Here is a 72089-nt window from a genome sequence, read left to right as displayed (position 1 = left end):
ATTTGACTGGATAATTTCAGAAGTTTGACTTCCCCAGACGACTGACATTTCAGTCGTCTGGCGAAAATTAAAATAATAATATTTTTTTAAAAGTAGACGACTTACAGTTAAGTCGTCATAGGTTAGTTTTGCAATTGAAAAAAAAAAATTCAAAATTTAATTATACACAGACGACTTATAATTCAGTCGTCCACGAGACGACTTACTTGTAAGTCGTCCAGGATTTTTTTCCGAGATTCTGGTCAAACCTCGTAAATCCTGGACGACTTACATTTCAGTCCTCTCGTGGACGACTGAATTATAAGTCGTCTGTATATAATTAAATCTTGATTTTTTTTTTTCAATTGCAAAACTAACCTATGACGACTTAACTGTAAGTCGTCTACTTTTAAAAATATATTATTATTTTAATTTTCACTAGACGACTGAAATGTAAGTCGTCCAGAAAAGTCAAACTTCTGAAATAATCCAGTCAAATGCAAAACTAACCTATGACGACTGAAATGTAAGTCGTCTAGCTTTTTGGGGTTTTTTTTTAGCCAAACAATAGTAGACGACTTATTTTTCAGTCGTTCGAAATAACAGATTTCAAAGTCAATTGCAAAAATAACCTCTGCGTTGACCAAACGACGTATAGTTTAGTCGTCTGGACAACTTAGATTGAAGTCGTCCGCGTCTTCTCCGCTAGTTTTTAAGTCTTCTACGTTAGTTTTTGAATAACTTATATTTTTAAGAGTGATAAGTAACTTCAAGATATGTAAAACCCATATTTACAAAATATGTTCTCTCCTTTAGTTTTACTAAATTTGACTAAGTTTTTCAACGCAAACTTATAATAAAATATGATATGCTTTGACTAGTTACTATTGTTTGTTTCCATCTCTTAAGTATTATTGTTATAAACAATAATGATGACTATTGTTATGAGTTGGAAGAAGGGTTAAAATGCTTCTTAAAATGTTGTATCAATATAAAGCTACCAACATTCTTGTTTATTAAGATGAGAAAAAGGCCATTGGAGTTTATTATTGCATATGAGAGATCGAAAGATAAGAAAAATGCTACTGAAGTCTATTATTTCATTGATTTGTAAATGTGTAAACACATTGTTAGCACATTTAATACATTTTGGAAAACATTATTACTGATTTTACAAAAAAATCACAACTAAAAGAGTAGACATGCAATTCACAAAACAGACCACAAACAAAACTATTATAGATCATTTCTCTACAAAGACAAGCTTGGATTCCACTTGAGTAGACAAGACCACACGACTTTTAAGAAGTCCAGACGACTTCTAAGAAGTCCAGACGACTTCCAGGAAGTTCAGACGACTTTCTCAGAAGACTTTTAGGAAGTTCAGACGACTTCCAGACGACTTCACAGGAAGTCCAGACGACTTTACAGAAAGTCCAGACGACTTTGTCAGAAGACTTCCAAGAAGTCCAGACGACTTCCAGACGACTAACAGGTAAGTCGTCCCAGAAGTCTTCCAGATCTGAAAAACCTGCATATTAAATCCAGATCTGAAAAACCTGCATATCCAAAAACGTTCAAATGGCTTAAAAACAGAAAAAATGAGTGAAAGATTAGATAAATCTACCTTTACAGAACACACAAAAATACATATCTAAATATAATAGATCTACCTTTAAATTAGTGGAAGATGAGTACCATCTAATTAAAAACCTACAAAAAAGATAGATTAGTAAAAAAGACATGAGACAAAACTGGAAAATTCATATAAAGTTTGGTGTTTTCAAGTCAAAGAGATTAAAGTGGGTTTGGAGAGTTTTAGTTTGGGAAAAATGTAAGAACTTTATACAACAAGAAGTTACCAAATACAGAAAAATCAGACATAAGAACTTACCAAAACGCTCAGATCTATTATGAAAGGGAGACTTCATCACAAGACTTTCATGAAGTCCAGACGACTTCCTGGAAGTCCAGACGACTTCCTGGAAGTCCAGACGACTTCCTGGAAGTCCAGACGACTTTGTCAGAAGACTTCCAAGAAGTCCAGACGACTTCCAGACGACTAACAGGTAAGTCGTCCAAGAAGTTTTCCAGATCTGAAAAACCTGCATATCAAATCCAGATCTGAAAAACTTGCATATCCAGAAACGTTCAAATGACTTAAAAATAGAGAAAATGAGTGGAAGATTAGATAAATCTACATTTATAGAACACACAAAAATATATATATAAAATTAATAGATTTACCTTTAAATTAGTGGAAGATGAGTACCATTTGATTAAAAATCTGCAAAAGAGATAGATTAGTAAGAAATACATGAGACAAAACTGAAAAATTCATATAAAGTTTGGTGTTTTCAAGTCAAAGAGATTAGAGAGAGGTTGGAGAGTTTTAGAATGATGAACATTACATTTTTGTTACAGCCATTTGAGAGGAGGAGAGAGAATGTATAAATTTTTCCTTATATAGGAAGACAAAAAATCCAATTAGGTTAAATATTTTTGACTCAGACGACTTCCTGGACGACTTACATTTCAGTCGTCTGGTGAAGAAATTAAAACAGACGACTTACATGTAAGTCGTCCAGAAGAGTTTAATATTTTTAGCGGGAAACTAAAATAGAAGACTTTCCAGACGACTTACAAGTAAGTCGTCTGGTTTAAATTATTTAAGCGGGAAAATAATTTTTTTAAAAAAATTTAGGCGGGAATATTTGGACGACTTACATGTAAGTCGTCTGTTTTAATTTCTTCACCAGATGACTGAAATGTAAGTCGTCCGAGTAAATTATTCAACAGACGACTGAAATATACGTCGTCCGAGTAAATTATTCAACAGACGACTGAAATATAAGTCGTCCACACCCTAAACATAACCCCTAAACTTAATTATCTAATTAAAGACTTCATAAAATCAAATCAAACTTGAAAAGTGTTTACTATACACATAAATAAACACATATAAGTGAAAACTAATTTTTGAAAAAAACATTTTAGTTTTCCAAAATCTAACCCTAACAATACATACAATACTACAACATATGTTTGCCAAACTCCTAAACCAAAGTATTTCATGATTCACTACTTCCACTCATCTATCTTCAAAACAAATCAATTTTATCATATCTTAATTTATATCACTTAAAACTGTTTATAATTACTTGATTTTTATTTTTCACACATCAAAATATTTTTTTACAAGATTTATAAATTATTTTTAAAATAAACCGGTACCAGACGACTTACACTTCAGTCGTCCAGACGACTTCCAACATCTCGGACGACTCAGACGATTTACTAGAGCTATATTCGTAAAAATAGCTTCTGTTTTTTTGTTTGGTCACAGGGGCTGAGCTGTAATTTCACTAGGCTTTTAGGTTAGTTTTGCATTTGATTCAAGTTTGGGTATAGGTTTAGGGTTAAAATCAAGTTGTGGGTTAGTTTTGGCAAAAATCCCTAAAATTGGAAAGCTGATAAAAGACTGTTAATGGTTAATTCAGCATTTAACCATCAACAAAAAGTCACATGTTGACCTTAGAATATTTATTTCTGTGAATTAGTATTTAAAGGGCGGAGAGTAATCAGAGTACAGCTAACACAGATCCGAAAGATCTTTGAGAGAACTGATCATTTGTTAGAATGTAAAACCATTGACCTTAAGGACTCTTATAAAACGAGGCAATATACAAATAAGACCTATACCTCTTTCATAATAATATAATGACAAAATACACAGCGACGAATGAGAGAGACAATTTGGCGATTTATAATATATGTTGATGATACATGATCTAACTTTACAGAAGAAGCTTCGAGGAAGTGAATGAAACATTGAAACCTGTACATTCATTTACCAAGTAATTAAACTAAAATGCACATCGTGGGCGCTTATAAAACTAGACTAGAGGGCTTTTGCTCTCGGGACTTTCAAAACAGATCGAGAGATCCGAAAGTATCGATGGAACAAATTTGGGGTTTTCCCGTCTGGCAGTGATGGTAACGTGCTTGGTGTGTTTACTTTAGGAATGTCCTAAAATCATTTGTACTTAATTTTGTTAAATTCGTAGTGTCGAAATTGACAATCGTATAATATTAGGAGGTTATAATGTTTTGGTAGAAACAGCTTATAATCTATGAATTGAAAATTCATTACTAATATTATATGATCCTAAATGGTCACACGTCTAAGCAAACTGGATAATAACTATAAATATATTTGGGGTTTACATGTTATATTATATAATGTATATATAATATAAATATATGATATAGGTGCACGCTAATGAACGTGTGTGCACTCTTCTTAATAATAAGGATATGTGCTTAGCCCACATTAACCTATTTATGTTTATAATGATGATTATATATAAAAAAAAAATGAGGATGTGAATATTGTTTTGAGAAGTCATCTCACGTGAAACCCTTATAGCAATAGAGACAAAAGGTTTGTCAAAGCAATTGAGATTTCATCTCGACGGCACTAGCATCCCGTATCGATCCAGTTTGTGTGCGTGTGGATACCGGTAGAGGCACGACGTTTGGAGTGCAATAAATTTTGATTTGGTTTATTCATCTTTCCGCTGCGAATAACCAGGTAAATTCAGAACCCTAAGATCTAGATTAATTTCAGCATTTGCATGAGATCTAGACAAACTAAATTCATAGGTTGATTTATAAATCGTTATAAACCGGTATGAATTCCTACAAGGGTATCAGAGCCAGGTTGTTTAATATTGAAATCAGATCTTGTAAATTTATAAATTGGTATAGATTAATAACTAGAGAAATTTGATTATTTGTAATCGATGTATTTGACACGTTAAAAGAAGAACCCTAATTTGATTATGGTATCATCGATTTCTAAACCATATATTTGTCTTTATTGGATAAAGATGTGTATTAATTATGTGATAATTAATATTTATTGTTTAGGAAATATCAATCAATATCACATATAATTAATGCATATACGACAAATAATATGTAGTTTGTGTAATATGCGTTTTTTTTTTTGCCTCACGGGTATATTGCGCTCATACATATATTCAAGTGTAAATGTTAAACACGTGTTATTGTAATGCATGAATGTGATTCTATAACTAACATAATTCAAATTAGCAAATTATGAAACCCGGTTGATTCAATCTTGGTTCAACCGGTCAGTACAATTGATTTGTTCGTTTGATTAGATTTTAATTAGATTAAATTCTAAAATCAAATATATAAATAATTAATTGTTTTAATAAGATTAAAATTAATTTAATGATTTAGAATCCAATTATAATACATATAAGATATGTATTAGTTATATTTATATTTTATATTGGATATAAATTTTAAATATAAAAGTAAATTGGATTAAAATTTATTCCTCAATTAATTTCAAGTACTTTTGATGTCTACCCAATCTTATCAACCATCAAGACTCGTTTCGTTGTAAGATGAGATTGCCAAAGCAAGGTGTCTGCAATTACATGAGTGAGGTGGATGGTAACGGTTACCATGTGAAACAAAATTGGTTTACTTGACTAGGCTATCAAAACAGTTTTGGGCTTAGAGACATAGGTTGGATAAGACATAAGATGTCGTCTGACAACTAAGAATTATATTGGATATAATTAGCAAAGTGTTGCTTAACTAAATAGCTAGACATTCGGGCGATGAGCCAAAGCTCACTCGATTTTTAGCGAAATATGAATCTTGGATTATTATATTCATTTGAGGAAAATGTTTTGAATATAATATGAGTTCTCTTAATTGTTGAAATTCCTCTAATTCATGAACATCATATTAATATTTGCTATTCTTCTATTCCTGAAAAGTTAACTCCTCACAATCCACTTTCATTGCGATATGCCCTTGAGAAGGACATATTGAATGGATAAAATTTCGTCCAATGGAATCGAAACCCGAGAATTGTTCTCAAACAAGAGTGTAAAACTTTAAAGGAAGGGATAAGCCAAGCTGGATTGTGAATCCTAGCCAGCTTGATCATTCTCCTAAGTTTAAACCCTACTTGGAAGATCTAAAAATAGAAAAAGACTTTTGAAACATCGCCTAGGAGTATTTATGTTATAGAAGTAAATGTTACTACTTCTGGCTCTACTTCTTGGGTATTGGATACCGGCTGTGGTGCTCATATTTGTATGAATATGAATGGCCTAAGCAACAGTAGAATTTTGGAGAAAGGACAAGTGGACCTACGCTTGGGATATGGAGCAAGAGTTGCTGCATTAGCTGTGGGAACATTTCACTTGTCTTTTACCTTCAGGCTTGGTTTTAGAATTTAAGAATTGCTACTATGTACCTGCTATAAGTAGGAATATTATTTCCATTCCTTGTTTGGATTTGGAAGGATTTCAGTTTTCGATCAAAAACAAGTGTTGTTCTTTTGATCGTAATGATATCTTTTATGGTAGCGGTCCATTAGAGAATGAACTTTATATTCTAGACCAAAGCGTGTCTGTCTATAATATCAGTACCAAAAGATTCAAGTCTAACGACACGAATCAGACTTTTCTTTGGCATTGTCGCTTGGGCCACATAAATGAGAAACGCATTCAAAAGCTTCATAGTGATGGACTTTTGAGCTCATTTGATTATGAATCATATGAAAAATGTGAATCTTATTTATTGGGTAAAATCGCTAAGGGTCCTTTCACTGGACATGGTGAAAGAGCCAAAGACTTATTGGAACTTATACATACTGATGTATGTGGACTAATGAGTATAAATGCTAGAGGAAACTATCAGCACTTCATTACATTTACTGACGACTTCAGTAGATATGATTATGTTCATCTAATGAAACATAAGTCTGAATCTTTTGAAAAGTTCAAAGAATTTCAGAATGAAGTACAAAATCAGCTTGACAACAAAATAAAAGCTCTTCGATCTGATTGAGGTGGAGAATATTTGAGTCAAGTGTTTAATGATCATCTGAGAGAATGTGGAATTGTTTCACAACTCACTCCTCCAGGAACACCACAATGGAATGGTGTGTCCGAAAGGAGAAATCGAACTTTATTAGATATGGTTCGGCGTATGATGAGTCATGCAGATCTTCCACCATCCTTTTGGGGATACACTCTAGAAACGTCTGCGTTTACATTAAATAGATGTTCTTCAAAATCAGTTGAGAAGACACCATATGAGATGTGGACTGGAATGGTTCCAAATTTGTCTTTTCTGAAAATTTGGGGTTTTGATGCTTATGTGAAACGTATGTTTACTGATAAGCTTGAACCAAAATATGATAAATGCTTCTTCGTTGGTTATCCCAAAGAAACCAAAAGTTATTACTTTTACAACACCACTGAGAACAAAGTGTTTATTACTCGTAGTGGTGTTTTTCTTGAGATAGAATTTCTTTCTAATAAGAACAGTGGTAGTAAAGTACAACTCGAAGAAGTTTGAGAAACACAGGATAATGTTTCATCATCCCAGGAAGATGATCAATTAGATTTACGAAGAGTCGTAGAATCTACACATGTGGAACCTGAAGTGCGTAGGTCCGAAAGGACACGTCATGAACCTGATAGATATGAGGTTTGGGTGACAGATCATCATGATCTATTGATAATAGAGAGTGATGAACCTACATCCTTTGAGGAAGCTATGATGGGCCCTGACTTTGATATATTGCTTAAAGCTAGCATCTCGGAGTTGGAATCTTTGTTTTAATGAGGCAATCAAAGAGTTTGATTTCATTAGAAATGAAGAAGAACTTTATGTTTATAAGAAGACTAGTGGGAGGGCAGTTTTTCTTGGTGTTGAATGTAGATGACATACTTCTTATTGAGATTGTTTCTCAATGAAAGACAGGGAAAAAGATGCATATATCCTTGGAATAAGAATCTACAGAGATAGATTAAATAAGACTATTGTATTATGTCAAGATACTTATATCGATAATGTCATACATAGATTCAAGATGCATGATTCCAAGAAAGGCTTTTTGCCAATGTCTTATGGCATAACTCTTAGCAAGACTCAGTGTCCTTCGACACACGAGGAGCGAGAGAGAATGAGTAGAATCCCATATGCTTCTGCTATAGGATTTATCATGTATGACATGATCTGTACTCATCCAGATGTTGCATGTGCTTTGAGCATGACGAGTCGATACCAATCTGATCCATGTGAAAGTCACTGGACAACAGTCAAGAATATCCTCAAGTATTTGAGAAATACTAAGGAAAAGTTTTTGGTCTATGGAGGAAGTGATGAGTTTATTGTAAGTGGTTACATCGATGGCAGTTTTTCTAACTGACAAAAATGATTTTCGAACACAAGTTGGTTTCATCTTTTGTCTTAATAGAGAGTGGTGGGTTGGAAGGGTTCCAAGCAAAGCACCATAGAATAGTCTCAATGGATGAAAATGTTGTATGTGATTGATAACTAAGTTTCATGGAGTCATTCAATATGTGGTATTGAAGTCAATCACATGGATATGTGTTTGAGAACACATGATCGGACTGACCCTCTATGAGAACTCTACAAGATTGTTATATGAGTGTCATGAGAGTTTCTCATTACGACTATAGAGTATAGTCCTTAGACCTGAGTGCGTCATGATTCTTTATTTATGGATTAGTTCACTTTGACCTTGTCAAACGTCAGCCGTAACTGGTGATTATAAAGGCATTGATTAGGTGTTCAATGAAGTTTGTTAAGGAACATGGATGGAACAAGATTGAGATTTGTCCCTCCCATATAACAGGAGATAAATATCTCTGGGTCTATCGAAGATTTGATACTGAAAAATGCATGGCCGTGCTCAAACGAGGTGATTGGCAGTCGTTTGTTTTATCAGTATAAATCAGAGTTCGATAAACGTGATCTAGCTTAATAAGGATGATACTAGTTCTTGCCTTATGCTGAGATCGAGATATAGAGACAAAAGGATTATGAGAATAGATGATTCTAGTACAAGTGGGAGATTGTTGGGAATGTCCTAAAATCATTTGTACTTACTCTTGTTAAAGTCATAGTTTCGAGATTGACAATCGTATAATATTAGGTGGTTATAATGTTTTGCTAGAAATCGCTTATAATCTATGAATTGAGAATTCATTACTAATATTATATGATCCTACAGGGTCACACACCTAAGCAAACTGGATCATAACTATAAATATATTTAGGTTTTATATGTTATATTATATAATGTATATAATATAAATATATGATATATGTACATGTTAATGAACGTGTGTGCACTCCTCTTAATAATAAGGATATGGGCTTAGCCCACATTAACGTAATTATGTTTATAATGATGATTATAAAAAAAAAAAAAGAGGATGTGACTATTGTTTTGAGAAGTATCTCACGTGAAACCCTAATAGCAATAGAGACAAAAGGTTTGTCAAAGCTTGAGATTTGATCTCGACGGCACTAGCATCCTGTATCGATCCAGTCTGTGTGCGTGTGGATATCGGTAGAGGCACGGCATTTGGAGTGCTAGAAATCTCGATTTGGTTTATTCATCTTTCCACTGCGAATAACAAGATCTAGATTCATTTCAGTATTTCCATGAGATCTAGGCAAACTAAATTCGTTGGTTGATTTATAAATCGTTATAAACCATTATGAATTCCTACAGTTTAGGTTTAAGTGTTGGGATGCGTTGAGAGTCAGATCCTTTGATCAAGACAGTAGTGTCATCATCACTACCATCTAATAACGGTGGCTTGTTCTATTCCGCTAAACTCAATACAGGTAACTTAACCAATTTTATTAAAAAAAAGGGCATAATTGTTACATTGATTTAGATAGTCTTGTAACTCTTTATTTGCCTGTTCATGTATGCAGTCCAAAATATCACGCAATCGGATTGGGATGCAATTATGTGGTCTTCTGAACTCTTACTGCTGGTTAGCGGAAGAATGCAAAGATTGTCGCAAGATGGACCGCACTAGATGACCTGGCCGATAGATACACGGGTAGGTGTGGGAACCGAAATTCGCACTGTCGATTTCCGTTTAAGTAAGGAAACTAGGAAAACTCTAACTTCCCAGAAGACCCGGATCTCTACGAGAGCCAACAACAAGTAACCAAATAAATGCGGAGAATATGAGAAAACATGATAAAACGAATTTACAAAGAAAGTAGATCTTATTTCGAATTCGCGTAAGAATGTTTCGATCATTACAAGAGAATACAAAGGCTTTGGCCGCAGGGGCCGTCAGCGAGTTACCTAGTTCTAGCAACATAAAACTCTAATCCTAGTTGAGTCGCAGCTCGATAACAAAAGACGAAAAAGATATCTAAAAGGCTTTGATTGATTTCGGACTGAACCTTATGAAAGGCTGCCTACGTACCCCTTTCGAGGATCAAGCCGAACGTAGTTCAATTGGTAGAGCTGGACAAGAGATCGAACTGCCTAGGCGAGTTCGTCTAGTGATTGAGTGCCAGTCATAGAAACCGAACTTGTCGAGAAATAAGCCTAAGTTTCTAAGTGCAGAGAGTTCTGAGTCTAAAAGAGTTCCTTTTTTCATGCTCCTCGCCTAGGACTCCTTATATACTAACTCCAAGGTCGGTTTACGCGTTTACTCTTCTGCCCTTAAGCCATCATAGCATAAAAATGGAGATATTCCATTTTTCCCGATCTTCACAATTATCTTCAAAACATACGTATTTATCCGCGGAAACTTGACATTTATCCTTCCTTGTGGACCAAGCGTAAACCGTGCTGTGGTTTACGGGCTTTTGGTTAAGAAATCGTAGGATGGGCCTCGAGTCGTGTTTTAGGTCACTTTGGGCCGTCTTCCGACTCGACATGTTTACTACGAATTCTTGCGATAAAGAACGAACTTTCCGTGGTTTTTAATTCGCAAAGTTTGATCGATGATTTAGAATAGCGGAAACATAGAATGAGCTTGCTACGGTCTTCGGGAGATAGCATTTGATGGTTTGACGAGAATGCATGGATTGATGTCTGTCGATGTTCGGAAGGGTTCAATCGCTACACAGCGACTGAACTTTGGCTCGAGCCCGGTTGCTACGTAGCGACCGAGCGGGCTGAGCGCTCGGTCGCTACATAGCGACCGAGCGGGACGATCGCTCGGTCGCTACGTAGCGACTGAGCGGGACCTTTGGCTCGAGCTTGGTTGCTACGTAGCGACCGAGCAGGACGGACGTTCGGTCGCTGCGTAACGACCCATTTTGAGCTTTCGTCGGACGTCTCGATTCCTTCTTCCGTAAAGCTTTTTCGTAAGGAAGAATCTATTTCGAAAAATACCCTTCGGAGAAATTCTTATTTTCTTCCTCGGACGTTTTGAATGCTAAATTTGTCGTAACCGTTTTTGACGCCAACACTCTTCGTAAAGATATCTTTACGAAGATTATTTTACGTAAAAACGTTTATGCTGATTTTTAAGGACTTTCAGACATTGATTCCGTCGTGACCGATTTTGACCCCAACAGTTAGCCCCCCAGCTCGTTAGAACCATGAGCTTCTAGCGTGAGGTTCTAACGAGTGGCTTGGCGAGTTAGGCAAGTTAGGTTAGTTAGGCGGACTTAATGGTTGAAAAGGTCTGTGGTAAGTGATCTTCTCGCTCTCCTAAAAGTAGAAAATGCGATAAGATTGGAGCTGCGCCTTATGACGGCTGCCTACGTACCCTTGTTGAAGGGATCAAGCCTTTCGTAGTTCGTCTTGGAGTTAAGGTTCTTATGACTAGTTTTCCAGTAGGACCTTTATGGTCTAGTTTTTATGTAGCGGTTATAAGGCGTGTTGCTGCCGATGGCATTTTGTATGGGTGCAGAGGGAAGACTACGAGTTGTCGTCTCGTAATCTAACTCTGTGTGAATTGCCATATCTATAATCTGGTTCGAGAGTTTTCCGCAGTGTGTAAACTTGCGGGATTTCTTGAAGACGTTCGAATATTGGCAAAGAGAGAAATTTTGGGATCTCGTATCAGGGTGTTTGATACTATGCCTAGAGATGTTAGAGACCAGTGCGCTGGGTTTAGGGCAAGACGTAGGTTTACTTTCGGTTTAAGGATCGTGTGGTGACTGGCTGGCTATCGTTTTTCCTGTTGCGATTTCTTCCTGATTCGTATCGATTTAAAGTCCGCGATAGGTTCTCGGCTTATACGACTTGTTTGATACGAATCGAGCATCTCTCCGGAGACCGGAAGTGCTGGACCAAAATTTCGAATTTCTTTTATAGCGCTATTATCCTTGTGTCGGATGTAAGAGAGTCATCTTCGTGAGATGGCTATGTCTGTTTAGGACATTGAGAGTTTGTTGTGATCAGCAACAAACTTAATGGTAAAAAATACCGTTTCGAGTCTTCGCGAAGAATATTTTTTTAGAAGATGTTAGTGCGTATGACTGTTTGGTCTTCCAAAAGGGGTTTTTATCGAGGAAGGAAATTTCGTCGAAGAACTAATCTTCAGGCGTCTGCGACGTCTCGCGATGCTGAAGATTTGTTATTCTTTCGTATGCCACGTTTCGTGCTTGAAATGTTCGCGGGCTTGAAGATATTTCGCGATGTTGCAAGGGTTTAGTCTTAGCCATGCGTTTGAAAAACATTCTAGTTTGACTACGAATGTTCGCAGCCAATATTGTTGTTCATGTTTGGATGCTAATAGTTTATTTGCGATCGAGGAATTATGACTGAGGTGTCGTGTAAATTTGTCCATGGGAACAAGCGTTTTCCTTCATAGTGCTTTGTGAAGTGTTGGCCTTCCGAGATGTATAGCTCTAGAAGCTTTGTAACAAATTTTTCCTTACATGCCGCGTATTATGGTTAAAACGTTGCGGGCTTAAAGTGAATTGTGGAGCGTATTGAACTTGGTCAATTTTCGAAATATTTAGATTTTCCGTTAACCGTTTGGCTGTTAGGACTTAGTTTCGTTACGAAGAATTTACCATATGATTTCCGACTGTGGGCTATACGATAATTTATCATATCACATAACCGATTTTACGAAGGTCGTTAATCAGTGACATGTATACATATGTCAATGTAGCATTGTTTCTGCGGGTTTTACGAGAAGCGTTCCCGCTGTGATTTTGATCTCAGGTGAAAGTTGCTTGGAGTTACTCATGGAGTATTACCGAAGTTTATTTCAATACGATCTAGTCGCGGAACGTTTTTCATAGGTTTTTCGAGAGGATTCTCATGACACATTCGTTTCTTGAACGAATTTGTCAACCAGAGGTGGATCTAGCTAACCATCGGGAGGAAAGTGCTCCTTTTAATGTGCACGATGCTACATATATTCTCGAGTTTTCTTCGTCGCAAATGTTTTCGATGCTTTTCCGTGACTTACTTGGTACAACGGAAACTGAAAGAAATGCTTTGGTGATTGAAGATTTCTCGTAGAAACTTTTAAAACGAAACTGGCTTTCTGAAGCCGGAAAAGGCTTCAATACTTTGGCTAATCATCGAGTTTCAGTTTGATATTGGTACAAGTTTTCTGTACGCATGATTGCGACAAGAAATGATGTATAGTTTTTGAGATTATGTTCATGATCGTCTGGATATGTTGCTAGCGTTTTGACGAATATTAAGATTGTCGTTTGCCTATTCTTGACGATTTGCAGAAGTTTTTTGAAGTTTTGGGAGTATACGAGTATAGTATACGTAACTACTCCCCCCTTTTTTTTTTTACGAAAGAAAACGGTTGAACCGATACTTTGAAGGGTTGTGTACGTTTCCTCTTCTGATGTATGGAATGATCGATAATTCGGGACGATTTATAGATGACGTTTGGACTGTGATTTGGTTGTTTCCATGTTGACGACTTGGGATATGTCAGTTCCGAGAAAATTACCAGAAACGAATCGGTTTTAAGACGACGTTCATGTCTCTAACTTTTTCTCTCTTTAGGAAGTGAGCTTGATATGTGTGGCGATCGTTTCTCGACTTTCGGAGAGTTTAGATCGGTATGCAAGATCTGGATGAACAATTATGGAACAATATATCGAGACAGGAAAAATCGCTTAAAACTTAGTTCGCTAGACTATCCGCCTAGGTTTTACGTTCCCTAAAGTTCTATGGCAGCCTCAAAGTAATTTCCTACGAAAATTCCAAGTCTGATTTCAAAAATTTCAAGTCGGAAATACCTTAGTTCTCTCGAAGATGCAGTTTTGCCCTTCTCAGTTTTGCGTGCTCATTTCCGTTTCCTATTCTCGTGTATGTTCGCCATTTCCGATATTGGTGTTTATCCTTTGAAACTTGACATTTATCTTCCGAACTTGACTGTTATCTTCTCCTTAGATAAGACGTCGATTTTTGTAAAAAGGTTCAACGTAATCGTATAGTTAAGGCGGCTAAGGTGATAAGTTAACCGTTGCCGTTTTATACGATTAATCTGAATCCATGCGAGAAAAGAGGTCTTTGCGGTTTTTTTATATCATAAAGTCTCAATGGCAACTTCAATCGAGGCGAAACAAGAGACGTTTCGATCGAGATTCGAAAGTGAACGCAAAGATGGAGGTAGGGCGAGCAGGAACAAGCCAAGGAGTTCAGGATGAGTTTTACTTGTTTTTCTCGTAAAATCTCAACGGAAACTCCGATTGAGACGAAACGAAAAGCGTTTCGATGAGGATTCAAAGGAGAACGCAAAGAAGGACTTTTATGAGGCCTTACAGGTTGCTATGTAGCTACTGACGGCCTGACAGGTCGCTACGTAGCGAGTGGAAGCAAGCCAAGAAGGGTCCTACTTGTTTTTGTCGTAAAATCTCAACGGAAACTTCGATTGAGACGAAACGAAAAGCGTTTCGATGAGGATTCAAAATAGAACCCAAAGAAGGACCTTTCTGATGCCTTACAGGTCGCTATGTAGCGACTGACGGCCTGACAGGTCGCTATTTAGCGAGTGGAAGCAAGCCAAGAAGAGTCCTACTTGTTTTCGTCGTAAAATCTCAACGGAAACTCCGATTGAGACGAAACGAAAAGCGTGGCGATGAGGATTCACAAGAGAACCCAAAGGAGGACCTTTCTGAGGCCTTACAGGTTGCTATGTAGCTACTGACGGCCTGACAGGTCGCTACGTGGCGAGTGGAAGCAAGCCAAGAAGAGTCCTACTTGTTTTCGTCGTAAAATCTCAACGGAAACTCCGATTGAGACGAAACGAAAAGCGTGGCGATGAGGATTCATAAGAAAACCCAAAGGAGGACCTTTCTGAGGCCTTACAGGTCGCTATGTAGCGACTGACGGCCTGACAGGTCGCTACGTAGCGAGTGGAAACAAGCCAAGAAGAGTCCTACTTGTTTTCGTCGTAAAATCTCAACGGAAACTTCGATTGAGACGAAACGAAATGCGTGGCAATGAGGATTCACAAGAGAACCCAAAGGAGGACCTTTTTGAGGCCTTACAGGTCTCTATGTAGCGCCTGACGGCCTGACAGGTCGCTACATAGCGAGTGGAAGCAAGCCAAGAAGAGTCCTACTTGTTTTCGTCGTAAAATCTCAACGGAAACTCCGATTGAGACGAAACGAAAAGCGTTTCGATGAGGATTCAAAATAGAACCCAAAGAAGGACCTTTATGAGGCCTTACAGGTCTCTATATAGCGACTGACGGCCTGACAGGTCGCTACGTAGCGAGTGGAAGCAAGCCAAGAAGAGTCCTACTTGTTTTCGTCGTAAAATCTCAACGGAAACTCCGATTGAGACGAAACGAAAAGCGTTTCGATGAGGATTCAGAATGGAACCCAAATAAGGACCTTTATGAGGCCTTACAGGTCGCTATGTAGCGACTGACGGCCTGACAGGTCGCTACGTAGCGAGTGGAAGCAAGCCAAGAGGAGTCCTACTTGTTTTCGTCGTAAAATCTCAACGGAAACTCCGATTGAGACGAAACGAAAAGTGTTTCAATGAGGATTCAAAATAGAACCCAAAGAAGGACCTTTCTGAGGCCTTACAGGTCGCTATGTAGTGACTTACGGCCTGACAGGTCGCTACGTAGCAAGTTGAAGCAAGCCAATAAGAGTCCTACTTGTTTTCGTCGTAATATCTCAACGGAAACTCTGATTGAGACGAAACGAAAAGCGTGGCGATGAGGATTCACAAGAGAACCCAAAGGAGGACCTTTCTGAGGCCTTACAGGTCGCTACGTAGTGAGTGGAGAGTTGGCTTGAGCTCGGTCGCTACGTAGCGACCGAGTAGTACGTGCTCGGTCGCTACGTAGTGACCGAGCGGTGTGCGTGCTCGGTCGCTCCGTAGCGACCGAGCGGTGTGCGTGCTTGGTCGCTACGTAGCGACCGAGCGGTGTGCGTGCTCGGTCGCTACGTAGCGACCGAGCGGTGTGCGTGCTCGGTCGCTACGTAGCGACTGAGCAGTGTGCGTGCTCGGTCGCTACGTAGCGACCAAGCGGTGTGCGTGCTCGGTCGATACGTAGCGACCGAGCGGTGTGCGCGACCGAGCGGTGTGTGCTCGGTCGCTACGTAGCCACCGAGCGGTGTGCGTGCTCGGTCGCTACGTAGCGACTGAGCGGTGTGCGTGCTCGGTCGCTACGTAGCGACCGAGCGGTGTGCGTTCTCGGTCGCTACGTAGCGACCGAGCGGTGTGCGTGCTCGGTCGCTACGTAGCGACCGAGCGGTGTGCGTGCTCGGTCGCTATGTAGCGGCTGAGCAGTGTGCGTGCTCGGTCGCTACGTAGCGACCGAGCTGTGTAATCAATTTTTTGAGTTTCCTTTTTCCGCGATTAACCTAGGGGTTTTTCAGCGTTTTTTTTTGGAGAACAAGTTTTACTTTTCCAAAATGTTTTCGGAAAACGTGTTTTGGTAAAACCCTCACACGTTGAGATTTCTCTGATTTGGTTACGGGGTTTGATAGGTTTTATCGTTGCCCTTTTGTTTAGACGGAGAAATCGTGAGCTGGTTTCGTGCTCTTTACGTGGTGAAGAGTCTCGATTAGGTTTTCGATTTAGTTAAGTACTACAGCGTTTGCATGAGCGTTGGCTATAGGAGTAGTCGCCGCTGGAGTTGTTTTACCAACGTTTTTGCGAGCTGCGACTTTGTCTTTCATATATCCGGACATCGTTTTGATCAAGCGTTTTGCGGCTATGAGTAAGAGTAATCCGCCCCCCCCCCCCTCCATCTAGATCTTATTACGAATTTACAAAGAAAGTAGATCTTATTTCGAATTCGCGTAAGAGCGTTGCGATCATTACAAGAGAATACAAAGGCTTTGGCCGCAGGGGCCGTCAGCGAGTTAACTAGTTCTAGCAACATAAAAACCTAATCCTAGTTGAGTCGCAGCTCGATAACAAAAGACGAAAAAGATATCTAAAAGGCTTTGATTGATTTCGGACTGAACCTTATGAATGGCTGCCTACGTACCCCTTTCGAGGATCAAGCAGAACATAGTTCAATTGGTAGAGCTGGACAAGAGATCGAACTGCCTAGGCGAGTTCGTCTAGTGATTGAGTGCCAGTCATAGAAACCGAACTTGCCGAGAAATAAGCCTAAGTTTCTAAGTGCAGAGAGTTCTGAGTCTAAAAGAGTTCCTTTTTTCATGCTCCTCACCTAGGACTCCTTATATACTAGCTTCAAGGTCGGTTTACGCGTTTACTCTTCTGCCCTTAAGCCGTCATAGCATAAAAATGGAGATATGTCATTTTTCCCGATCTTCACAATTATCTTCAAAACTTCCGTATTTATCCGCGGAAACTTGACATTTATCCTTCCTTGTGGACGAAGCGTAAACCGTGCTGTGGTTTACGGGCTTTTGGTTAAGAAATCGTAGGATGGGCCTCGAGTCGTGTTTTAGGTCACTTTAGGCCGTCTTCCGACTCGACACGTTTACTACGAATTCTTGCGATAAAGAACGAACTTTCCGTGGTTTTTAATTCGCAAAGTTTGATCGATGATTTAGAATAGAGGAAACATAGACTGAGCTTGCTACGGTCTTCGGGAGATAGCATTTGATGGTTTGACGAGAATGCATGGATTGATGCCTGTCGATGTTCGGAAGGGTTCAATCGCTACACAGCGACCGAACTTTGGCTCTATCCCGGTTGCTACGTAGCGACCGGGCGGGACGAGCGCTCGGTCGCTACGTAGCGACCGAGCGGGACGGATGTTCGGTCGCTGCGTAACGACCCGTTTCGAGCTTTCGTCGGACGTCTCGATTCTTTCTTCCGTATAGCTTTTTCGTAAGGAAGAATCTATTTCGAAAAATACCCTTCGGAGAAATTCTTATTTTCTTCCTCGGACGTTTTGAATGTTAAATTTGTCGTAACCGTTTTTGACGCCAACACTCTTCGTAAAGATATCTTTACGAAGATTACTTTTCGTAAAAACGTTTATGCTGATTTTTACGGACTTTCAGACATTGATTCCGTCGTGACCGATTTTGACCCCAACGGTAGGTATAGATTCTACAAAATAAACTTGGACGAGGCGCCAGTCCTCGCACAAAACTACGAAGTAACTGAGGCCCCGACCACTATTTTCTTTAGACACAGATTAGCCATGGAGGAAGTCATCGGATTCATGCCTGAGAGAGTAACGGAACTCGTGGATCTAGTCAAATATTTAACATGATTCAGACATATAATACTACAATACTAAACAATTTTTAAAAACATGTGCCTTTCTAATTTTGAAGAAGCGATCATATAATTTATCCATTTTTGACATTAGATAAAAAAAAAATATTGAATACCAGAAGGTTCGGACTAGGTGGAAACCACAACATGTAATATTAGTTTCGTCCAGCAGTCACTCAAATTAGAAATCTCTAACACTATGGTCAGAATTCTTTCTAGTTGAACTAATGACATCCGGTTAACATAATTAAGATTATCAAGTTAAGCACAAGGTTATGTGAGTTAGAAAAAGATTAATAATTTCTTACACACGATAGATATTGAGCACAAGGTTCCTGTAAATCTGTTTTGACAGTTGTTCTGTTGTTCATATTCCTGCCAACCTTGTTTTCACTAATACACAAAACATGTCAAATCGGAGTCATTGTATGAGAGATGATAATTCTTGGGGTCAAAATTGGTCACGACGGAATCAATGTCTAAAACTCTATTGGGGCCAAAAACGGACACGACGAAGTTAAAATCCAAATATCCGTAAAATCCAGCATGAACGTTTTTACGAAAAGTGTTCTTCGTAAAGATTACTCTTATGAAGAATCTTGCGGTGAAATATTACACCAATCTTGGTTCATTCATCGAAACTAAACACTTGTAGCCCAAGAACACGTTCATGGAACATCGGAAAAGGATCCGAACAAGGTCGCCACGTAGCTACCAACCCGCGAACGAGCCGGTCGCTACGTAGCGACCGACCAAGCCACTTAGTCGGTCGCTATGTAGCAACCGACCCGAAAATGAATCGGTCGCTACGTAGCGACCGACCCGTGAACGAGTCGGTCGCTACGTAGCGACCGACCAAGCCACTTAGTCGGTCGCTACGTATGTTGGGGTCGAAACGGTTACGACAAAGTTAATGTCCAAATCTCCGCAAAAATCAGTGTGAACATTTTTTACGAAAGTTATTCTTCGTAAAAAAAATCTTCACAAAGAGCCTTGCAGTAAAATCTTGTTCTAATCTCAATCGAACCGCTAAATACCGATTGTCCAGAGGCAACGGACATGTATTCAAATTTGCCACGAACAAGCTCAAGTATGGCCGTCGGACCACGCACAAGCCAAACTCGGTCGCTACGTAGCGACCGAACTCCAGCCAAGCTCAGTTGCTACGTAGCGACCGAGCACGTACACGGCTCGGTCACTATCCCAAGCTCGGTCGCTACGTAGCGACCGAGCACGCACACGGCTCGGTCGCTACGTATCGACCGAGCACGCACACGGCTCGGTCTCTACGTAGCGACCGAACTTTCCCAAAACGTCGATACGACACTAATCCATGCATTTTTGTCTACTCTTTAATGCTATCTCCCGTAGGCCATGGGTAAACCATTCTTTGTTTCTCATCACTCGAAGTCATCAGTCAAACTTTATGATAAAAACCGCGAGAAGTTTGTTTTTATCGAAGAAACCGTAATAAACGTTTCGAGTCAAAGACGGCCCAAAGAGACCTAAAACACAACTCGAAGCCCACTTACGATTTCTTAACCAAAAACCCATAAGCCTTATGATGGTTTATACTTGGTTCGTAAGGCAAGATAAATGTCAAGTTTCCGCGGATAAATGTGAAGTTTCCGAATTTAATCACGAAGATTGGAAAAATTGGAATATCTCCATTTTTGAGCTATGACGGCTTAAGGGCAGAAGGGGAAAGGCACAAACCAACCTAGGAGCGAATATATAAGGAGTCCTAAGCGAGAGGCACAAAGGACAATTTTTTCAGACTTAGAACTCTCAGCACTTAGAAACTTTTAGGCATTATTCTCGACATGCTATGTTTCTATGACTGGCACCCGATTACTAGACGAACTGGCACAGGCAGTTCGATCTCTTGCTCTACTCTTTCAATCGAACTACGTTCGGCTTGATCCTCGAAAGGGGTACGTAGGCCGCCTTTCATATGGTTCAGTCCGAAATCAAATCAAAACCTTTTTCATATCTTTTTCGTTTGTTGTTATCGAGCTGCGACTCAACTAGGTTTAAGGTTTTTGGTCGTTAGAACTAGGGAACTCGCTGACAGCTCTTGCAGTCGAAGCTTTTGTAATCTTTTGTAATGATCGCAACGCTCTTACACGGATTCGAAATAAGATCAACTCTTTCTAAACTCGCTTTATTGTCTTTACATATTTTCCGCATTTATTTGGTTACTTGTCGTTGGCTCTCGCAGAGAATCCGGGACCTCTGGGAAATTTAGGGTTTCTTGACTTTCCTAAGTTTAACGGAAATCGACAGTGTGAATTTCGGTTCCCACAGTTTGGCGCTAGAAGGAGGGGGGGGGGGGTACGGGTTACTCTAACTCATAGCCGCAAAACGCTTGATCAAAACAAAGTCTGGAAATACGAAAGACAAAATTGCAGTTCGCAACAACGTTGGTAAGACAACTTCGGCCGCCATTGCGCCTATGGTCAACGCTTACGCAAACGCTATAGTTCTTGAGAAAATCGAAAACCTTGCCGCGATTTTTCGTCACAGGAAGTGCAATGAAACGAGCTCGCAATTTCTCTTTCTAAACATAAAAGGAAACGATAAATCTAATCAAACCCCGTAAGTTTGGCTCATTACCAAACTAAATAAATCTCAACGCGTAAGAGTTTTACAAAAACACGTTTTCCGAAAACATTTCGGAAAAGTAAAACCTCGTCTCCCTAAAACCGCCGAAAAACCCTAGGTTAGTCGTTGAAAAAAGGAAGCACAACAAATCAGGTACATAACTCACCACTGGACTTCTTCCGAATATCTTTCGAAAAAACCCTAGATTTATCGTAGAAAAAGGAAGCGCAGAAAATCGGTTATGAAACCCCCACGGCAGTACTTCTTCCAAATAACTTTAAGAGAAACGAAGTTAATTTCTATAGAATCAGTCGAAACCTAAAACGGCTGACGAAAACTAAATTAAGCAAAACGGGAGATCGTATCCCCACCGCTAAAACGTTTTCTGAAGCCTAAAGTATCGTAAAAATTCAAGTATCACTTCCATAGTAACAAATTCCGCGAGTTGTCGATGTTTGTCACCTAAATCTTACTTCGGAAAAAACTACTCGAAACTTCCACGTATCAATCCCACAGATATGAGAAAAACTTCTGATTAAGTTTGGTTGCAATAATTAACCTCGACACGGCTCTCGTAGAACCAAAACTTGAAAACCTTTTACGAAACAACTTTCGTAAAATTAAAATCGATAACATTTTGCGGAATAACTTTCTCAAAATTAAACTCGATATTAGTTTTCGATAAAACTTTCGTAAAGCTAAAGTTGGCAACATTGGACAACCTTCGAAAATCTAACAACAATCGTAGAAAAAGAATCTCGGATAAGGAAAGAGGTGAAGCGAAATCCGAGAATCAAAATTCGCCCATCCGCCACTGTCCACGGTTTCACCATCCTTCCTCTCGCGCCTCGATCTGTCGCCAAAATCTCATCACCTGATTGAAACATGGATAAAAAAACCGCAAATATTAGCAGCAGCCTAAACACGGCCAGGAAAGCAGAGAAGTCCAGGAAGAATCAATATTCTAGCTATTCGAAATAGGCAGACAGACACGAAAAGAATAAGGGCAAATGAGCAAGCAAAACGGAGAAGAGGCTAACCCGAATCTTCGAGAGAACTAAGGTATTTCTGACTTGAAATCAGGCTTGGAATTTTCGTAGGAAATTACTAAGAAATAGAAACGCCTTTGAGACTGCCGTAGAACTTTAGGGAACTTAAAACCTAGGTGGATAGTCTAGCGAACTAAGTCTTAGACGATTTTTCATGTCCCTATATATTGTTCCATGACTGTTCAGGCAGATCAAACGATCTAAACTCTCTGAAAATCGAGAAACGATCGCCACACATATTCAGATCACTTCCTAAAGAAAGAAAGCGAACGTCGTCTTAAAACCGATTCGTTTCTAGCGATTTTCTTAAAGCCGACATATCCCAAGTCGTCAACATCCAAATCACAGTCCCAGCGTCGTCTTTAAATCGACCAAGATTGTCGATCATTCCAATCCTCGGAAGAAAAAACGTACACAACCCTTCAAGGTATCGGTTCAACCATTTTCTTTCGTAAAAAAAAAGGGGGGGAGTAGGTACATATACTATACTCGTATACTCCCAAACTTACTTCCAAAATTCAAAAAAAATTTGCCGTGTCATCAAGAAAATGCTTTCGTCAAAGTAAACTCTCGCAACAATAGGCAGAAAAACATTTAGGCAATACGATGCCTCCATAAATCGTTCCAAAAAAGCAAACGACAATCTAAAATTCGTCGTAACGGTAGCAACATATCCAGACGATCACAAACATAATCTCAAAGACTATACAACATTTCTTGTCGTAATCATGCGTATAAAAAACCTGTACCAATATCAAACTGAAACTCGACGATTAGCCAAAGTCTTGAATCCCTTTCCGGCTTTATAAAGCCATTTTCGTATAAAAAATTTCTACGAGAAATCTTCAAGCATCAAAGCATTTATTTCAGTTTCCGTTGAACCAAGTGAGTCAGGGAAAAGCATCGAGAACATTTGTGACGAAGAAAACTCAAGAATAAATGTAGCATCGAGCACAGTAAAGGGAAGACTTTCTTCCCGATCGTTGGCTAGATCTACCTCTGGTTGACCAATTCGTTCCAGAAACTAATGTGTCATGAGAATCCTCTCAAAAAACCAATAAAAAACGTTATGCGACTAGATCGTAGTAAAATAAACTTCGGTAACACTCCATGAGTAACTCCAAGCAACTTTCACCTAAGATCGAAATCACAGCAGAAACGTTTCTCGTAAAACCCGCAGAAACAACGGTACTTTGACATGTGTATATATATCACCGATTTACAATCTTCGTAAAACCGATCCCCATTACTTACACGAAAAATCCTTCGTGCAATCATAACAAGTCTGACGAAGAAACTTTTGAAAGTAAACATAACTGGTTTTACGAAGAAGTATATTTTGTATAGCAAACACCAAGCCGTAAAATCTGACTTTGGATGACCAATCTAAAGAGAGAACTCTTCGCATTACGATTTAAAAGATCTCATATTTTAGCCATGCAGCTCACTGGCTTCTGCGTTTCGTTCCCCTCTGTCACATCCGAGTAGGCAATCGTCCCGCAACTGACTCCGCACTAGTTCTGTATCAAACCTCTTAGGCTACGTCTTCCTCAGACAAAAACAAATCAATTTTCATAAGACTATAGGTAACATTTTGCGAAACATTCATCGTATAACTGAAACCTAAAGCATAGAATCGTCTTCTATGACTATCAGCCATCTTAACACGGATAACTCTGGCAAACTTGGCCTATCAATCTCGACAAGAGCTCTTTGGCCCTCGGTCAATTACGCCTTCCAGTAAAGGTCCAAACCAGAATTTGCCATCCCCTTTAAGGACGATCGTAAACTAACATGACCTTAAATGTTAAAGTACCATTGTCTAATCCTTGACCTACAACATCCTTGGCAATCTGAGTGAACACATCCTTCACGCCAAGCCAAATTATTTGAGAAACCATCGGTCCATCACTTCACGGCTAAACGACAATCTACGATTTGTCTAAAAACGTCGTGTAACTATTAAGAGAATAATTATCGTATAGCCCACAGTCGGAAATCATATGATAAATTATTCGTAATGAAACTCAGTCCTAACAACCAAACGGTTAACGGAAAACCAAAACTTGTCGACAATCGACCAAGTTCGATACATTCCACAATTCACTTTAATCCCGCCATGTTTTACCCATAATACGCGGCATGTAAGGAAAAATTCGTAACAAAGCTCCTAGAGCTATACGAAACATCCTAAAAAATGCACGAAATAGATCTCAGAAGGCCAACACTTCACAAAGCACTATGAAGAAAAACGCTTCTTCCCATGGACAAATTTACTTGACCCCTCGGTCCTAATTCCTCAATCGCAAATCAAACAATTAGCATCCGAACAGCAATTACAGTTTTGCCTATGAACATCCGCAGACAAACCAAAAATGTTTCTCTGACGCAGGGTTAAGACTAAACCCTTGCAATATCGTGAAATATCTTCAAGCCCGCGAACATTCCAGCACGAAACACGACATACAAAAGAAAAATCAATCTTCAGCATTGCGAAACGTCGCAGACGCCTGAAGAACCATTTTTCGACAAAATTACCTTCCTCGATAAAGGCACCTTCTTGGAAGACCAAACAATCATACATACTAACATCTTTTCAAACACGTATTCTTCGCGAAGACTCAAAAACGGTAATATCTACCGATAATTTTGTTGCTGATCACAACAAACTCGTAACGTCCTAACTAGACTTAGCCATCTCGTAGAGATAACTCTCGTACACCCGACACAAGGGTAATAGCGCTATAAAAAAAATCCAAAATTTTGGTCAGCATTTTCGGGAGACTTAAAAATTATCCTCGAAGAGATGCTCGATTCCTACCATACAAGTACGTAAGCTGAGAACATATCGCGGACTTTAAAGCGGGATGGAATCATGTCGAAAACGATACGGGAGACGTAAGCCGAAGTAGTCATCGCACCCCCTGAAGCCGTGATTAGACCTAGGTCTTGCCCTAAACCCAGCACACTGGTCTCTAACATCTCTAGGCATAGTATCAAACTCCCTGGTACGAGATCCCAAAATTTGTCTCTTGGCTAATATTCGAGCATCTTCAGAAATCCCTCAAGTTTATGCACTGCGGAAAACTCTCGAAACAGATCACGAATATAGCAGTTCACACAGAGTTAAATTACGAGATGACAACTCGTAGTCTTCCCTCTGCACCAATATAAAATGCCATCGGCAGCAACATGCCTGATAACCTCTACACGACATATAAACTGGACCGTAAAGGTCTCACTGGAAAAAAGGTCTTAAGAATCTCAATTCCAGGGCGAACTACGAAAGGCTTGATCCCTTCGGCAAGGGTACGTAGGCAGCCTTCACAAGGCGCAGCCCCAATCTTATCGCATTCCACTCTCAGAAGAACGAGAAGACCACATACGACGGACCTTTGCAACCATTCATTCCGCCTAACTTTCCTAACTTGCCTAACTTGCCAAGCCACTCGCTAGAACCTTACGCTAAAAGCTCACAATTCTAACGAGCTGGAGGGCTAACTGTTGGGGTAAAAATCGGTCACGACGGAATCAATGTCTAAAACCCTGTTGGGGCCAAAAACAGACACGACGAAGTTAACATCCAAATATCCGTAAAATCCAGCATGAACGTTTTTAAGAAAAGTGTTCTTCGTAAAGATTACTCTTACGAAGAATCTTGCGGTAAAATATTGCACAAATCTCGGTTCATTCATCAAAAATAAACACTCGTAGCCTAAGAACACGTTCATGGAACATCGGAAAAGGATCCGAACAAGGTCGCCACGTAGTGACCAATCCGCGAACGAGCTGGTCGCTACGTAGCGACCGACCAAGCCACTTAGTCGGTCGCTACGTATGTTGGGGTCGAAAACGGTTACAATGAAGTTAATGTCCAAATCTCCGCAAAAATCATTGTGAACATTTTTTTCGAAAGTTATTCTTCGTAAAAAGAATCTTCAGAAAGAGCCTTGCGGTAAAATCTTGTTATAATCTCAATCGAACCGCTAAATACCGATTGTCTGGAGGCAACAGACACATATCCAAATTGGCCACGGCCAAGCTCAAGTATGGTCATCGGACCACGCACAAGCCAAGCTCGGTCGCTGCATAGCGACCAAACTTTCCCAAAACGTCGATACGACACGAATCCATGCATTCTCGTCTACTCTTTAATGCTAACTCCCGTAGGCCATGGCTAAACCATTTTTGTTTCTCATCACTCGAAGTCATCAGTCAAACTTTATGATAAAAACCGCGAGAAGTTTGTTTTTATCAAAGAAACCGTAATAAACGTTTCGAGTCAAAGACGGTCCAAAGAGACCTAAAACGCAACTCGAAGTCCACTTACGATTTCTTAACCGAAAACCCATAAGCCTTATGACGGTATATGTTTGGTTCGTAAGGGAAGATAAATGTCAAGTTTCCGCGGATAAATGTGAAGTTTCCGAAGATAATCACGAACATCGGGAAAATTGGAATATCTCCATTTTTGAGCTATGACGGCTTAAGGGCAGAAGGGAAAAGGCGCAAACCGACCTAGGAGCGAGTATATACGGAGTCCTAGGCGAGAGGAACAAAGGACAATTCTTTCAGACTTAGAACTCTCTGCACTTAGAAACTTTTAGGCATTATTCTCGACATGCTCTGTTTCTATGACTGGCACCCGATTACTAGACGAACTGGCCTAGACAGTTCGATCTCTTGTTCTACTCTTTCAATCGAACTACGTTCGGCTTGATCCTCGAAAGGGATACATAGGCAGCCTTTCATAAGGTTCAGTCCGAAATCAAATCAAAACCTTTTTCATATATTTTTCATTTGTTGTTATCGAGCTGCGACTCAACTAGGTTTAAGGTTTTTGGTCGTTAGAACTAGGGAATTCGCTGACAGCTCTTGCGGCCGAAGCTTTTGTAATCTTTTGTAATGATCGCAACGCTGTTACGCGGATTCGAAATAAGATCAGCTCTTTCTAAACTCGCTTTATTGTCTTTACATATTTTCCGCATTTATTTGGTTACTTGTCGTTGGCTCTCACAGAGAATCCGAGACCTTTGGGAAAGTTAGGTTTTCTTGACTTTCCTAATTTTAACGGAAATCGACAGTGCGAATTTCGGTTCCCACAATAATACATGGTGGTGTCTACCTCAGCTGGACGTAATTTTCACCCACAAAGAAAGAAAAATCTTTCGAAAAAGTTTTCAATCGTTTAACTGATGTTTGGCACTCAAAATCTTTGTGCTCCAATCTGAAGAAGGATACTAAAGTATAGTCAATGTGATTTGTTTTTGTATGGACGAGTTCGGGGCCGAAAATATGAGAGATGGATTTATATTTTGACTAGTTAGAATATGTGTAACATTATGGTTTCGATACATGCTTCTGCATGTGGATAGGATCAAAAAAATTTATTTGACTATATTTTTGGTGAGCTGTTCAAAAATTAAATTGTGTTTGAATTGGATTAGTGAAATAATGGTTAATTTATCTGTGCAAAATGGTCGGGGGCTTTACAATCTCTTATATATTAAAAGAGAACATTACAAAAAAACATTTTTTATGATACATGTTATTATTAAAATGATTCTTATAATTGCTAGAAAATTAATTTGGTTTATCTAAACATATACTATATATTTTATTAACCTAATTATGAATTAATTATTAATATACAAAAGAATATTTTCATTCTTTCTTTTAATAAAAACTACGGAATTACATAATCCCCTATATATTAAAAGAAAAACATTACAACTTTTAACTATGACACATGTTATCACTAAAATGATTATTAGAATTCCTAGAGAATTAAGTTGTTTCATCTAAACATATACAATATTTTTATTAAACTAATCATGAATTAATTATTAATGTACGCAAGGATATTTTCTTTTTTTTTTCCTCAAATGAAAACTAGGAATTACCTAATATGATTAAAATATATATTTCAGTTAATTAATTTGAATAATAAAAATTTGGTAACAATTTTTATATCCTTATGATTTTTGTTTAATTTTCTATTATAAAAATAAATTAAAAATTTATACTTATCATATAATAAAAATTTAGATTTTTTGTATATGTTATATTTTTAATTTTTAAAACAACTTTAAATTTTTTAAAAGTCTCACATTTAAAAATTACTAAAACTATATGAATAGAAATTCTCATTTCATATATATATATATATATATATATATATATTCATATATATTAAATAATATACCATATAAACATAAATATTTTAGTTCTTAAATTTGAATTTGACAAGTATTGAGAACTTAATATTTTAATTTTGCAATTTTCATTGAATTTTTAAATACGATTATAAATTACTAAAATTATTAAAAGTCCACATTGAAATATTTTGTTTTCAGTTATTTAATTTTTTTTGTCATAAAAATATAAATAATTGTAAAATCATATGAGTATGAAGTCTTATGTAATAGATATAGATAACCATATTAAAAATTACTCTATATATATATGTGTTAATATCATTTAAATTTAACTATATACTATAGAAAATAGGTAAATATGATATGTTTTGATTTATTTATTGTAAAAAGATTGAAAATAAAAAGAGTGATTATTTTTATTTATATGTTCATTCCAATTTAATTATATATGTAATAGTTACTTGCTTCTCAATTATTCAATATATATTTAAATATATTTAATATTTAATATTGGCCGCAAAGGCTGTGAGCGAGTTACCTAGTTCTAGCGGCCTAAAAGCTCAAATCTAGTCGACTCGCAGCTCGATAACAAAAGACGAAGAAAATACATAAAAGATTTTTGATTGATTTCGTACTGAACCTTATGAAAGGCTGCCTACGTACCCCTTTCGAGGATCAAGCCGAACGTAGTTCAAGAGTGAACCAAGAGATCGAACTGCTTGTGCACGTTCGTCTGGTAATCGGGTGCCAGTCATGGAAACATAGCATGTCGAGAATAATGCCTCAGAGTTTCTAAGTGCCGAGAGTTCTGAGTCTAAAAAGTTGTCCCTCATGCCTCTCGCCTAGGACTCCTTATATACTCGCTCCTAGGTCGGCTTTTCCCCTTCTGCCCTTAAGCCGTCATAGCCTAAGAATGGATATATTCCATTTTTCCCGATCTTCGTAATTATCTTCAAAATTTCGTATTTATCTGCGGAAACTTGACATTTATCTTTCCTTGCGAACCAAGCGTAAACCGTCCCACGGTTTACGGGCTGCTGGTTAAGAAATTGTAAGGTGGGCTTCGAGTCATGCCTTAGGTCCCTTTGGGCCGTCTTTCGACTTGAAGCGTTTATTACGACTTCTTTCGATAAAAACGAACTTTCCGCGGTTTTTATCGTAAAGTTTGATTGATGACTTCGAATGGCGGAAAACATGAAATGAGTTCGCTACGGTCTTCGGGAGACAGCATCGAAGGGTAGACGAGAATGCATGGATTCGTGTCGTATCGACGTTTCGGAAGAGCTCGGTCGCTACGTAGCGACCAAACGGAACGCACGCTCGTTCGCTACGTAGCGACCGAGCTTGGCTCGTGCTCGGTCGCTACGTAGCGACCGAGCGAGACGGACGCTCGGTCGCTACGTAGCGACGGAGCTTGGCTTGAGCGCTACGTAACGACCGACCGAGCGGGACGTGTGCTCGGTCGCTACGTGGCGACCGAGCTTGGCTCGAGCTCGGTCGCTACGTAGCGACCGTGCGACCTTTTTCGGGCTTTTCTCCGATGTCTCGTGTTTCTTCCGCAGGTCTCTTCGTAAGAATAAATCTTTTCCGAAGATTTATTTTTCGTAAAAACGTTCATGCTGATTTTTACGAACTTTCAGCCATTGATTCCGTCGTGACCGATTTTGACCCCAACATCCACCAAGACATTCCTCTTGCTTCCAAGACATCTTAACCAATCCTCCAATGGCTTCCGTGAGCTTCTTTGATCTAGATCGAGTCATGGGACCTTTAGATATAGCCAAGACATCTTCATCAACAGGCTTGCCTATCTTTTCGTCATCTCCATCAGTTGGTTGGTCCATGATCACATCAGTTTGTTTCTGAATTATACAAGATGTCATTGTGGTCGGAAAAGTTTTCAATCATATAAAATTTTGTGGATACTGTTTTGTGGACACATATATACATTTTTATATATTATATAGGATTTTGGGGACATAGTTTTTGTGGACATACATATTTCTTCCAAACATCTCGACGGAAGAACTCTAAACATGATATGCAAATAAATTAGAGGGTGTGGAAGCTCCCTCAAACCTAAGGGTTTATTAATAATTCTACACCAGCAGGTCTAGGTTTCAATTCCTGGAGAAAGTGATTTATTAAACAATTATCCAGGCTAAGGAGGAAATGCTTACAAAGGATCTTCAACATGGTGCAAGTAAACTAGGTCAGACGTGATCTTCGTAGGGCGGCTCAGGTGATGCAGTTAGGCGTAGATCTTTATAAGGCATGTAGTATTGTTGGTTGTCGGATCGTCTATGTAATCTTTCTCATAATTGTAATATCATAAGAAATCAGCGTTAAAAAAAGGTTGCTTAGAAGGTAGAAAGGACAAAGAACATGAAAAATGTGTGTCAAAGACAAGAAGTGCCTCTAGGTGTAATTACAAAGTCAAAATGTGTCTTCTCATGTAAATTTTTCCTTAATGAATCTATCGTACTCTTCATTTAATATATACTAAAAAGAAATGTGATTAAAGTCAATTATGTCATTATTTCATCTAACCAATCATGTGATTTCGTCTTATTTCTTTCACTCGTCCCTCTTCTTTCCTCTCTTCTCCTATTCGATATGTTCTCTCTCTCTCTTGTTGAGCACTATTGTTTTGGGCTTGTTTTACATTTGATTCACCAGCACTACATTAAGCAATTTCTGACGAATTACAAGTGTACATTCATACCCACACACTATAACTACATTAAGCACTACATGTGTACCCAACACTACATTAAGCACTACATGTTCCTCAATTGATTCAGTTCGTACTCAACGCTAATAGTATAACTTTGTATAACTTGGTACAACTATATTGGTACAACTGGTATAACTATGTATTAGTTGAGCCGTAAAACTGTAAAACTTGGATAACTAGATTAATAAAAATGTAGAAGCAAAATGAAATGAAATTTTGATATTACAAAACTTATATATTTCATCAAATTAAGTATTTTATTAGATGGTTAGATGAGAAATGATTATATGAAACTGAATAAAAGTAACACTACATTAAGCACTACATGTTTCCCGATTGATTCAATTTGTACCTAACACTAATGGTATAACTTTTTATAACTTGGCACAACTACATTGGTACAGCTGGTATAACTTAGTATTAGCTGAACCGTAAAACTTTTATAGCTTGATTAGTAAAATTGTAGAAGAAAAATAAAATGAAATGAAATTATTGTATTACAAAACTTATATATTTCATGAAATTAAGTATTTTAATAGATTGTTAGATGAGAATTGATTATAAGAAACTGTATATAATCTCTTGCGCACAATAAAACTAAGAAAAAATAGAAAACTAAAACTTCGACTTCAAAATTTGATTTTTTTTTAAATTCCAACCCAGTTTTGCTTTCCATTTTCTAAACACCCCCAAAGTCATGTCATTTTGTTGTCAAGTATAAAAACCATTTTAGGGTTTTCCCATTACCACAATCCTCTCAATCTCTCTCTCTCTCTCTCTCTCTCTCTCTCTCTCTCTCTCTCTCTCTCTCTCTCTCTCTCTCTCTCTCTCTCTCTCTCTCTCTCTCTCTCTCTCTCTCTCTCTCTCTCTCTCTCTCTCTCTCTCTCTCATAGTTATAGTTATAGGGATTTGGTTGTACAAGTAATATGAACTTCTATTAAGTTAATGCAATTATGATTTACTCTATAGCTTTGAAGATAAAATTATAAAGTTGTTACTTGTTTACAAGTATACATATATTATTCTAATAATTGTTAAAATAACCCGATTTAATTATATCGTGGTTTCGATGAGAAATTATTGTAGAAAACTCCACATTTCAAATCCTTAAAATCTCATCACTCTGGTTCAAATAAAAGTTGGTGTGGAAGTGTCTTGGTCATACAGCTTTGATAGGAAAACACATAGAAATTCATGATATACGTTTTAATGTGTTTGTGTTTTATGGTTGTATAATTGGGTGAAACTTAGTAAACTGGTAAAAAAAACAAAATTGAAATGGAGATAAAATTCTAAAATTGTTTGCCTGTTTACAAGTATGTATGCACATATTATTCTAATAATTTTAAACATGATTGTGATTTAAATTCAAAACAATAATTATATTTAAAATTGTGATACTTGTTTGATTGTTTCGAAGTTACTACCTTATACTTTTAGAATTTTTTACATTTAGAGACACTTTTCCACATTCAAATTACACTACAAGACACTTATCACTTGAGACACACTTTCTCTTGTCAAAAAGACTCTTATGACCCTAAACTAAAGAGAATCTCTCTCCTCTTCTTATTTCATTTTATTATTTTTTTATTCTACTTTATGTTTTTATTTACTTTTATCTCAAGTTCTAAAATATATTAAAAAAAAATAATTATCATTATAAATTATATATAAAATTCTCTATCTTTTAAGATCCATTTTCATTAATATATATTACATATATATTAATGTGTAAACAAAACTAAATGTGGACGTGTACACCAAAGGGTGGATAATAGAATTATAAATTAGTTGTGGATATGGACATCTTAACAGAATTATAAACTAGTTGTAGACATGGACAATATGTATTCGATTCTATTCATCATCTCGGGATCTAAATTCAACTCTAATCAAATTTACATCCATTCACATCATGACAAAATGCAAATTCCTTAGATCGAAAATCTCTGACATGCAAGATCTATTACTCTCCGACAGAATGTAAACGCTTCTTCGATTTTTCTCTCCGCTCATACTCACAATATCATCTCTTTCTCATCTTGATTGAAGTTTAATTGCAGATAATTTATCAATTGGGCTGAAGAAGCCAAGTGTTTGTGTTGGAGATAACAGAGTCTGTGTCCATGTTTTATGGTATAATTTTAGTAACATGAGTCTATTATGTACACGTGTTATTGTATAGTTTTATGGGATCAAAACAGAGAGTTTGTCCATGTTATCTACTATAAACACATTAACATCACATGTTCACACATTACTCATCACTCATCCACACATCACACGTCCACAAATCATCCAACCACGCATCACTCGTCCACAAATCACCCATCCACAAGCGTCGTTTCCATTAAGGGCAAAATAGTCCACAATCTGTCGCTGGCCCACAATAAAGTGTGTCACATGCAAGAAGTGTCTCTAGGTGTAATAGAAAGTCAAAAAGTGTCCCTTAATGTAATCAACTCTATTATTATATGGTTAGATGAAAAATGATTGTATAAAGCTGAATATAAGTGGTATAACCATAATATAATTCTCCCGAGTCTAGTACAACTAAGAAAAATGAAAAAAATTGGAAAGTGAAACTTTGAAAATATTTTTAAAACTGCAAACTTAGTAAAACTTCAACCACGAAATTGTCTGGGGATAATTGATAATTTTGAATTGGCGCCTAAAATGAAAACCCCAAAAGGTAGACTCTCTCACCCATCTGTCTTCTTCAGTTCATTTCTCTCACATCACGAACCGAGATCTACAAATTCGCGTCATGGATCCATGGGAGTAGAAAATGAACATGAGGGAGAAGAAGAAGATGAAGGAACACTTTGACATAATTGGGTTTGTAACAGATACCCACTACGGGATTCCAAGCCATTGCCCATGTGGGGAATGAGTCATCGACGAGATCTCTCCAAAACCAAAGTATCCAATAGATTTTGATACTTTTCCTGGTAGTAGATACTTCACCTGCAACTTCGACATAATCCGACTAACTTTGATTCCTTTTAGATTTTGTTCATTAAAGCGGATATAATAGAGTTATGGGTTTTACTTGCAGAACGATGGCCTCCACTTTTGTCAACCATGGTTTTTCAGTGTCAAGGAAGAGGTTCAACGGTTAAGGAAGCGTATGAATAGGATAATTGATGAGATTACATAGCTTAAGTAACTTATGTCCCGTCGTTCGTGAGCTTCGTTGTATGAATTTCGGTTCTAGTTTTTTCTGTTAAGACTTGTCTCTGGTTAACTAGTTTAACCATTTCTTATGTTGTTATTATCGTTAAGAATGGTCTACGGTTAACTTATTTTCAGATCTTAGCTGTTTGATTCGTTAACCAAAGTACTTCTCAGTTTTACTAATTTTTGCAATTGAACGTTGGACAAAGTATTTCTAAGTTTTATGAAATATTATAAAACAAAATAAATGAACTTGTTCGTTAAATGATTTGGTTTTGACGAAGCTAATGAATTGGTTCAGTTAAATGGTTTGGTTGGACTAGAATTCAATTACTTATAAATTCATAAATGAACTGGTTTAGTTAAATATTTTGGTTAAACTAGAATATAATTAACTATAAATTCATAAATGAACTGGTTCAGTTAAATGGTTTGGTTGAATAGAATATAATTAATTATAAACTCATAAATAAATTGGTTCAGTTAAATGGTTTGGTTGAATTTACCACTCGATTTTATCAGATAAATTTACTTTTGAGTTTTTGTTACATCAATCAATCAAGGGATTTGATTTTAAGAAGTTAATGATGCAAAGATGGTCACAGTTAGAAAACACTCGATTTGGGAGAGTCGCATCCATGGACCAAAAGCTTGATTGTTTCCAGTTTTTGAAATGGTTTGTAGCTTTTGTTTTTGAAAACCACATTTTTTTCAATCGTGATTTTGGAAAAAATTGATTCCCTAAAATCTAGGAAAACTAGTTTTTCAAATAACCACCTAATTCCAGATTGTGGCCAATGATAATTTTTTAATTTGTTATTTTATTTTAAATTGTTTTTAAAATTTATATTTATTCCATGTTTGCCTCATTTTTAACTCCCACACGTTTGTTTCATCATCATGTTATCAATTAAACTATGAAATAAAGTACCGAAATGAAAGAAAATAAAAATAAAATTATAATTATTCAGAATGAAAAATGGTGGATTATTATATTCATGCAGTTTCGAGTTCCAAAACAACAATCTTATATATTAAAATAGAAGTCATAACTTCTTTCATGTTTGATTTTTTAATTTGGACTATTACTTAGAAATTTTATTAAATGTATTTTACCAAGACTAATAATACATATAATCTTTTAAATACTTTAATCATAATATCTTTTTGTTATTTTTCATTTTAAATGTAAATATATTTATTTTAAAATTATAACAAATCTGTTTTAAAAGATTTTTACAAGATCTTCATTTTCAAAATTATATTTAAATATTTTCACTTATTTTGAAATTAGTTTCAAATATTATTATACATTAATATATTCGGTTATCGTTTATAAAATAAAAAATAAAAAATTCTATAATATTTTGTCTATTATGTAATCATAATCAATCATATTAAAAAAATTATTATATTGAGCTAAATATAATAAAATTATATTAAAATTATAAATTTATATATTTTATTTTCGTAAGTATAAAATATTTATGTTCAAAAATAAAATCTAATACGTTGGTAAGATGACTTAACATTAGCAAACTATATAATACATGCATAAAAATTAACATGTATTTCTTTAAAGCTAATAATATAAAATCTTTGTAACTACTTTAATCATAATATTTTTCATTTTAAATATAATATATATTTATATATTATATTTTAAAAATTCTAACAAATCAGTGTAAAAATATTTTAACAATAACTTAATGTATTTTAAGTTATCGTTTATAAAATGAAAAATAAATAAATTAAATCCTATTTTATCTACTTTATAGTCTTTTTTTTTACGTCAATCGGTCATTCAGGCTTGAGGTGGACTGGGTAACCAGACCGGAATAGAACAACCAATAAAATGTAACTTCCCATAGAAGGATATAGCTGTCTTAGCTAAAAAATCTGAAAACTAATTGCGCGCTCGTGGAACATGAATGATGTTGAAATCCAGAAAGCAAATCAGCAGCGTCTCTATCCTTTCCAATTCTGTCGCAAAGCTAGGCCAGACATGAGGATCCTTTATCATTGCTATCAGCTCCTTGCAGTATGTCCCAAAGTTCTGACAAGTTGAGTGTTGAAGCATGTTCTCCATTGCCCATCGCAGAGCTTCTACTTCCGAATGCAAAGCTGATTCACGTCGATTGAAATTTATTGTCCCCAACAATTGAATGTTTCCTCCACTGTCCCACCATACCCATCCATATCCACTATACTGACCCGAGGCTGTCCAAGATCAATCTAGCAAGCAAATATTACCCAAGCTTATGACTTGGGGCTCCTCAGGAATGACTTCTTGTACCACATGTTGTACCACTTCGTTCGCATTAAACCAGGCTTGATATTCACTCTCTGCATGTCGAACTAGCTCCAAAGGATCTCTGTCTATCCCCCTGAAAAGTTTGTTATTCCTAGCCTTCCAAATGTACCAAATTATCCATAGATAAGGATCTATGTCCTGTTCCGGCTCGATAATGCTGTTTTTTCTCCAGAATAGGTAATCCATATTTGCGTAAATGCTTGGTACTGGAAATAAACCTGGGCTTGACGGAGTTGATGATAAGGTCCAGACTTGTAGAGCTGGCGGACACTCGAATATAGCATGGGTTACAGATTCTTCTAGCTCTCCACATCTTGGGCAGTAGTTATCACATCTCATATTGCGTCTTGCTAAATTCCTCGTTACTGCCACATGGCCAGTTAACAGCTGCCATATAAGATGACATATCTTCGAAGGTGCTTTTATCATCCAAGCGAAGGCTTGAAGCTTTGTGATACTCGGTTCTAGGACTTCTTTCTCCCCTCTGTCTTTGACACATTCTGAGCCACCCAATATCCAGATTTAACCGTGTATTGGCCATTCCTTGTGTAATTCCAACAGAATGTATCGCGACGATGTGCTGAACTTGTGGCCAAACTCCTTATTAGTGGTATGTCCTCCAGATTGACATAATTCTCCAAAAGATCAACATCCCACTCTTTCATTTCCGGATTAATGAAGTCACTAACTCTCATATTAGGATGCATTACCGGCGCTATAGGGAGAGCTGGTCTCGCAGGGGTCGTTGGAATCCATGGATCCTCCCACACCTTGACTTCATAGCCTGAATGTATCTTCTGTCTGATTCCCGTTAAAAGCAACTTTCGCGCAACACTAATGCTAGACCACACGTACGATGGGCTTCAAGCAGAGATTACTCTTAGTGGTGAACTCATCCTATAGTATCTTCCCCTTAAAACCCGGGCCACCAAAGAGTCTGGAAATTAAACTAGTCTCCATAATTGTTTTGCCAATAATGCCAAATTGAGCTCATGGATCATACGAAAACCCATCCCACCCTCTTCCCTTGGTAAACATATTTTCTCTCATTTCGCCCAATGTATTCCTCTTTTTGGTGGATTTGAACTCCACCAGAATTTAGCAATGGCACTTGCAAGGTTTTCACATATCTCCAAAGGGAGCAGGAAAGTAGACATTACGTATGTCGGAAGAGCTAGCAGAATGGATTTAATCAACACTTCCTTTCCTCCTTTTGAGAGTCATCTACCTGTCCATCCATTCACTCTATGCATCAGCTTATCCTTTAGAAACGCAAAAAGTTTGCACTTAGAGGCACTTATGTCTTTCGGGATCCCTAGATAAGTACCCATTCCACCTTCGTTTTGCTTTCTCAGCACTTCTTTAATCTCTTGTCTACTTGTTGCATTAATCCGCTTACCAAAGAGTAAGGACGATTTATCAAAGTTGATACATTGGCCTGAAGCTTTACAATACTTCCTGACTACTTTCATTACTTCTTCACATTCACGGGGCTCCGCCTTACAGAAGAAAAGGCTATCATCAGCAAAAAGAAGGTGGGACACCCATGTAACACGCATCCCCGTTATCTTCCCTTGGCTCTCTGCATGATTGAGAAGGCTAGCGAGCGCTTCAGTGCATAGAATAAAAATGAAAGGAGACAAAGGATCTCCTTGACGTAGACCTCTACCTGGAACAATATTTCCTCTTGGCTCTCCATTCATGAGGACCTTATATTTCACCGACGTGATGCTTCGCATTATCCAGGCAATCCAAATTTCTGAGAAACCCATCTTGCGCATGACAACTTCAATAAAAGACCATTCCATCCTATCATATGCTTTGCTCATGTCAGTCTTGATGGCCATCCTTTTATTGCGCCCACTTGGTTTAGTTCTCAGAGCGTGGAACATCTCTTGTGCGATCATAATGTTGTCTGAGATGTGTCTCCCAGCAACAAAGGCTGACTGGGTGTGACACCCCCGATCATAGATGACCGGAAATGACACCGTCGTTGTTCCCCGAAGGTCGATCCTAGGTTCCCAGAATAATTCCGATCACCTTAGATCAACAAACTGAGAACACCGACGCTCCTATCGGATATCACTCTAGGATTTTCAACCCGACAAGCAATACTCGATAGTTGGTTTGTCCAGGACAAGGACTAATATCATGTGAGAACTAGTAGTTTATAAAACATCCTTTATACCTTATTTATTTACTTTAAACATTTTACAAACCGTTATAGTTTTATCCTGCGGCCTATCGCCCAACAACGTTTTACAGTAAATATACATCAAAAGGTTCGTTGCAAGGACAACAAAAACTACCGCTGATTACGCTGTTTCTTCTAGTCCAAAAGAGAAAAGTGTCTCCCGCCTAATGGTTACCTGCACACACGAATGAGTCGTGAGTAACAAATACTCAGTGAATCTAGAATCATAACACAACAAATCAACACCAGCAATCACAATAATGCATTAGTATGATCATTCAAGTACTAGTACATAATCACTATGAATCTCTTCTTATACATCGCTCCATATCACCCGCCCTTAACTCATAATTATATATATATATATATAGGCATATGCTAAACCCGAAACCACAAAAGGCTAAGAGCTTAGCGGGTAATAAAAATAATTAAAATTCATCTCCTTCGGATAATCACTTGATGAACACCCGACACTGGATCGTCACCCAGTACACGGTCCTAGTCTGCAATACCGTAACTCCGTGTCTTCGTACAGCTTGAAACGTCACGTGAACCACATACGATCAAGCGACAGCTCTTCATATTACGGTGATATTTAGGTAGCGAGTATTGACCAAGACTTCATATGAATATTACATACATACTTAACTATATGAATGCATATCAGATTAGTACTTAGAAACAAATACAAGTCACACATAAACCTCCATGAACACTTATGAGTATTTCGTAAGAGTTCACACGAGTTAAACTCTTCACAAATTTTTAAAAATAATTAGACAACACCTAGCCATTCATGACTATTGACTGCAGATAAATCATGCTACACTCATACATGATTTATTATCCAACTATCTAGACTCACCTTAAAATAAGTCTTGAAACCGAAATTTTAAGAAAGCTTGGAACTGATCTCGAACAAGCTGAAAGGAACCTGAGAATGGACAATGTTCATTACGGTTACTAGGTTTTCTGATCACCACATCCAAACCACTTCATTACAGCTTACCAAAGGAGTACACAGGTACAAGGACGAACTGGAGTGAGACAGCAAGACTAGCAAGCAGCTGACAAAACAGAACACAAGTACTAGCTTTAGATACTTAGTTCGGTTCTGAAGAAGAATTTTAAATAAGATCGTATCAGCTCGATTCAGAACAAGGTTTATCAGTTCAGATCAAGTGAAGTTCAGACCATGATAAGATCAGTTCAGATTAAATTAAACTAGTTCATAAAACATGAGCTAATTATTCCAGAAACTGATTTAATCTGAAATATATAAAACTGAAACGATGAAGCTTAAACAACTGATCCATGATAACAGCTTAACTGATCAATATCTGATTCTGATCAAGACTTGACTGAGGCAAGAAGATTAAGCTTACCACAACAACTGATGGACAGAAGAACTCACTTGATCCTCCCCCTTACACTGAACCTGCTACTGAACTTCTGATATTCTATACAGCAAGGAACTGAGATAGAGGATGAAAGAAAGTCTTCCAAGGTCTTGTCTATCTTTTCCCTGATTTTTCCTCTGATTTTTTTTTCTTCACTTTTTCTTTTCTTTCTCACTATTTTCTCTCTGCAATTTTTTTTTTCTTTCTCTGATCAGTTTGTTCCTTCACGACAAGGAGAGATGGGAAAGGAAGAGTAATTATGTGATGTCAAGGTAAGTGTCTTGAGTTACTCCAGACTTGGTGATCATATAACAGCTGGCAACTTGATTCACAATCATCAACTAAGCAGCTCAATAATTCCTTCCTTTGAAGAAATCTCTCCCAGCCACATAATTTAATTTTAATTAATTAAGCAAGCAAGCACACTGCTTGTGACTATCATGTGGGTTTTTTTTTTTTTTATACGAAGGTCATTACACTCTTCCTGTCTCAAAAGAATTCGTCCCCGAATTCTCAAAATATAACTGTGCACACTTCACTGGACGACTGGGGTATCTGAGAAGAACTCTGGGTAATCAGATCTGAACTTATCTTCATCCTCCCATCTGACAATAATTCTCTGACCCTTGCCCCAATATACTTGAACTTGAGAAATCTCTCGGTTCCTCAATCTCTTGATACGACATTCGCCTATCCGCAGAGGACCTTCAGGATAGGTGAGGTTTGCTTGTAAGTTCTTTGGTTATTGCGGCTCGACCATATTGGTATCTGGTATATGCTTACGCAACATCGATACATGAAATACTGGATGCATAGGCATATCAGATGGAAGTTCAAGTCGGTAGGCTACTTCTCCAACTTTAGCAACAATTCGGTACGGACCTATGTAACGGGTTGCTAACTTCCCAACTTTTTCGAATCGTTCCTTTCCTTTCTGTGCAGCTACCTTTAAGAAGACTAAATCATTTACTGCAAAGCTGACTTCTCTTCTACTGCGATCTGCATACTTCTTTTGACGATCTTGAGCCTTCTTCATATTTGCTTGAATCACTCTTACTTTTTCAGCAGCCTCATCTACAATTTCTGGACCAAGCATTCTTGCTCACCAACTTCTGCCCAACACACTGGTGTTCTACAAGGTCGACCATATAGTGCTTCATACGATGAATTTTTTGATGCTCGAGTGGTAGCTATTGTTGTAGGAAAACTCTATCAGCGGTAGAAACTTATCCCACGGACCATTCCAATCAAGAATACACAACCTTAACAGATCTTCTAGGGTTCTGATTGTTCTTTCGGTTTGACCATCGATTTCTGGATGAAACGCAGTACTCATGTGCAAATCAGTTCCCAAAGCTTGTTGAAAAGCTCGCCAAAATTTAGCAGTAAAACGCAGGTCTCGGTCTGATACTATATTTGCTGGTACCCCATGAAGCTTTACAATTTCTTTCAAGTACAACTCTGCTAACGTCTCCACTTTGTCTGTGAGTTTCATGGGTAGAAAATGAGTAGATTTGGTAAGACGATCGACAATTACCCAAATCGCAACATTCCCACGGCCTGGCGCTCTAGGTAAACCAGAAATAAAGTCCATCGCCACGGCATCCCATTTCCATTCAGGGATTGGTAGACTTTAAAGTAAGCCACTTGGAACTTGATGTTCGGCCTTATTTGTTGGCAAGCCTGACATTGAGAAACCCACGTTGCTACATCTCTCTTCATTCCGGGCCAGTGGTAATACCTTCTGATATCTCGATACATCTTCGTGCTTCCGGGATGGATGCTCAAAAGAGAATGGTGTGCGGTTCTTAAAATCTCTTCTCGAAGTCCTTCTGCTTTCGGAACGGTTACTCGACCATTGAATAACAAGGTTCCGTCACTCGCAACTTGATATCCACCAAAATTGCCTCCAATCAACTGCTCTCGGATCTTTTTCAGGTTAACATCTCTTATTTGACATTCTTGGATACGAGCAAGTAAACCGGCTTGGCTCACTGCTTGTAATCCAAAAGGTTCTCCTTCCTCACCTTCTAAGGTAGCCAAACTAATCATCTTGAATTCTGTTTCAAGGTTCCGGAGTTCCTTTTCAATATCCACATAAACTTTCCTTCTGCTCAAAGCATCAGCAACCACATTTGCTTTTCCTAGATGGTATAGAATCTGCATGTCGTAGTCTGCTACAAACTCCATCCATCGTCTTTCCCTTAGGTTCAAATCAGGTTGAGTGAAAAGATATTTAAGGCTTTTATGGTCAGTGAACACTTGGATCTTCTCACCATACAAATATGATCGCCAAATTCGAAGTGCAAACACAACTGCGGCCATCTCCAAATCATGTGTCGGATAGTTTACTTCATGCTTCCTTAGTTGCCTTGATGCATAGGCGATTACCCTATCGTCTTGCATCAGCACACAACCTAAACCAACATGAGATGCATCTGTATACACTGTATACGGTTGGCCAGGCTTAGGCAAAGCTAAGATAGGTGCAGAGGTTAAAGCTTCCTTTAACTTATCAAACGCTTCTTTGGTTTCTGTACTCCACTCATAGGTGACACCTTTGCTAGTTAGAAGAGTCAACGGCTTCGATATGCTTGAAAACCCCTGAACAAACTTCCGGTAATAGCCAGCCAATCCAAGGAAACTTTGAATCTCGGTAACACAAGTTGGACGCGGCCATTCTTTAATAGCAGTTATCTTTTCGGGATCAACAGCAACTCCTTGTTCTGACACTCGATGTCCTAAGAATCCAACTTCTCTCTTCCAGAAACGACACTTACTAAGCTTTGCAAAAAGCTTTTGATCTCGTAGACGGTCGAGAACCATGCGTAGATGCTCCTCGTGTTCTTCCACTTAGGGAATATATGAGAATGTCATCAATGAATATGATAACAAACTTGTCCAAGTAATCTCGAAATACGTCATTCATCAAACGCATAAAGGCAGCTGGAGCATTGGTAAGACCAAAAGGCATTACTACAAACTTGAATTGTCCATAGCGCGTCCTAAAAGCAGTCTTCATAATGTATGTCTCGGAAATCGGAATTTGATGATAACCCGAAGCCAGATCAATCTTCGAAAACCAACTTGCACCTTGCAACTGATCTAAAAGCTCATCAATTCTTGGAAGTGGATACTTGTCTTTAATGGTCACGTTGTTGATTCCACGATAATCAATAAATAACCGAATACTTCCGTCTTTCTTCTTTACGAACAGCACAGGCGCTCCCCACGATGATGAACTAGGACGAATGAAACCTTTCTCTAGCAAATCAGCTAACTGTTGCTTCAACTCAGCGAGTTCAGCTGGAGCCATTCGGTACGGTGCCTTTTCTATTGCAGCTGATCTGGGTTCTAAAGTTATACTAAAAGGGTTATTTCTGGACGGTGGTAATCCCTCTAATGCCTTAAACACGTCTTCGTATTCTCGGACTATGGGGATGTCTTCTAAGTTCTGCTCTTTCTCATCGTCTAATTTCCCAGCAATTAAGGTAACTAGATACACTTCTTCATTCTGTTTCAGAAGGTTCTCTACTCTCAAGGCTGAAACTAGCGACACTCCAACACTCGGTACAATGCCATGGTAAGCTAAAGAGGGTTGAGTATCTCTTTCAAAGAAAATCTTCCCTCGACCACAATCGAGATGAGCTCGGTAACTAGACAGCCAATCCATTCCTAGGATGACCTCGTACCACTCTAAGGGAAGTATTAACAAATGGGCCGGAAAAATCATGCCTTGGATAGTGATCGGAACTTCTAAGATGCAGCCTTCGGTTTCAAGAACTTGATCACCGGGAGTTAAAACAGGAATATTTAAATTCACCTTAGTGAATTCTCCCTTGAGTCTAGACGCTACTTTCGGGAGCTACAAAACTATGTGTTGCTCCCGAATCGAACAGGATATGGGATGAATTTCAACCCACAGCCAAAGTACCTATATATAATTAACTTCAAGTTAAATTAATAATTCAACCATTCACATAGCATTTTTTTTTTAATATACTAATGCACCAATCAATTTCTTTTTAAAGATATCACACAACACTCAATAGGTTAAGAAAATAAACCTGTGGTAGGACCCTTCGGTGGTCCCGGTGGTCCAGATAACACTAAGGCATAGGCCCTACCATAAATGGCCTGACGCTTCGCTGGTGGTATGGGAAAGGGTAAAGGGGAACGAGATGATCCAGCCTGTGGAGCTCGTGGTGCATCTGAAGGTGTAGGATGGGTACGAGGAAGAGATGTTGCGTAATTTCCTCGCTCTCCACACGTGAAGCAAGTAACACTGGGTGGTACCGCCGGCCTGTATTGTCCTCCATTCGGACAATCTCTAGCTATATGGCCCCTCTGGCCACAACCAAAGCAAGTCTGAGTTCTCTGACGATGTCCTCCTGAACGTCCTCCACGAACTACTCTGCCTCTATGACCTCGATGCATCATGGACGGAGACGGTCGCTGACTCTGAATAGCCTGGCGTCGTATTTCTGCGGAATGACTCGACTTGAGTTACTCCAGACTTGGTGATCATATAACAGCTGGCAACTTGATTCATAATCATCAACTAAGCAGCTCACTAATTCCTTCCTTTGAAGAAATATCTCCCAGCCACATAATTTAATTTTAATTAATTAAGCAAGCAAGCACACTGCTTGTGACTATCATGTGGGTTTATTTTTTATTATTATATATGAAGGTCATTACACTGGGTTTCCGATATCAGACCTGGTAACACTTTCTTTAATCTCTGGCATAAGACCTTAGAGATTATCTTGTAGCTGACGTTGCACAAGCTAATGGGTCTGAACTGAGCCATTGCATTAGGCTTTGTTGTTTTCGGGATGAGGCATATATTTGTATCATTCAGTCCACTCGCCATTGTCCCCTCAAAAAGGAATTTATTAACCATAAGAGTTAAATCCTCCTTTACTATATCCCAAAATTTTTGATAGAAAACCGCAGTCATCTCATCTGGTCCAGGGGCCTTTTCTGGATGCATAGCAAAAAGCGCTAATTTGACCTCCCATTCAGTGACTGGGCCGGTAAGATTGTCATTCATTGCACCAGTGATCGTGGTAGGAACTTGAGCTAGCGTCTCTTCAATGTCCTCTGGATTTGATGATTCAAAGATCTGTCTAAAGTAGCTAGTAGCAATGGGTACTAGTCCTTCTTCATCCTCAACAATATTTTCATTCTCATCTAAGAGCTGTGTGATCTTATTTCTTGCTCTTCTTTGCTTTGTCAAGGCATGAAATTTTTTTGTGTTTCTATCTCCTTCTCTCAGCCAGAACACCCGACTTTTCTGTTTCCAGAACATTTCTTCAGCTTTAAGAGCATCAGAGAGTTCCTTCAAAACTGCTGCAATTTCCTCAGTTGTGGCATTATCATCTGCATATAAGCCCTCCACTTTTTCGCCGAGTTGACATTATGTTTCTTCCGCCATTCACTCAAGACTTTTCTGCAACTGGAAATATGCTCCATAATCGTTGCATTGGGAGGAAGATCAGGAGATTTCCATCCCTCAAGGATAACTTGCCTTAGCTCCTTATTTTCCAGCCATCTTTTATCAAACTTGAAATTTTTTGATCTTCTCATTGGCTTTATGAGAATGTCTGCCAGAATCGGACGATGGTCCGATCCCCATAACCTCATATACTTCACAGTCGAGTGGGGAAACTTCTCATGCCAGTCTGCATTTCCTATTGTTCTGTCTAAGCGACATCGAACAGTTGATCCTCCTGCTCTCTTCCCTACCTAGGAGAGCATGTCCCCAGTGAAAGGAAACTCTAGCATCCCACAATCATGAAGCATCTGCTTGAAAGGGAGGAATGAACTATCAGGGCGTCGTCTTCCTCCTTCTTTCTCATTGTGACATGTTATTTCATTAAAATCTCCAATCATGAACCAAGGTCCATTTCTTGTTGTTGAGAAACGCGTAAGACGCTCCCAAACTTAATCTCGTCTTTCTAGTACAGGGTCCCCATAAACAAACGTCATATAGACTTTTATTCCATCTATGACTGCCTCAACGTCAATCATATGATTATTTGAAAATAAAACATTAACTTGAAATTCATCCATAAAAAATAAAACTAAACCTCCGCTGAGTCCAAGTGGCTCAACAGTAAACAAATGATCAAATCCTAAGTCGGCCTGAATGTTTTGCAACAGCAGCCTTCTGTTCTTCGTCTCAGAAAGGAACACAAGTCCTGGGCGATGCTTCTGGCACATCTCCGTAAGGCGTTGAACTGTGAGGTCGTTCCCTATCCCTCGACAGTTCCAATTGATTGTCTTCATGGATGATTTTTTTGGGGGTTTTTTGAACCCCTCCAAACCATTTTCCAAATGAAAACTAGCTTTTGATTTTTTCGACTCGCTAGGACGATTCTTATTATGTTCGGTTCTCTCATAAGAAGAACACCTCGACGAAGATTGTTTCATTTTCATTGGAGAACCCTTGCTCAATAGCCTTGCCTTTGTGCTTTGCAAGCCCAAAGGAACTCTACTTCTTGAACGACTCCTCGAGGACCGAGCTCTTGGGCGATCCATCCTAGCAGCTGAGCGTGATGATGATTCTGGAGCACATTCCACATCTTCCAACGTCTCAAGTTCCGCTCCCAATAAGTCATCTTCATCACAATCCATCGTCATATCTTGTTGATCTTTCTCGCCAATACCCGCAATGTCCATATCCTTTAGTGCATCTATAACCAGATCATCACCTTTGGGGGATTGTTGCATTGCCTTCTCCATAGGGGAGAATGTCATTGATCGTGCAATTTCATGTCCCCGAACCGTAACGTTCGTATCATCAGGAGCGATGCATGATGGTGTAACAATAGCACTAGCCAGCTTCTTCCCACTATTGTGCCTCACGTTTTCAGTTCTTGAGGCCACCACCACGTCATGATCACGAACATGTTTTTGTGCGGGAGAGGATTTCGATGCTCCTTCATTAAGTTTTAACGACCTATCAAATGTGTGAAGGCCACCAGACCTGGATTGATTCTCCCTCCACTGAGAAGTCGCACTATGCTCATAGGGAGCGAACCGGCGACCATACCTAGCTGCATTAGTCTTGCCCATCACACAACTATCTTTTGACCGACATCCATTCCTCTCGCGGTTATCATAACGTCTGTCACGGTTATAGCCTTCATGAGCAATAGAACTCTTGTATTTGGGCTCTCTTTCATCGCGAATAATAATCATCAGACCTGTGCGCTGTAGAGGCAGCCCCATAATGGTATGGCCTAGATGACATACGATCCTTAGACTCATCCATTATTGGCTGTCGTATTGTGTTGTTTTCAGATAACTGGACACGAGCAAAGACTCATGCCTTAACTGTTTGCGCCTTCATCATCTCCACCTTCTTCGAGCAATAAGACTCCTCATGGGTAAGCAGGCCACAGGGAGTACAGTGTTTAAACAGCAAATCATACTTGATCGTGATGGTGACTTCCTCTCCAACTGGGGATTGCACTTTCTTCTTAAACACAGGAGGCTTCCTTGTGTCAACATTAATCAGAAGCCGGCCAGCCTCAAGCTCAATAGTATCAACATGGCCGAGCTTTCTTCCAATGTTTTTTAAATTTTTCACTGTCCAAAGATGCAATGGAATTCCAGATATCTCCACCCAAAATGGTATGATCCATGGGTAGTCATCGTGAACTATCGGCTCCCACCGCACCAACACAAACATACAGAAATTATAATGTAAGGTCCCTTGCTTAACACTACAAGAAAACAACGGTATTCTGACGGACATTCCGACGGAAAATGAAATCCTCGGAATATCCCGAGGAATTTCCGAGGAAACACAAAATTTGTGTTTCCTCGGAATTTCCTCGAAATATACCGACGGAATTCCGAGGAAATACAAATCCGTCGGAATATTCTTATGGAATACCGAGGAAAAACGTATTCCTCGGAAAAAATCGATGAATTCCGAGGATATATTATAGCCGTTAGAGAGCCGTTGGGGGATTTTAAAAATTCCAAAGAAATTCCGACGAACTAGCCGTTTCCGTCGGAATTTCCTCGGAATTTCCACGGTCTGTCGGCAGGATTTCAACTATAAATACAAGCACCCCTCTTCCTCTTCATTCACTCCATATCTTCATCCTCCCTCTTACTCTCTTTACACACGAATTTGATTCATAAAAAACATGTCTTCTTCAAATTATTTTTGTTCTTGGATCGATCGACCTCATTTGGATCCGAACACGAGATTGCTTACGGAAGAATACCAACGAGGTATAACCGAATTCATGGGGTTAGTTCACCGACAACCGGAAGCAAAAACATGTATGTTAAGATGTCTTTGCTCTAATTGTAAAAATAGAAAGGTTATTAAAGAGTGGGATGTTTGGACTCATCTATATTTGAGTGGGTTTACACGAAGTTACAAAATTTGGTATCATCATGGGGAAACTGATTATGAACATGGTAGTACTAGCGAACCTCAGCCAGCGGTTAGATTAGAAAAACCAATTAGAACGGATGTAGATTATGGTGTAGGTACTGAGCAGATGGTAAATGATCATTTTAGAGGGGAAGATTTACCCAATGCACAAGCTAGGAGATTTTATGATATGTTGGATGCTGGAAAGCAACCATTGTACGAAGGTTGCAGAGATGGTCATTCAGCTTTATCATCTGCTACAAGATTGATGGGCATTAAAACAGATTATAATTTGGCTGAAGACTGTGTGGATGCGATTGCTGATTTTGTAAAAGGTATTCTACCCGAGGATAATGTAGCTCCTGGTTCATACTACGAGGTTCAGAAACTCGTAGCTGGTCTTGGTTTATTGTATCAGGTAATAGATGTATGCAGCGACAACTGCATGATTTATTGGAGGGCGGATGAACAGCGGCTTACATGCAAATTTTGTGGAAAGCCTCGTTATAAAGATACGAGTGGAAGAGTTCCAGCGCCATATAAAAGGATGTGGTATTTGCCTTTTACGGAAAGGTTGCAGAGGTTGTATCTGTCTGAACGCACAGCGCAACCAATGAGATGGCATGCGGAGCACTCAACAGATGGTGAGATCAGACATCCTTCATATGCAAAAGCGTGGAAGTATTTCCAATCAAAGTATCCCGACTTTGCGTATGAGAGAAGAAATGTCTACCTTGGATTATGTACTGATGGTTTCAGTCCGTTTGGCAAGAGTGGAAGACAGTATTCTCTATGGCCCGTCATTCTTACACCACACAACGTACCCCCAAACTTGTGCTTGCGACGAGAGTTTTTGTTTCTCTCGATTCTCGTTCCCAGACCAGAGCATCTTAAGAGATCACTTGATGTGTTTCTTCAGCCACTAATATATGAGTTACAACAACTATGGGCTCAAGGTGCTGAAACATACGATGTTTCGTGTAAAGAAAACTTTCAAATGCGGGCAGTACTAATGTGGACAATAAGTGATTTTCCAGCATATGGTATGTTGTCTGGATGGACAACGCATGGAAGGCTATCATGTCCATATTGTCAAGATAACACTGATGCTTTCCAACTAAAACACGGAAAGAAAACGTGTTGGTTTGACTGTCACAGGAGATTCCTACCACCTGATCATCCATATCGTAGGAGTAGGAATTTGTTTACGAAGAACAAGAGGGTGTTTGACAGTCCACCTCCGGAAAGTTTTGGGAAAGATTTGAAGATACAACTAAGAGATTTTGGTGCAGAAAGGACGCTAGACGTCGGTGGACATGAGCGTTTTCCGGTAGATGCTGTTGGAGAACTACATAACTGGCACAAAAAAAGTATTTTCTGGGATCTGCCATACTGGGAGGATCATCTGCTAAGGCATAATTTAGATGTCATGCATATTGAGAAGAACTTTTTTGACAATCTCATGAACACGATCCTTAATGTTCAAGGTAAAACAAAGGATAATTTAAAGTCAAGACTGGATTTAGTCGATATATGTGCTCGTTCAGAACTTCATGTTGATGAGAATGGTAGGGCTCCTTTTCCCATATACCGACTTGATGCAGAGGGAAAAGATGCGTTCTTTGATTGGATTTCAAACGATGTGGAATTTCCAGACGGTTACGCATCAAATTTACGTAACCGTATCGACAGAAAGGAAGGAAAGTTTACTGGCTTGAAAAGCAACGATTGCCATGTAATGATGCAGCGCCTCCTTCCGTTCGCCTTCAAGTAACTATTACCACGAAATGTTCATGAAGCAATTGCAGGGATAAGTGGTTTCTTCCGCGATTTATGCACGAGATCAGTGACTCTTGAAGGTATTGAAAATTTGAAGACTAACATAGCCGTGATTCAGTGCAACCTTGAGAAGATATTTCCTCCCTCATTTTTTGATGTTATGGAGCATCTTGTTATTCACCTGGCAAGAGAATTGGAACTTGGTGGTCCTGTGTAGTATAGATGGATGTATCTGTATGAGCGGTATATGTTCCATTTGAAGAAGATGGTGAAAAATTTAAGTAGGGTGGAAGGTTCTATAGTCGCACAGATGATCAATCAAGAAACTTCAAACTTTGCCGAGTACTACTTTCCAACAGAAGTTCAGACCAAAAACAGAAGACCTGCTCGGCATGATGATAGAGGCGAACGGGCAACATATCATGTTACGGTTCCAGACATTTTCACAGACGTTGGACGACTTAGCGGAAAACCAAAGGACCGTCGACTTACTGAGCAGGAGCGCAGTCATTTGCAAACATATTTGCTCACCAACTGCGAAGACGTTATTCAATATGAGAGGTAAATAAATTAACTTACAAATTTTTATTTTAACAAGTTGAAATTTAAATCTTAATTAATTACATTATTGTCATCATATAAAGGATTTTCATGGCAGAAAAGCGGTTCGAGTATAGATACGCCACAGAGGACGAACTAGAAAAAATGAAGCAAAGAGAATTTACTGGATGGATGTTTACTTATGTGAGTGCTTTAAACAAATTAAAATATATTTTATCACATATTTATACTAATTCACATTTATTGATATAATATATATATATGTGCTATTAATAGGTGTCTGCTGGTTTGGCCAGAGGTGAAACATTTGACGATTGGATACGTGAGATGGTCGTTGGACCAAACTTTGTTGTGAAGTCATATCCGAGATTTTGTACTCGGGGATATGCATTCACAACTCAAAAGAGGAGACGTTCGAGTACGACTTATGATGCTGGCGTTTGTTCTGCATCAGGAGATGATGTATACTACAGACACATACATGAGATTTTGGAAATCAAGTATTTGGGCATGGTTGGATTGCGCTGTATTGTTTTCTATTGTGATTGGCACGACAACACTCTAGATCGAGGTGTGAGAACAGATGCATTTGGTGTTACATAAGTAAATTCGAGGCGAAAGCTGCAATATTATGATCCTTTCATTCTTGCTTCTCAGGCCGATCAGGTAATTAAATGTTAATTATTCAGAATTATTCATCATCATATGTATTAATTTATAATTTTACTAATAATTTTCTAAATGTTACAGGTTTGTTATATCAAGTACCCCCGGGTAAGGAACAGAGATGATCCATGGGTTACTGTTACAAGACTCAACCCGAGAGGCCGAGTTCAGGGAAGTTCTGAGCTGGAAGACCCACTACAACCAAGCACATCCGGCAACTTAAGTGCAGCAGAAGATTTAGCTGGAGTTGGCCTTGTAGTCGATCTAACCGACTTCGGAGAGGAAGCCGTCGTTCACGTAGAGGTTGAACCAGTGATTGGAGAGTTTCACCAAGATCCAGATTCAGATTCATCTGGTGATGACGACTCGGAAACAGGCTACCATTGATTTTTTTTTTTTTTTTTAAAGAAATACCGAGGAATTTGCTTTTCCTCAAAATTTCCTCGGAATATTCCGAGGCTTTTCCGAGGAAACAAGGTTTTTAAATCGAAAACAACGTTTTTCGGTTTGAATAACACTTATATAACCCTTATTAAGTGTCTTAGACTTATTATGTAGTCAAAAATTTGTTTCTTACCCTATAATAAACACTTTTCCGATTGTATGAACGAAATTCCCACAACATAAGAGAAACACTTATACACTTTAATGAACGGTAAAGGGAATACTTTCAATTCGTTTTCAAATTTGTTATTTTATGGTTTATGCTCATCTATACAAAGAATCCTCAATGGTATGCATTACAATTGTATAAGAAATGAAATACGGCAAAAAAAATTGATGTTTTGAAACCCCAAACACTAGTTCCTCGGTATTTTCTCAGAATATTCCGACGGAATTCTGAGGAAGATAAGGGTTTCCTCAGAATATTCCGAGGAAATTCCGAGGAAATAGGGGTTTTAAACCGAAAACAACGTTTTGCGGTTTGAATAACACTTATATAACCCTTATTAAGTGTCTTAGACTGATTATGTAGTCAAAAATTTGTTTCTTACCCTATAATAAACATTTTTCCGATTGTATGAACGAAATCTCCAAAACATAAGAGAAACACTTATACACTTTAATGAACGGTAAAGGGAATACTTTCAATTCGTTTTGAAATTTGTTATTTCATGGTTTATGCTCATCTATACAAAGAATCCTCAATGATATGCATTACAATTGTATAAGAAATGAAATACGGCAAAAAAAAATTGATGTTTTGAAACCCCAAACACTAGTTCCTCGGTATTTCCTCGGAATATTCCGACGGAATTCCGAGGAAGATAAGGGTTTCCTCGGAATTCCCTCGGAATATTCCGAGGAAATTCCGAGGAAATAGGGGTTTTAAACTGAAAACAACGTTTTGCGGTTTGAATAACACTTATATAACCCTTATTAAGTGTCTTAGACTGATTATGAAGTCAAAAATTTGTTCTTTACCCTATAATAAACACTTTTCCGATTGTATGAACGAAATCCCCACAACATAAAAGAAACACTTATACACTTTAATGAACGGTAAAGGGAATATTTTAAATTCGTTTTGAAATATGTTATTTCATGGTTTATGCTCATCTATACAAAGAATCCTCAATGGTATGCATTACAATTTTATAAGAAATGAAATACGGCAAAAAAAATTGATGTTTTGAAACCCCAAACACTAGTTCCTCGGTATTTCCTCGGAATATTCCGACGGAATTCCGACGGATATTTTACTATCCGTCGGAATTTCCTCGGAATATTTTCATTTAACCGGGCAAATATTTCGCGAAAATTGAAATTAGAATTCCGACGGAATTCCGACAGATAGTATCCGTCGGACCCTAGGTTTTATAACCACGAGCCGCTTCTTCTTCCCCATTTCTTTCTTCTTCCTCTGCGCGACTCCTCCGGTGATTTCCCACTGAAATCTGACGATATCTCCGGCGATCTCCCCCTTCTCTTACACAAATCATGTAAGGACCCTATCCCACTCTCTTAGGTTCTATTTGTTAGGTTTTTGTGTAGTTTTGATAGATTTTTGTTAGGGTGATTGGTTAGGATTGTGATTTGGTTGTATAATAGGTTTAGAATTGTGATTTGGTTGAATAATTTGTTTTGTTGAATTGATTTAGAATTTTTTATAATTTTTTTATTTTTTTGTACTTATAAAATCGATTTTGTATTTTACAAAACGATTTTTGTATATAAATTCGATTTTTTGGATTTTACAAAATGTTTTTTGTATATAAATTCAATTTTTTGGATTTTACAAAACATTTTTAATATCTATAAAACTTTTTTGTGATTAAAAAATATTATTTGGGATTTAAAATATATATATATATATATATATTATTAAAACTATTTTTTGTAATTATTAAACTATTTTTTATTTATTAAAACTATTTTTTGTTTATTAGAACTATTTTTATATATTTATTAAACATTTTTAAAATCTATAAAACTTTTTTTGTGATTAAAAACTATTATTTAGGATTTCTTTTTTTAAAATATATATATATATATATATATATTATATAAATTTCTATGTTTATTAAACATTTTTAATATTATTAAAACTATTTTTTGTAATTAATAAACTATTTTTTATTTATTAAAACTATTTTTTGTTTATTAGAACTATTTTTATATATTTATTAAACATTTTTAATATTATAAATTTTTTTTGTTAAAAACTATTATTTGGGATTTTAAAAAAAAAAATTAATTTATATATTTCAATATTTATTAAATATATTTTTTTAAATTTACAGGTCTCATAATGATCAGACCCGGCCTCGACAGCGTCGTGGTCGTGGTGGTACGGGGAGGCAGTCTCGGGATTCCAGCCATTTTCAGGATTCTCCTTCGCCCCACAGCTCCTACCATACATCTCCCTCTGCTGCACCCGCTCCTGCTCCTCTCGCTCCCGCTGCTGCATCCGCTCCTGCTCCTCCGGGTCCTCCGGGAGTGATGAGTGTTGCGGAGTTGGTTCAACAGTCCGGTCGTGACCATCTTCCCTATCTCACTCCGTATCTACATGAACGGGATCAAACATGGTAATTAAATATATTTTTTTTTCTTGAAATTTGGATTCATTATTAACCGTTTGTTCTTTTTATTAGGTTCAACCGATCCTAGAACGGGATCAGCGCATGGATCAACCGTATGATGTACTCGGCCCTCGACAGGGGACATCCGACTTTCACTCACTTTCCTACCGACAAACAGCATCTGTGGTTTCGTCAGTCTGCGGTAAGTATTCTAATTTTTTACTTATATTTTTAATCTTTAATATAAATTTTCTACTAATTGTGTTTTTTTTTCAGCAAGAGTTCAACTGGAATTCCGATGAGACGCTCTTTATCTATCACCACTTCGTCCATAAAGTTATGGACAACTATGGGAAGCAGATCCACGAGTGGAAGAAGAAGTGGAAAATCAATAAGGTTCGATTTAATTTATTAAACAATTTTTTAATTTATTAAACTATTTTTTTATTTATTAAACTATTTTCTTTTTTTTTTATTAAAAGGTCCCAAAGTCGATGAACGACACGGTCTGGAAGGATTTGTGTGCGCATTGGGATAAGGAAGAGACGAAAGAAACTTCTTCCACCAACTCCACCAACCGTAGGAGCGACCGTAAAGGGAAGGGCATCTACAAGCATAACTTGGGTGCTCAATCTATTGCCACTCTGGGAGATCGCATGGTAAGTTCAACCGCTTTTTCTTCAATTATTTGAGTTTCAGAATTTTAATTTATTGTGCATTTCTTCTAATTTCTAATGTTTCTTTAATTTATGTTCTTTTTCAAGGCGGAAGAAAATGATGGCGAGCCAGTTGATGATCTCGCCCTAATGAGGAGGGCGTATACCAACAAGAAGACCGGCCAGATTGATGACGGTCTTGTGAGGGACGTGGTTGACCTGGTCCAAACTCAGGTGGTAGACGAAGTGTCTCAGCTTCAAACCGAGGATGACGCTTCGACGGCTTCGACCAACTTGTCCCGGTTTCGAATCAACGAAATCGTTGAATCGGTGAGTTCTTTTTTTTAAAGTTCAATTTATTTATTTCTTGATTTTTATTTTATCATCAATTTATATTATTTAAATTTGGCTATTTATATTTCAGTCGGTTCCAAAGAAGAAGGGACGTTTGGTCGGTTTGGGTCGTCGCTCCCGGTCGGCTGCTCCTTCTTCTGCACCACCGCCATATGTTGATCCAGAAGTTCTTACGGCTCAGCTGAAGGACAAGGATGATCGGATATCTGCGTTGGAGACCCAGATGGCAGCTCAACAGGCGGGCTATGAGACACAGAAGAGGCTGAACGAGCAGATGATGGAGATGATGAAGATGATGTACCCGAACGAGGTGTTCCCGAACATTCAAGACCCGTAGTTTTTTATTTTTTTACCAAAAACTCGGAATGTTTTATTTTTATTTAATTGTAGAACTTTGAATTATCTAATATGTTTTCAGTTTTAATTTTAATTTTATATTTTCGAATTTAAATTTCACAAATTTTAATTTAAAAAAAAAAAAATTTTGAAAATTAATTTTTTCGAAATTCTGAGGAAAAGCACCCTCGGAAATTTCCGACGACCTTTTCCTTGGAAGAAGTCGTCGGAATCTAAAAAAAAAATCCGAGGGAATGTTCCTCGGAATTTTCTGAGGGACTACGTTCCTCGGAAATTTCCGAGGGCCACGTTCCTCGGAAATTCCCGATGCAAATTCCGAGGAAGATTTCGTCGGAACTTCCGAGGATTGGACCATCGGAAATTTCCTCGGAATATACCGAGGAAGTCCTCCCTCGGTATATTCCGAGGAAATTTCCGACGATCTAGTGGTCCTCGGAGTTTCCTCGGAAATTCAGTTCCTCGGAATTCCGTCGGAAATTTCCGAGGGATTTCCGAGAAAAAATGAATTTCCGAAGAGTTATTTCCGACGACATTTTTCGTTCAGTATGCCGCTGTTTTCTTGTAGTGTAAGAACAGCTTGAAGATCTTCCTCAGATGCAAAGTTGAATAGAAATTTTCCATTACCAAGATCGTTCGCTGTGATTCGATCTTGCATCTTCCATTGAGTAGGCATATACTGGATTAGCTTCTCCACATTTTGCTTCTTAGGGTTAAGAACCTTTCCAATGAGAGACATACGGTACTCTCGTATTGTGTGCGCATCATCTTCATCAAACAATTGGATTGGTTCATCATCTTCTTCATAGATAATTCCTTTCCCTTTGAGATCTACCATAGGAGTAGATCTGAAATGATTTGAAGAACCCATACAATGATATGGCTTTTCTAACCCACTTGGAAGGCTAGATCGTAAACAAAAGGGTTTCATAGACAGAGATAATAGAAACCGGTGACTTGGGGTAGAAGACAACGAGTTTGACGATGGGGGAACGAACCAAAACCGAAGAGTAAGACAACGGAGGGAGAGTGACAGGTGATCTAACGCCAAGGGGCATATAGATCAGGGGAAGATCAAAATCTCAATGAAGATCTTGATCTGAGGAGCCGCCATGCTATGTCGCCTTACTGGTCGCCTTCTATCTACTTTATAGTCATGATCATGTTAAAATACAGTTATTATACTTAAATAAATATGATAAAATAAATATGATAAAAGTATATTCAATTGATAAATTGATAAATTTTATTTTCATAAATATAAATTATTTATTTAAAAAATATATGATGATAGAACTGCTTAAAATTAGCAAAATACATAATACATGTCTAAAAATTAACATATCTTAGAATTTTTTATATACAATAATATATTATCTAAAATGAATAAACATAAAAAAATATTAGTAAAAAGAAATCCAGCTTTGAAAGACGGGTCATAATTTAGCATAAATTAAATACAAAATAATTCTCAAATATGTTTTCTCATGAATATATTAATTTGCTTAGTAACTAAATACAAATACAATAAGACAAATATATAATAAGAAGTGACAAATACATACGGTTTTAAATACTTGATTAATTATAACATATAAATTATAAAATTATTGTATTTGAAATAGTTATATAAACATATAAGTATATGATTAATGTTAAAAATATATACCACTTATGTTCTAAAACAATAATTTATGTATAGAAAAATGAAAACAAATATCTGCGCGGTTGCGCGGGTCAAAATCTAGTATTCTTTAAAAACTAAGTTATTGGGGTTTTGTTTAGCTAAATTAGTTTTATAATTATTTAATAAACATTTTACACTATAAAATTTATATTACACTTTATTAAAACTGTTATGTATAGCTATTATACATTTATTAAATGGTCATTTTATTTTTTATTTGAATTCTAGCTATTACTTTATATGTTAAAAATAATTGAATTACATAATTTTAAATATTTGAATTACATATTTAAATATTTTAATCAAGTGAACGGCACCGGACGATCCTCCAAGTGGTGAAGGAGCAGCAAAATGATAATGAAAGAAGGCACACTTCCAGAAGTCGAGATGTACTCTATTTCAGTTCGAATATAGTTGCTCCATGAGATGATCCTGGTGGAGAAACACATACTCCAAACGAAGCTCCCCCGTGCGGAGGAGAAGTTAAGCACTATCAACGTCCCTTTTGTTGACTGGGACAAGCTTGGCGAATCCTTTATGTCAGCCTTTAGTAGCCTCTCCTACGTTCCCTCCCTAATCTAATCTAAACTTTTAAAAGTTTATTTTTTGTTTTTGTTTTTTAAAACATCAGAACATTGCCGTTTCCGGTTACTAAACCTGATAATATGTTTGTTTGTGGTATTATTTGATTGTATTATGATTACTAAGTTTTTCAAAGCTTGACAAAGACAAATGTTAAACTTTGTCAACTTCTGTAAAGTTTTATTCCACAGCTTTTGTTACATGGACAACTCGTAAGATCACACTAGATAAGAAATAGAGAAAAGCCATCTCCAGGCAATTCCCAGAGCTAGTCTCTCCTCATTGAAGATAAGTTCATTTGCTTATATTTTTCTTTACATTTCTCATTCTTTGGCAACGTTTTAATCCACATCTTTTATCACATATCTAGGTTATTGACAACTCGTAGGATGATACTGGATACGTTTTAATCCACATCTTTTATCACATATCTATTCTTTGTGAGAACGAGTTCATTTGATGAATTGTGACATTCCGTCTGATGGTAATGAAGCTGAGTTCCATTGCACTAAGTTTTAATAAGTTATACAATTTTCTTTTTCCTCTTGTATAAATTTCGATAAATCTCTTGTTTGTTTGTTTGGTTCTTTGTCTTTGTATGTATTTTGTTAAAACAATGATTAAGTACCAGTTGTAATGCCGATTTTAACTCTTTTGATTGTTTATATTAAGGAACTACAAAATTTCCAAAGTTTTACTTTGTTAGCAATCACAAAATCAAAGTTTAACAAAAGACATCAAGAATCAATATACGATCCATCATGTCCTCATTATATACAATAGAAGTCATATACAATCCAAATCAGTTGAAGTTTTAAAAAGTTACCAAAATTTTGTAATTACACCAAGTTTAACTAAGTTATACATTTTGGGTGCGTTTTTTTTTCCTTTTTTATGGGTAATTCGTGTTTCATTATTGGATTATCCTTTTGGGGATGAAAGAATGAAATGATATCAGTTAAATTAAAGATTGATGTCTTCCACCATTGTTTCAATCAAAAGAAGAAATCAATTTAGGAGGATTGACCCGATGAATATCCAAGTGGATTGGATAGTCTACTTGGATAGATTGTAATTTTATAGACCATGAATTTGACCCATTTTCATCCATGGTTTATAGGTGTTTTTACTACTTCTTATTATATTATAGAGTATATTTATTATATTTATAAGATCAGGAGTGATTTGGGGATAAGTGATGATTTTGGAGTTTTTTGGAGATATTTGGAGTAAACACCCGAGATGATCATCGAACTCGACCATTGGTCGATATTGAAGAGGAATAATCGATCGATGTTCATGTCTTGACATCGATCGATAGCAAAGCGCGCAGAAAGCCTGTTTGGTCACAGCCAACTTGAAGCCTAAGTCTTCACCAATTTACAAGATTACCCCTGACGAGTTTTAACCTAATTATATAAGCTTTGCCACCATGTTAGAGGCAAAGTGTGCTTTCTTATTTTATTAATTTCACAGCAAAGGTTTTCTAGGATTCTGATAGATTGGAGAGAAGATCCAAAGTTATAATTTGTGATTGGAACTCCATTAATATCTATTTACTATTCTAATGAAGTTTTCTTACCTAATTGATGTTATGAATTGCTTGGTCATGTCTGAGTAGTTCCATTGTTAGATTTTAGGGTTTAAATAGGTTAGGAGGGATTAGCCCCAACTATAGATTGCTGAGTTGTGATAATTGTCATTAAGATTGTTCATTAATGCATGTTTCTAGATTAGCTACCTAGAACTTGCCTTATGATTGATAGATAAAAGCGAGAGCTTCATTCTCATCCTGAAAACATTCTAACTGAGCTAAGTTTCTTGCTATGAGTAAGGCGAGAGCTGATCTAGTGAGCTTAGTAAACTACCATTCAATCCGCGCATAAAGCGTAACTAGAAGCGCGTCGATCGATATCATTATTGCATAATCGATCGACGGAGCGAAATGTGTATCGATCGATATCCCTATAGGATCATCGATCGATACTTTCTAATTGATCGACATACGATAGTAGAATCATTAGATCTAGTTAATAGACAATGTCAAAACATGCGAGAGCTGATTGACTTGTTGATTAATTAGTTGAGTTTTACATTATCCTGCATGCAACTCATTAGGCATCTGTAGGATTATAATCCCAAGTTTCCTGAATAAAAACCCTAAGTCTAGCTATTTACTTTTAAGCACCAAAACCTCAACCAATCAATTGAACAAACATTTGTTCAATAAAAACTGCAATTTACATTTAAATCATTAACCCATCATGCTTAACAAATCATATTAGATTCTTAGGTTCCCTAGCTCCCTGTGAATTTGATCCCTAAGTACTACAACTCGGCCTCGTATTTGAGAGAGTATAAATCACTCCTTAAGATAATTTGAGTGATATCAAATTTGGCGCCGTTGCCGGGGAGCTTTGATCGCCTATTCGATCTAATTTTTTTGTTAAGTTCTTGACATAAATTTTTTTCTTGGATTTTCAGGTACATGCCCAGCAGTAACAGAAGCAACAAGGAAACTCAACTGCTTTTCTCACCAGATCCTGCAAGTTTGGAGCGTTTAATCCGCAAAGAAGCACGCTCCTCATCGATCGACAACAACACTTGTGTGTCGCTCGATTTCGTTCAACCATCATCGACCTAGACACTAGTCCCGTCGACCGATACTCTCTCACCACCGTCGACCGAAGACACTCATCTTCTATCGACCGACATCTTCCATCCCAAACATCGATCGATACTGAGCCGCGAGACATGGTTGCGACTTTTATACTTGTACGAGATGATAAGGGAGACCTGCATAACCAGGAAGGTCATCTGCGTAATGCAGCAGGTCAGAGGATAGATGCTCAGGGGGCTGCAATCCCTGAGCCTGATGCTAATGCTACAAGCACTAACTACTCTACATGTAGATGAGGCTGCGCGAACCAAAATGTTGGCTGATTACAACCGTCCAGATCAATACTACACCAACAGATCAGCCATCCGTCCTCCCACTATTGAGAGGGATTTCGAGTTGAAGGCGCAGTACTACACACTTGTGGGACAGATACCCTACCATGGGTTATCTCACGAGCATCCTATGACCATCTGGAGAGGTTCGAGGATCTGATATCTGCTATTAGAATCGAGGATCTGATATCTGCTATTATAGTCGAGGGAGTTTCTGAGGACTACCTCTTATGCAAGCTCTTAAGATACTCACTTGCTGGAGGAGCTCTACATTGGCTTAAGAAGTTATCACCAGGATCTCTTACATCCTGGAGCGACATCAAGAATGCATTCTTATGCAATTTCTTTGATGAAGCACGTGCTGAAGACTTGAGGAGTAAGATTGCCAAATTCACTCAGGAGCCTGCAGAATAATTCAGAGGCTCTTGGATCAGATTCAAGTCTTATCAGAGAGACTGTCCACACCATGGATACAATGAAGTAAAACTGCTCAGTACTTTCTACAGAGGCATCGCGGTGCAGTACCAGATGGCTCTTAATGCTTCAAGCAATGGAAACTTCAACACCAAGAATCCAGAGGATGCAGTAAAGGTTATTGAAAACCTAGCATCTAGCAACAACACCAAGAACACTGATTTTGGGAGGAAAAGAACTGCCACCATCCTTTGGAACGATCAGATGGATGAGGTGAAGGCAAAGCTGGATAGTGTTCACAAGCTTCTCAGAAAGCAGGTCTGCTTGGTTGAAGATGCAGAGGCTGTAGAGGGTAGAGCAGAGGAAGAAGAAGAGGTGAACTACATTGGTGGAACTGGATTCCAAGGTTCTGGAAACCAGGGTGGAAATAGAAACTCCTATGGAAATAGGGGTAATTTCAACCAAAATTCACAATACCAGAAATCCTACAGCAACAACAGAAGTTATGGGAGTTCCTACTACCAGAAGCCACCGCCGCCTACTCAAGAGAGCAAGATTGAAGAGATGCTTGATAGGGTTCTTGAGGCATAACAGCGCATGACAGTGGACTTCAATGGGAAGATTGATTCTGTCCACACCAACCTGAACACAAAGTTTGAAACTTTGAGCACTCATGTGAAGAAGCTGGAGATGCAGGTTGTTCAGACAGGAGAAGCTGTTAAGAGGCAGGAAGCCTTGACAAGAGGGGTAGGAGATGATGTGATGAAACACCACGTGAATGCCATCATTGGGGATGATTTCTAGCAAGTGGTGAAGGAAGAGAAGCTGCAAGAAGGAGATTTCGAAGTAGAAAGTCTGATGAGTTTTGGCGGATCGCATTGGTGTCGATCGACGCCAGACTACGAACATCGATCGACGGACCCCAGTCCAAAAAGATCGACAGGATCTCCAGAGCATCGATCGATGACACCTACGGAGTCAACCGCATCTTGCAATGCCATCAAGATTCTAACTCACGAGGAGTTCGCAGAAAAACACCCACATCCGCCCAGCCCAGTTTAAGTAAGAATCGATCGACATGCTGACACCCCCATCGATCGACAAACAGATTCCACCATCGACCGACAACCTCCAGCGCCTATCAATCGACAGCAGCTATTACGTACCGAGTGCAGATGCCATAGATAGATATTGCACGTCTTAATGCACTCAGGCCCAAACCCAAACCTTCAGCAAAACCCACCAGAGACAGTCAGGACACCTTCAGATGATAGAGTGGATCCTATGGAAGAGGATATGGTTCCTATAGGAAGAACCCTAAGGAGAAGAAAAGAAAAAGTGGCAAAACATCTGAAGAAGGGGGACAATGTAAAAGAAAAGGAAAATTTTCGAAAGAGAGTCTTCAGGATTCCTCTAGATAAGCCATTAGAAGAGGCTTATTATTACCCACAGATTGTGGATGTTCTTCAGAGAAACTAGAGAGACAGAAGAATACATTAGAAGAATGTTTTGTGAAGCTAGAGAAAAGATGAGGATGAGGGTTACATTGAAGAAGAAGAGTGATCATGGGCAATTCGCAATACCCTGCACTTTGAAAGGTATTGAATTTCCACATGCTTTGTGTGACACAAGAGCATCAGTCAGCATCCTACCTAGGGTTATGGCAGACCATCTGGGTCTGCAGGTGGAGCCTTCGCAGGAATTTTTCACTTTTGTGGATTGTTCCCAGAGGAACTCCGGAGGAATTGTGAGAGACCTAGAGGAGCAGATTGGTAATACCCTAGTTCCAGTTGCTTTTCATGTCTTGGACATCAAGCTAAACTGGAACTCTTCTCTATTACTTGGGAGAGCTTTCTTGTCAACAGTGGGAGCAGTGTGAAACTTGCAAACCAACTAGTTGTGTCTAACACTCATCGATCCTAATGCCCACTACGACCCTATTCCAGTCAAGAAACCACAGATGACCTCCAGAAGAATCAATGATCCAGGAATCATTGCATCTTGCCACTGTGGAGCCGAGTACAAGACAGACTACTCAGTATCGATCGACGCTAACCCCGTGACATCGATTGATAGTGCCCAGCCAAAATCGACTGACTCAGAAGGATATGAATCGATCGACAGTAGTCCAGATGATTGGGAGAACCACTACTATAACCCCATTATTGCCGCTTACACCAGACAAAACATGCATACAGAAGAGTATGATGAAGACTATGAGGAGGAACGAGCTACTGAGTACAAAGCCATCCTTGATGAGGAAGAGAAACTTCTACATCATTCCTCCTGGAAAAGGAATGCACCATCGATCGACATAACAAGATCACCATCGATCGACACTCAACCTCATCAGAGAAATCGAAAACGAGCATCGACCGACATTGCCTACTACTCATTGATCGACGCTGAAGTCGACCGTGCGCGAGAAGGAGACTACTCAATTGGTAGTTGGGCAGATGAACACCATCACGAAAGCTATGCAGTAGAAACATCAATCTATGCACTAGGAGCAGATGATCTACATAACGGTTTCACAGACGAGGAGCTTCTCAACATGCAAAGACGCGACAAAACAGATCAGAATCGAGCAGCAGCTGCTTGGGAAAGAACACATTTCAGCCATCCGATCGACAGGGAAAGACGTCCATCGATCGACACCAATCGTTCACAATCGATCTACATCAGTAATACAACATCGATCGACATCCATCCAATATGAAAAACCACTGTAAACGAAAAAGATAAATCTGATAACCAGTATCTAACTACAGACGAATTTGGTATTTTCATGGACCCAGATGGCTACGCAAGAGCAATAGACGGACGTACACTGCATGTATCTCGAGAAGACATCGCATATATTCTCCAGACAGCCAATGGAGCAGAAGTTCTATGACACAGTTGGTGGCATTGACAAAAGCTTCAAACAAAGGTCTCGCCATTCAACTCGACCATTGACTGACGTTTACGTCCCAACATCGGTCGACAGACAGCCAGAATTCGGCAGAAGAGCCTTTGATGTCTACGGTACCGAAAATTCTACTGGGAAGAGAAGGATGAGTATGGAGTCTACAGAGATGATCAGGGATGTGCAAGAGATATAGATCGACACATCATAAATATGTCCAAGGAAGAGATCAGAAAGCTAATGGAAAGCGCTTCGAGAAATGAGCCAAGCTACATATGTCTTCCTGAACATGCTACCTCATTCACACAGACAAAACTAGTACCAGAGATCTACACCAAGGACGAGATCAATGAAATGTTCTATGGAGTCTGTGGAGAACAAGAGAAGAACAAAGAAGCCTTCCAGATGAAACTTGATGGTGTTTACTATCCATTGAATGATAGTATCAGTTGGCCGACTACTTGCATGGAGGAGATGAAGCAAGACATAGCCATAATTCAGCGCACGACTGACATTGCTCCACATACATCGATCGACAAAGGACAACATCCATCGATCGACAATCGCTTACATACATCGATCGACAACCGCATACCAGCATCGATCGACGACAATCCACCACACCCACAATCCACCACACCCACAACCGCATACCAGCATCGATCGACAACCGCATACCAACATCCATCGATCGACAATCGCTTACATACATCGATCGACAACCGCATACCAGCATCGATCAACCTGATTTTCACACTAGGGCAGAGATAGATCAGTTGGTAGAGGGGATCTACAGAGCTCTGGAAACTACAGAAGAGAGGCTTGATGGGAGATGTGATGACATCAATTTCCCAATGGATCTTAGCATTAGTGCTTTGACTTCCAAGATTGAAGCTATACAAGGGGAATTGGTGGAGATTCAGAGTTACATTGCCCGTCGACCAGAAGCATCGCCATCGATCGACAGACGCAAAAACAAATCGACCGACATTCATCAACGAACATCGGTCGACGACGCTACAAACCGAGGCCGGCTAGTACCAAAAGTGACATCAGACACGTCTGACACATATTACCATGGAGAGGAGATCTCACCTGACACTTACGCCACACTTGGAAGACATCAGTTCAACCTTGAGAGTCTTGGCGATAGATTGCAGAGAATGGAAAACACAACTACAACAATGAAGGAAAAATGGTGCAGAGAGGATGAAGCAATGAGAGACTTCACTGGTACATGGTTCAACAAGCGCAGAGAAGAGATGGATACTTGTTTTCCAACAAGTTCCAGTTTTCAACACTACTAGCCCAATCACCTCCAAAGTCAAGCTAAATGACTATAACAAAGCGCTGAGTGGGAGGTAACCCACTATTAGGTAATATTTATTTAGTTTTTTTTAAATATACTATTTATGTTGGTTTTTAATTATTGTAGGTCATATAAAAAAAATAAAAAAAAAGAGATCCGAGTAGACGATTGCCGTGAGTATCAACCGACGAGAAACTGTCGACATTGATCGACATAGCCTTACATGCCGCGACCGATATCAACATCCTTACATCGGTCGACATCCATTCCGGTCTGGTATATCGTTCTAACTTGTTACATTTAGTCCTTATGATTTAGTTATCACCATAACCCTGACTGAATTTACACTGGGGACAGTGTAGTTTAAGTCTGGGGGGAGGTGTACTGATAGTAATTTACTTATTAGTCTTATTAAAAAGTTTTTCAAAAGAAGTTATTATTGAGTCAAGAAGGCGATCATGAACTTTTAGATTTTTGCTTGTTATCTAACCACTCTTTAGCACCATTCTAGACTTACTGAATGCAGATAGTACTAAAGATACTAAAGTGGATCAACCTGTCAACTATCCACACTTGCTGAGATTGTTATGAAGGAACCAAAGCTGACCTCCAACACTAAACTTGACATAACTGCTTGTCTTAGGGCTTGGTATACATGGGATCGGATTCTTCAAACAAGTCTGGAAGGTAAAGCCTTGTGTAAATAGATTTATCACCATTTTTCTCTCTATTTTCGAATTATAGAAAGAAAATATATATATATATATATATATTATTATAATATATATATTTATTAGAGATTTATTAGGAATGAATTCAAACAGAACTTGGTGGCTACAACCATTAAGCCTTGCTTCATAAGAATTCTATAGGTAAAGGATTAGAACATGACTTGGTGGGTACAACCATTAAGGCTTGCTTCACAAATAATCTTAGGATATAGGTCAAAAAGAATTGAACATGACTTGGTGGCAACCACCATTAAGGCTTGATTCATGGAAGTCTGTCCAATCTTGGTCAATGATCTTGCAAATATAAGCAGATTTTGACCAATAGAGAAAATTAGTAGAGTGAGAGGATATGAACTAATGTTTACTTGTTTGAAAATCCTTGCATCCTGTGATCGATACTCCCAAGTAAAGCCTGCACTTTTATTTATGCTAAGAAATGAGGTTGGTAAAAGGGAATGTCAGACAAGATTTGCTAAGTTGTTGGCCAGACGAATTTGGTTGCTAAGCTAGGATATGGTATAATGTGCTTTTGTCATTAGGACTTTTTAGATGTGGATTGCAATATTGTAGAGGTGATGATTCTAAGTTTTAAATCATGTGAGTCTCCGCTGTTTGAAAACTTCTTTCAGAGAGACTGCTTGTTTGTTTTGCTTGAGGACAAACAAAATGGTAAGTCTGGGGGAGTTGATAGACCATGGATTTAACCCATTTTCATCCATGGTTTATAGGTGTTTTTACTACTTATTATTATATTATAGAGTCTATTTATTATATTTATAAGATCAGGAGTGATTTGGGGGATAAGTGATGATTTTGGAGCCTTTTGGAGATATTTGGAGCAATCACCCGAGATGACCATCGAACTCGACCATCGGTCGATATTGAAGAGGAATAATCGATCGATGTTCATGTCTTGACATTGATCGATAGCGAAGCGCGCAGAAAGCCCGTTTGGCCACAGCCAACTTGAAGCCCAAGTCTTCACCAATTTACAAGATTACCCCTGACGAGTTTTAACCTAATTATATAAGCTTTGCCACCATGTTAGAGGCAAAGTGTGCTTTCTTGTTTTATTAATTTCACAGCAAAGGTTTTCTAGGATTTTGATAGATTGGAGAGAAGATCCAAAGTTATAATTTGTGATTTGAACTCTATTAATATCTATTTACTATTATAATGAAGTTTTCTTACATAATTGTTGTTATGAATTTCTTGGTTATGTATGAGTAGTTTCATTGTTAGATTTTAGGGTTTAAATAGGTTAGGAGGGATTAGCTCCAACTATAGATGGATGAGTTGTGATAATTGTCATTAGGATTGTTCATTAATGCATGTTTCTAGATTAGCTACCTAGAACTTGCCCTTGGATTGATAGATAAAAGCGAGAGTTTCATTCTCACCCTGAAAACATTCTAACTGAGCTAAGTTTCTTGCTATGAGTAAGGCGAGAGCTGATCTAATGAGCTTAGTAAGCTACCATTCAACCCAAGCATAAAGCTTAACTAGAAGCGCGTCGATCGATATCATTATTGCATAATCGATCGACGGAGCGAAAGGTGTATCGATCGATATCCCTATAGGATCATCGATCGACACTTTCTAATTGATCGACATACGATAGTTGAGATCATTAGATCTAGTTAATAGACATTGTCAAAACATGCGAGAGCTGATTGACTTGTTGATTAAGTAGTTGAGGTTTACATTATCATGTATGCAACTCATTAGGCAATTGTAGGATTATAATCCCAAGTTTCCTGAATAAAAATCCTAAGTCTAGCTATTTCTTTTTAAGCACAAAAACCTCAACCAATAAATTGAACAAACATTTGTTCAATAAAAACTGTAATTTACATTTAAATCATTAAACCATCCTGCTTAACAAATCATATTAGATTCTTAGGTTCTCTATCTCCCTGTGAATTCGATCCCTAAGTACTACAACTCGACCTCTTATTTGAGAGAATATAAATCACTCCTTATGGTAATTCGAGTGATATCATAATTCTGCAAATTATATTTTGGTTTTGTGGTATTTTACTTTGTTTCAGAATTAAATAAAGAAAATTATATTGGAAACTTTTATTTATGTGTAAAAAGAAATAAGCGAACAAAAAGATGGCCCATTAGATTTGGTTTTGTTTATGTAGAAGCTTACACACGTCACAACTGAGGAATACTGATACACCATAGATTTTACCAATTATTGGCAATAGTTTATAAGAATTTTAAGATACATTTACCACTATATAGAGTCTATTTAGAGTATTTACAGTTTCAGGTACAATTTGCAAGGAAATGATGTATTTGGAGCTATTTGGAGATCTTTTGAGCTTTGATAGAAGCAAGAGATGGTCGACGGTCGCAATTCATTATCGACCGACAGTTACCACCAAATATCGATCGATGTTGGGTTCCTCACATCGATCGATTATGAAGCCATCCGAGAATTAATGACAAATTAGAAGATTTCAAGTTTCACAAAAGTCTTAATAATTACATCATTAGTCTCTGGCCGCATGTTGGGCTATTTATTAGGGTTTTGTATCATTTTAGAGGCAGACTTGCCTAGAGACCTTTTTTAGACCTTGTTTGGAGGAGGCAAGAAACCACTATTTGAAAGAGGAGAGCTTATGAATGGAGAGATAGATCATCTACTGCAAAACAGAGAAGATCTTGAACTCTCTTATTTTCATTATTTCTGTTACTTTTACTATTTATTTTATCTAAGTATTATTCAGACCATCATAACCATGTGTTTCATGAATATATCTGAGTAGTCCTTACTTTTAGATTTAGGTTTCTCAAATGGGTTGATAAATGTGATACTGACATAACAATTGCTAGGGTGTTTAGAATAGTTCCTTCATCTAGTTGTGCTTAAAGCTAAGTTTAGGATTGATCACCCTTTAAACTTAGATCTTAGGATTAATTGGGATCAAACCATTGCTTGACTCAATACCTCAAAATAACTAGAATGATCTAACTGACTAGATACAGACGAGAGTTGGTCTAGTGAGTTAGAGAACATAAATCAAACTTGTCCGTAAAGCTTTCTGGAAGAAATATCAATCGACGCAGTGATAGCCCTGTCAATCGATATTTTGAAAGGTGTATTGATCGATATTCACAAAGAATTATCGAACGACACTTTCTCGTGATTAAAATACGAGAGTTGAGATCCGAGATCCAGATTAGATAATCAAATATATTATATCTTAGTTTGAATTCAAGAGCAATTAATATTAATAAACCTCTATTTTCCTAAGTTAAGTTTTACTTATCATACCTGAGAATATACCTGAATCTAGCTACTTCAACCAACTGTTAACAACCTCAAAACAATCAATCGAGCAATAAATTTGCTCACCAATCCATTTACTGCTTTTAAAAATTACAAACCATTCAATCTAGATTCATTTAAAGACCATAATCTATTGTGTAATCCTAGAGTCTCTGTGGATTTGATCCCTAAGTACTACATGTGAACCTCTTATTTGAGAGAGTATTTCACTCCTTAGGGTAATTTGAGTGATATCAAATTTGGCGCCGTTGCCAGAGACTCTTTCTTATCACCATTAGATTACGTTTAGAATTTAATCAAGATTTTGTTACTAAATTTGCTAAAAGTTTTCTCTCTTTTCCTGCTGACACAGGAGCTTCAAGATAGAAAACATGGATTTCGGCCGAACATTGATCGACGAAGTGAGGGCAATATCGAGCGACAAGTCAGCAACAACATTGGTCGACGTCGAGCATCAAACATCGATCGACAACACCCCACCGGAAGCAGGTAAGTTTCCTCTTACCAATAATGCCAATGAGTGAGTAGTCCTAGGAGAACCTGAAGGTCAACTAAGCAACGCAAACAACCAAATCATGAATGAACAAGGGATTGAAATCGCTGTTCAAATTAAATCTATCTTAGAAAGAGATAGGGAATGGAAATTGCCTTGCAAGACTACTTAAACCTTGGAAGGACCTATTCAAATAGGTCCGCAATTAGACTACCAAAAGATGATACCAAGAAATCTGGGATCAGTCCTGAATACTTAATTATGGTACGTCAAAACCCTTTCCGTGGGACCATCTCAGAACGACCGCACGATCACATTGAGTATCTAGAAGAGTTGATGGATGATGAATACAATCGTTGTAAACTCTTTCCATTTTCCTTAGAAGGCGGCGCCAGAAAATGGCCAGACCAAATACCAACAGGATCTTTGATCTGTTGGAAGGAGATAAGGAGTGCCTTTATCAATCAATTCTTCGATGAGGCGCACTACTGGGATGTAAGGAAGAAAATCTCCACATTCCGTCAAGGTCCACGGGAATCGTTCAGAAACGCAAGGGAGAGATTCAAGAGCTACCAACTTGAATGCCCCCACCATGGCTATTCAGAGCCACAACTCATTACTACCTTTTACGGAGGTATTAATCTTCATTACCAAATTACGCTCGACACAGCCAGTGAAGGGAACTTCAGTACCAGAAACCCTGAATAAGCGAAGCGTTTGATCAAGAATATAGCTACGGGAAGATCCTACGAAATGATGGACGAAGAGTTAGGAAGGAAAGTTGACTCAGTAGATGAGTCACCTTTACTCAAAATTAAAGAACATCTAGACTCATCCCACCCTGCTTTTGAGTGACAGAACCAATTTGGGATTAACCAAACTGATGATGATACCCTATCTGAACAAGAACAGCAAATAGATTTCGTAGATAGCCAAACCTTGAAAAATAAGTATCCTAACCCCGATAGCTTTACCCAAAATTACGATGCTACTGTTGGATCACGCCGAGGCAGAGCGAAATTTAGGCTAAACCAAGTTTACATGGGAAATCGCAAATTTGCCACTGACCTGAACGGAAAGATAAACTTAATCTTTGGTGAGCTGACGAGGAAGTTCGACACTTTAAGTGAGACAGGATGTCTCCCTGGGCGGACTGACGTGAATCTGAAACATCAACTTAATGATGTGTTGTTAAGAAGCGGAAAACGCCTCATTCCGAGAGCAAAAGAAATCAACAACGCAGAGAAACATGTTGTAGTTGAGGAAGCCGGTGAAAATAGGTTGTGCCCTATAATCCTCGATGGTCCCAACACCGAGTCAGAAATACCTCGAGAGAGAGAGCGGCCCGACACTGAGAAAGAGGCCATCGACCTTGAGGAGGAAGAAGGAGAATTGGGAGAAAGAACGAACGTCGATCGACATACCACGGTGAATATCGGTCGACACTCTGGAAACAATGTCGATCGACTCTCGACTCTTGCTGAACCCGCTATAGAAAGAGTGTATAGGACTCTACCACCCTTCCCTCCTAACAAAACGCAGACTAAGCGAGAGCTAGATAAAGCGATCTGCAAGAAAGCTTTCGATAAGATCACGTTGGAAATGCCATTGAATGATGCAATAAAAGTTTCACCTTCAATAAAAAAATATGTAAAAGATATGGTATCCAACAGTTTTCCAGCCGCTGAGCGCAGCGTCGTGATGGTTTCAGAGGAAGTAAGTGCAATAATCCAAGGCGAGATCCCGATCAAGAGACCCGATCCGGGCAGTTTTGTTTTGGATTGCAATA

At 38.2% G+C, this 72089-nt stretch overlaps 1 protein-coding gene and 1 long non-coding RNA gene across 2 annotated transcripts; both read right to left on the bottom strand.

Annotated features, from left to right (window-relative positions):
- Positions 1-38696: 38696 nt before the first annotated feature.
- LOC106431757 lies at positions 38697-40535 on the bottom strand. Its single transcript, XR_007324994.1, has 4 exons — positions 40109-40535; positions 39733-39790; positions 39589-39657; positions 38697-38898 (listed from the first exon to the last, which is right to left on the bottom strand). It is a non-coding gene; the product is annotated as an uncharacterized LOC106431757 (long non-coding RNA).
- Positions 40536-47456: 6921 nt separating this feature from the next.
- LOC111213759 lies at positions 47457-56758 on the bottom strand. Its single transcript, XM_048759689.1, has 2 exons — positions 56473-56758; positions 47457-47722 (listed from the first exon to the last, which is right to left on the bottom strand). Exons 1-2 carry the CDS (start codon positions 56756-56758, stop codon positions 47457-47459), a joined length of 552 nt encoding a protein of 183 aa, XP_048615646.1.
- Between the last annotated feature and the right edge of the window lie 15331 nt (positions 56759-72089).

Source organism: Brassica napus, chromosome C6 (genome assembly GCF_020379485.1).
Source record: "Brassica napus cultivar Da-Ae chromosome C6, Da-Ae, whole genome shotgun sequence".
NCBI lineage: Eukaryota > Viridiplantae > Streptophyta > Magnoliopsida > Brassicales > Brassicaceae > Brassica > Brassica napus.
The sequence above is the reverse complement of the archived record's forward strand: the minus strand, read 5'-3'. Positions and strand labels throughout refer to the sequence as shown.

Coding starts and splice junctions, on each gene's coding strand:
- LOC111213759 (XM_048759689.1), bottom strand. CDS start 56,758: ATGGTAGATCTCAAAGGGAAAGGAATTATCTATGAAGAAGATGATGAA. Junction 47,723..56,472: donor TACACTACAAGAAAACAGCG/GCATACTGAACG, acceptor ATCTTTGGACAG/TGAAAAATTTAAAAAACATT.